This window comes from Piliocolobus tephrosceles, chromosome 1 (assembly GCF_002776525.5).
Source record: "Piliocolobus tephrosceles isolate RC106 chromosome 1, ASM277652v3, whole genome shotgun sequence".
Classification (NCBI taxonomy): Eukaryota; Metazoa; Chordata; class Mammalia; order Primates; family Cercopithecidae; genus Piliocolobus; species Piliocolobus tephrosceles.
The window spans coordinates 98,693,989-98,758,686 of NC_045434.1; the positions used below are offsets into that span (position 1 = coordinate 98,693,989).

The 64,698-nt window shown below is 50.4% G+C and overlaps 7 protein-coding genes and 1 long non-coding RNA gene across 17 annotated transcripts in view; 4 read left to right on the forward strand and 4 right to left on the reverse strand.

The window, feature by feature from the left end:
* USP21 (ubiquitin specific peptidase 21) overlaps positions 1 to 4,393 on the forward strand; it is a 6,351-nt gene extending 1,958 nt beyond the window's left edge. For 3 of the 4 annotated variants that reach the window (XM_023214284.1, XM_023214283.1, XM_023214286.1), the window contains 10 exons: positions 699 to 758; positions 931 to 1,051; positions 1,276 to 1,387; positions 1,580 to 1,735; positions 2,214 to 2,278; positions 2,536 to 2,639; positions 2,822 to 2,908; positions 3,198 to 3,609; positions 3,696 to 3,810; positions 4,024 to 4,393. In XM_023214284.1, coding sequence (XP_023070052.1) covers positions 699 to 758; positions 931 to 1,051; positions 1,276 to 1,387; positions 1,580 to 1,735; positions 2,214 to 2,278; positions 2,536 to 2,639; positions 2,822 to 2,908; positions 3,198 to 3,609; positions 3,696 to 3,810; positions 4,024 to 4,114 — 1,323 coding nt within the window. In that variant the 3' untranslated portion in view covers positions 4,115 to 4,393. The remainder of the gene's footprint in view (positions 1 to 698; positions 759 to 930; positions 1,052 to 1,275; positions 1,388 to 1,579; positions 1,736 to 2,213; positions 2,279 to 2,535; positions 2,640 to 2,821; positions 2,909 to 3,197; positions 3,610 to 3,695; positions 3,811 to 4,023) is intronic. The other variant, XM_023214285.1, reaches the window with a different exon arrangement.
* Positions 4,258 to 5,077, reverse strand: LOC111543904. Its single transcript, XR_002731985.2, has 2 exons — positions 4,928 to 5,077; positions 4,258 to 4,569 (listed from the first exon to the last, which is right to left on the reverse strand). It is a non-coding gene; the product is annotated as an uncharacterized LOC111543904 (long non-coding RNA).
* Positions 4,421 to 10,166, forward strand: PPOX (protoporphyrinogen oxidase). Of its 6 annotated transcripts, none has more exons than XM_023214290.2 (13): positions 4,421 to 4,557; positions 5,502 to 5,596; positions 5,762 to 5,896; positions 6,035 to 6,150; positions 6,637 to 6,769; positions 7,078 to 7,222; positions 7,640 to 7,830; positions 8,612 to 8,672; positions 8,858 to 8,976; positions 9,357 to 9,467; positions 9,567 to 9,716; positions 9,854 to 9,896; positions 9,981 to 10,166. In XM_023214290.2, exons 2-13 carry the CDS (start codon positions 5,510 to 5,512, stop codon positions 10,121 to 10,123), a joined length of 1,434 nt encoding a protein of 477 aa, XP_023070058.1. In that variant the 5' UTR covers positions 4,421 to 4,557; positions 5,502 to 5,509; the 3' UTR covers positions 10,124 to 10,166. The 6 variants fall into 6 exon arrangements, with proteins under 6 accessions (XP_023070058.1, XP_023070056.1, XP_023070059.1 ...); XM_023214288.2 differs by lacking the exon at positions 4,421 to 4,557 and adding an exon at positions 5,082 to 5,333; XM_023214291.2 differs by lacking the exon at positions 4,421 to 4,557 and adding an exon at positions 5,093 to 5,333 and having other exon boundaries at positions 6,003 to 6,150; positions 9,981 to 10,165.
* A 90-nt stretch (positions 10,167 to 10,256) lies between these two features.
* B4GALT3 (beta-1,4-galactosyltransferase 3) lies at positions 10,257 to 17,243 on the reverse strand. Its single transcript, XM_023214293.2, has 8 exons — positions 16,695 to 17,243; positions 15,708 to 15,853; positions 15,075 to 15,341; positions 14,244 to 14,479; positions 12,829 to 13,019; positions 12,575 to 12,697; positions 11,166 to 11,270; positions 10,257 to 11,032 (listed from the first exon to the last, which is right to left on the reverse strand). The coding sequence occupies exons 3-8, from the start codon at positions 15,325 to 15,327 to the stop codon at positions 10,759 to 10,761; spliced, it is 1,182 nt and encodes a 393-aa protein (XP_023070061.1). The 5' UTR covers positions 15,328 to 15,341; positions 15,708 to 15,853; positions 16,695 to 17,243; the 3' UTR covers positions 10,257 to 10,758.
* Positions 17,244 to 29,369: 12,126 nt separating this feature from the next.
* Positions 29,370 to 38,886, reverse strand: ADAMTS4 (ADAM metallopeptidase with thrombospondin type 1 motif 4). Its single transcript, XM_023214310.3, has 9 exons — positions 37,833 to 38,886; positions 36,389 to 36,712; positions 36,003 to 36,135; positions 35,393 to 35,563; positions 33,557 to 33,843; positions 33,262 to 33,448; positions 32,839 to 33,014; positions 31,695 to 31,870; positions 29,370 to 31,195 (listed from the first exon to the last, which is right to left on the reverse strand). The coding sequence occupies exons 1-9, from the start codon at positions 38,463 to 38,465 to the stop codon at positions 30,769 to 30,771; spliced, it is 2,514 nt and encodes an 837-aa protein (XP_023070078.1). The 5' UTR covers positions 38,466 to 38,886; the 3' UTR covers positions 29,370 to 30,768.
* Positions 38,887 to 41,546: 2,660 nt separating this feature from the next.
* Positions 41,547 to 54,747, forward strand: NDUFS2 (NADH:ubiquinone oxidoreductase core subunit S2). 2 transcript variants are annotated; one of them, XM_023214311.3, is made up of 15 exons: positions 41,547 to 41,776; positions 41,981 to 42,314; positions 43,231 to 43,337; positions 46,473 to 46,663; positions 49,237 to 49,357; positions 49,527 to 49,639; positions 49,899 to 49,973; positions 50,137 to 50,214; positions 50,357 to 50,442; positions 50,641 to 50,760; positions 52,681 to 52,810; positions 53,720 to 53,815; positions 53,993 to 54,076; positions 54,210 to 54,267; positions 54,506 to 54,747. In XM_023214311.3, exons 2-15 carry the CDS (start codon positions 42,220 to 42,222, stop codon positions 54,541 to 54,543), a joined length of 1,392 nt encoding a protein of 463 aa, XP_023070079.1. In that variant the 5' UTR covers positions 41,547 to 41,776; positions 41,981 to 42,219; the 3' UTR covers positions 54,544 to 54,747. The 2 variants fall into 2 exon arrangements, with proteins under 2 accessions (XP_023070079.1, XP_023070080.1); XM_023214312.2 differs by lacking the exon at positions 41,547 to 41,776 and having other exon boundaries at positions 42,174 to 42,314; positions 43,210 to 43,337.
* Positions 54,748 to 55,259: 512 nt separating this feature from the next.
* FCER1G (Fc fragment of IgE receptor Ig) lies at positions 55,260 to 59,205 on the forward strand. Its single transcript, XM_023214313.1, has 5 exons — positions 55,260 to 55,416; positions 57,954 to 58,045; positions 58,210 to 58,245; positions 58,670 to 58,690; positions 58,836 to 59,205. The coding sequence occupies exons 1-5, from the start codon at positions 55,368 to 55,370 to the stop codon at positions 58,896 to 58,898; spliced, it is 261 nt and encodes an 86-aa protein (XP_023070081.1). The 5' UTR covers positions 55,260 to 55,367; the 3' UTR covers positions 58,899 to 59,205.
* A 3,031-nt stretch (positions 59,206 to 62,236) lies between these two features.
* APOA2 (apolipoprotein A2) lies at positions 62,237 to 63,589 on the reverse strand. Its single transcript, XM_023214314.1, has 4 exons — positions 63,544 to 63,589; positions 63,299 to 63,374; positions 62,863 to 62,995; positions 62,237 to 62,467 (listed from the first exon to the last, which is right to left on the reverse strand). The coding sequence occupies exons 2-4, from the start codon at positions 63,348 to 63,350 to the stop codon at positions 62,350 to 62,352; spliced, it is 303 nt and encodes a 100-aa protein (XP_023070082.1). The 5' UTR covers positions 63,351 to 63,374; positions 63,544 to 63,589; the 3' UTR covers positions 62,237 to 62,349.
* Between the last annotated feature and the right edge of the window lie 1,109 nt (positions 63,590 to 64,698).

A 64,698-nucleotide genomic window follows, 5' to 3' on the forward strand; every position in this document is an offset into this window, starting at 1 on the left:
CTTTCTCAGCCCTTCATTACAGCAGTTTGGACACACCTCTCCCTTGCTTAAATACCCTTGAGCCTCCTAGACCCTTTTTTGGGTTGTTGGTGACTCCCCAGCATGGTGTGCCCGGGGTCCCCAGGGAATTAGCCCAACTATTCAGATTCTTCTTTGGATCCCCAGGCCCTTACTTTCCCTTGCTGCACTTTCTCTACTGGGACTTTGCCTAGGCCTAATTAATCTCTGGAGCTAAAGAGAGGCGAGCGCAGAACATCTTAGCAAATGTGGTTGCACATTTTCTGAGCTAAGTAAGCTAGGCTGATTGCAATTGGAGCCAGCAGCAGAAGGACAAGAAGGGGCCACGGGGGCAGGAGGGGGTTTTGGGGGCAGAAAGGTGGGAGTGGTGAGCAGCTGGGCAACCATGCCGGTGCTGGGGGAGTTGCCCCAGGAGCTGCAACGTCGGCTAGCTGAGCAGAGGAGTAAGTGGGCAACAGGTGGGACAGCAATGGCTGAGTCTGTGGTACATTCAGCTGTGATGGGCTTACTGCTCATGACCAGTGAGGTAGGGAGACTAGAATACCTAGTGAGGGGAATAGGGTAGAGTTTGGGGATTAAACATGCATGGGATGGGGGAGGCAGTGGGCAGCACACTGTTGAAAGGTTAAAGTGCCTGGTAGGATATATAAGAACTTGCTGATTGTACTCTGACCTTCCAGGCTCATCACACACTGCTTCTGGGCTCTGGTCATGTTGGCCTTCGAAACCTGGGAAACACGGTGAGAGCCATTCTCCTGTCTTTCCTCTCTAAAAGGAATGTGAAATGGTGCTGGGGGTGGGGAAAACCCACAAGCTTAGGGAAGGCACGTGGAAGGAGAGCTCTGAAGCTCTTCTAAGGCTTCCTGGGTAGTGGTCTGGAGAGATAACAGCAGTGTCCCTACTGCTCCCCAGTGCTTCCTGAATGCTGTGCTGCAGTGTCTGAGCAGCACTCGACCTCTTCGGGACTTCTGTCTTAGAAGGGACTTCCGACAAGAAGTGCCTGGAGGAGGCCGAGCCCAAGAGCTCACTGAAGGTGGGGCAACAACTCCTGCTCCCTCTGTTTGAGTCCCTTTTTCCCCAACCACTTGCAGGTCCATCTGCCAGTACTGGTGGCCCCCAACCCTTAAATCTGGCAGTTGTATCTACTTTTCCCAGTGCCTACTTTCCTAAAGGTTATTTTCTGCCCTCTGAGCCACATCTTGCTTGCCTCTTCCAGACATTAACCTTTGTTTCCCTTCCCCACTCCCATCCCAACAGCCTTTGCAGATGTGATTGGTGCCCTCTGGCACCCTGACTCCTGCGAAGCTGTGAATCCTACTCGATTCCGAGCTGTCTTCCAGAAATATGTTCCCTCCTTCTCTGGATACAGGTGGGAGAGCTGGAGCCTATGGGATTTCTCTCTGGCCATGTCTGGGGGTAGGGCCAAGCAAGGGCCCTGGCAGCATTGTTCTGCGCTTTGAGATGTTCTTCATCCAGGAAGTGGGGACCGATACCTGGGCAGGGAATAGTGTCTGTGGACTAGGAGGGGAGTCAGTTGCCCATACTCTTTGTCTGGCTATAGCCAGCAGGATGCCCAAGAGTTCCTGAAGCTCCTCATGGAGCGGCTACACCTTGAAATCAACCGCCGAGGCCGCCGGGCTCCACCAATCCTTGCCAATGGTCCACTTCCCTCTCCACCCCGCCGAGGAGGGGCTCTGCTAGAAGAACCTGAGTTAAGGTAAGGGTCGTTCCCTCTACCTCCTCTCCCCAGTAGTTTATCAGCAGCATTCACACTTCATAGAACTGAACTAGTCAAGATGGAAGATGTAGGGTCCAGGAAAACCCTTTAGTATAGAAAATAGTGTGAGATGCAACGTAGAAGTAGAAGGAAGGAAGAGGGGGAGTCTTAAGGGAGCAGATGGAGGCAGAAGATCATGCTAGGGATATCACCAAATTGAAGAAGGGGGTAATTAATTTACAGGTTGAGGAAGACAGCATATTCTTCCCTTGTGTACAATCCTTTCTTTTCCTCTCACCTCGGATTTCCCCAGAAAGTTCATTGAGACATTATTCCTTTGACTTTTCCTTGAAATACAGGGAAGAAGCAGGGGTGTGGGTGGGGTGTAGGGCTCTGTGGGTTGTTTCAGTGGGTGTTGGGGATGCCCAGTGTTCCTGCTGTCTCATGGGTGCTCCCCACTTCCTTTGATCTGTGGTAGTGATGATGACCGAGCCAACCTAATGTGGAAACGTTACCTGGAGCGAGAGGACAGCAAGATTGTGGGTATGGAATGGGGCAAAGCAATGAGGGAAAATTAGTGTGTGAGGGGGGTACAGGCTTGGGGGCAAAATTGATACTATCGAGGGGTATGGGAACAAGACTGGATGATGCAAATGTGAAGTTGTGTGAAGAGTTGATTAGGAGTGTTGGTAGTGGGAAAGGAAGGGTCAGGCAAAGGGGCAGGAAGAGATAGAAATCTGAGAAATCATCTCATAACATCCAACAATGACCTTTTCTCCTGTCCCTGTGCTTCTGTCTAGACCTGTTTGTGGGCCAGTTGAAAAGTTGTCTCAAGTGCCAGGCCTGTGGGTATCGCTCCACGACCTTCGAGGTTTTTTGTGACCTGTCCCTGCCCATCCCCAAGGTGGGATTCCAGAGGATTCCAGGGTGGACAGGACAGGGGCTCTGTGACCCAAGCCTACCCACCCCCAGAGTGTGGGCGGGAACCCTGTGGGTTTCTGGAGCAGAACTGAAGCCTGGATTGATTGAGAAGAGGTGGAAAAGGAAATTCAGAACATGTTGACCTTTCTTCCCCTTTTCCCCCAGAAAGGATTTGCTGGGGGCAAAGTGTCTCTGCGGGATTGTTTCAACCTTTTCACTAAGGAAGAAGAGCTAGAGTCGGAGAATGCCCCAGTATGTGGAGGTTCACAAGGGATATAGTAAGGGTGGGACACCTGGGGGGAGGGGGACTCCATGTGGATAAAATGGATTGCATGATGCCTTAATATGGGGAATAATATTTATGTATCTGGGTTTGTGTTGGAGTCTCAGATATGTTCTAGTACTCCTAGAGAAAAGGGGAGAAGCCGAGAGGATCCAGCCGTAATGAAGTGCATACGAAATTTATATGTGGATCGGAGTGTCAGAAAAGCCAGTTGAGGTTAGGAGCACATTAACCTAACACTGTTTGCCATTTATTCAGGTGTGTGACCGATGTCGGCAGAAAACTCGAAGTACCAAAAAGTTGACAGTACAAAGATTCCCTCGAATCCTCGTGCTCCATATCCTAATCTTCAGATTCTTACTTCTCTTAGGATACCTCCCATACATTCTCTTTCCTCACCCTCCATGTTTCCAGAGAATTGAATTTTCCTTAGGAAAAGCCTGCCACCCCCTTTTCCACAAGCTACTCCCAGTGTTTTGGGAGTGGGGAGAGTACAGCTTTCAAGACAGAAGTCCCCCTCAGAGGCCCACTGCCTCCCAAATGCTCCTTAACCAGGACTTAGATCTGAATCGCTTTTCTGCCTCCCGAGGCTCCATCAAGAAGAGTTCAGTAGGTGTAGACTTTCCACTGCAGCGACTGAGCCTAGGGGACTTTGCCAGTGACAAAGCCGGTGAGTCTGGTGGGGAAAGTCCTAAGGAGCCAAAGGAGTGGAGGCACAGCTCTGATTGTAGAACTTGATCATCTCCAACCCCGCAGGAAGTCCTGTATACCAGCTGTATGCCCTTTGCAACCACTCAGGCAGCGTCCACTATGGCCACTACACAGCCCTGTGCCGGTGCCAGACTGGTTGGCATGTCTACAATGACTCTCGGTGAGAACAGCCTCCTATTTACATCATGCCCCATTCCCACTCAGCCCTGACACCCTCCCCTTCTATGAAGCCCCAGGAGAGCAGAGTGCCAGGTGAAAGGAGAGGCGGAGGTCTTTTCTGATCTCTTCCTGGATGCTCTGAGGTTCGGTCTTGTAGGGACAAGGGAGTAAACAGTAATGACCACAACCCTTTCCCGATCTCCCTTTTTCCTAGTGTCTCCCCTGTCAGTGAAAACCAGGTGGCATCCAGCGAGGGCTACGTGCTGTTCTACCAACTGATGCAGGAGCCACCCCGGTGCCTGTGACACCCTCTCTAAGCCCTGGCACCTGTGAAGCCCTTTCAACACCCTTAAGCCCCAGGCTCCCCGTTTACCTCAGAGACGTCTATTTTTGTGTCTTTTTAATCGGGGAGGGGGGAGGGGGTGGTTGTAGCTCCATTATTTTTTTTATTAAAAAATATCCTTCCACCTGGAGGCTCCCTTGTCTCCCAGCCCCATGTACAGAGCTCACCAAGCCCCTGCCCGTGTACAGCCCCCAGACCCTCTGCAATATCACTTTTTGTGAATAAATTTATTAAGAAAAAATGATGTGCTTATTTGTATTTTTGCTTAGGGAGTGACAGAAAACTGGGCCTAATTGGAGTCTTCCTGGGACCCAAGTTCCCTCTCTAATAGGTGGGGGCGCTCTCAGATCCAAGGGCGAAGGTTTCGGAGATGGTGCTGGACCCGGACCTGTGCCCCCCGGCAGTGTAGGTTAAGCACTGGGAGGAAAAAGAGGGAAGGCATACTTGAGGCTGTGTGCAGGCTCTGGGGCGTCTGGTTTGGTTGGCGATGGGGGATGCCACTGTTGACAAACACTGGGTACGTTGCCGGGTGGCCCTAGCTCCCGTAGGCCGGGTCTGTTGCTAACATCAAGGAGCTGTTTATGGAGCCACCTCCCCGTGGACTGGCTTCCAGTGTCCCTATCTATTGTCCCTACGACCAAAGCTCCTGGGGCCTTGCCTCTAGGGTTGTCACCCTAGCTGGACCTGGGAAACTTGTGCTGGGGAACGCTAACTCCAGCATTAAGCGCTCGTTGCCTTGGTCCTGAGGAGGGCAGTGCCGGGTAGGGCCACTCACTCCCAGCTCGGAGCTGACGCGGTTAACCTCAAGCTCTTACAGCTGCCGTCGCTCCGCCTCTGCCAGTTCAATGTTTTCATTGGCGAACGTGATCCGGGGCCTTCCAGGGCCTGCCAATCCAGATGTAGGAGAAATATGGTCAGGCGCGTGCCGCGAGAACAGAGTGGACGGAGAGTAGGAGAGACCGAAAAGGCTGGGGGTGGGAGTAGCGGATTTGAAGCACTTGTTGGCCTACCGAGGTGTGGCAAACAGAGCACCTCAGAACTCAGGCGTACTGCCCGCCGCCCGAGCCCTGCAAGGGCCGATAGCGAGGGTGTGGTCCTTATCTGCACCCAGCGGAGCGCCGGCGGAGTACGGTCTTAGGACCTCGACCTCCTTCTGCCTCATTTTTTCTCCTCTCTTGTGGGTGAGTCCTGGCCCCTGGACGGGGACCTCACTGTTCCACCAGCCCATCTGTGCACACTTAGTTTCCCTTAAAGCAGTGAGTGACCGCGGATAGAACTCAAAACTGGCGGGGCTTCTGGAGCGCAGGGTGTCCCCGGTCTGCCTGTCCATATCGTCCCCTTTCCCCCAGGTTTCCCCATGGGCCGGACCGTGGTCGTGTTGGGCGGAGGCATCAGCGGCTTGGCCGCCAGTTACCACCTGAGCCGGGCCCCCTGTCCCCCTAAGGTGAGTGCTCCACCTGTGCCAGAGGGAGCTTCATTTAATGCTCTTTTCCCATTTCCATCAAAAGTTAGATGGATCCTGGCCCTCTGAATGTGCCTCTCCCCACCCCCCCGACCTCTCCCTGGCAGCTACAGGCGGTGCTGCAGTGTCTCTCCCTCTTGTCGCCAGGTGGTCCTGGTGGAGGGCAGTGAGCGTCTGGGAGGCTGGATTCGCTCCGTTCGAGGCCCGAATGGTGCTATCTTTGAGCTTGGACCTCGGGGAATTAGGCCAGCGGGAGCCCTAGGGGCCCGGACCTTGCTCCTGGTGAGAGGCTTGTGGGATGGCTAGGAGAGAGGTTGTGGAGGGGGCTTCCATTGGGGAATAGAATTTAGAGGGGGAAGTATGTTTGGTGGGTCAGACCTTCCCTTAGTTTCTCCTCTTCTGAGGGCCTGTGGAGAGCAGGTTTCGGAGCTTGGCTTGGATTCAGAAGTGCTGCCTGTCCGGGGAGACCACCCAGCTGCCCAGAACAGGTTCCTCTACGTGGGCGGTGCCCTGCATGCCCTGCCCACTGGCCTCAGGTAACACCAGCACCTCCGCTCCTTTTACTGTGCCCTCATCCTCATATGCCTTCCATTTCTTTCTCTTTTTTTTTTTGAGACGGAGTATCGCTGTCGCCCAGGATGAAGTGCAATGGTGCAATCTTGGCTCACTGCAACCTCCGCCTTTCGGGTTCAAGCGATTCTCCTGCTTCAGCCTCCCGAGTAGCTGGAACTACAGGTGCCCACCACCACGTCCGGCTATTTTTTGTATTTTTAGTAGAGATGGGGTTTCACCATATTGGCCAGGCTGGTCTCGAACTCCTGACCTTGTGATCCGCCTGCCTCGGCCTCCCAAAGTGCTGGGATTACAGACGTGAGCCACCGCGCCTGACCTGCCTTCCATTTCTTCATCTCCCTGTCAGCCTTCCCAGCAAAAGGAAGCCAAATGAGTGGAAATGACCCCAGCACCTGGAGCTGGGGAGGTATGTCAGGAGCTTCCCCCTCACTAAGTCTTTCTCCATGCAGGGGGCTACTCCGTCCTTCACCCCCCTTCTCCAAACCTCTGTTTTGGGCTGGGCTGAGGGAGCTGACCAAGCCCCGGGGCAAAGAGCCTGATGAGACCGTGCACAGTTTTGCCCAGCGCCGCCTTGGACCTGAGGTGACACTTACCCAGAGGCCCCAAACCTCTTCCCTCCTAAACCAGCTGCAGAGCTCCCTGTTCAAATCTACCACGTAGGGGCTCTTCTGTATCATTTGGAGATGCCCTCTTCTCTTCATACCCCACCCCCTCATAATTCCCGAAACTCATTATTGGGAGTGAAGGCCTTCACTTCCATCCTTCTGTCATAGTGGGAATGTCTCCTAAACCAAACCCTATCCCACCCCCATTCTCTACCAAATACAGACTGTGGAAATCAGTCAGTGTAGATTATTCTTTGGCTCCTTAGTCCCAGTCTCACCCTTAAGGTGGCGTCTCTAGCCATGGACAGTCTCTGCCGTGGAGTGTTTGCAGGCAACAGCCGTGAGCTCAGCATCAGGTCCTGTTTTCCCAGTCTCTTCCAAGCTGAGCAAACCCATCGTTCCGTATTACTGGGCCTGCTGCTGGGGGCAGGTGAGGGGGGGGATTGATTCAAAGGGTGAAGATATTAAGGACTGCCAAAGTGAGGGAGTGGGGACAAAGGGTGCTATTCAATGATTCTTTTTTTCTTTTTTGAGACAGAGTCTTGCTTTGCCACCTAGGCTGGAGTGCAGTGGTGCAATCTCAGATTGGCTCATTGCAACCTCTGTCTCCCAGGCTCAAGCAATTCTCCTGCCTTAGCCTCTTAAGTAGCTGGGATTACAAACATGTGCCACCACTCCCAGCTAATCTTTGTATTTTTTTTGGTAGAGATGAAGTTTCACTATGTTGGCCAGGCTGGTCTCAAACTCCTGACCTCAAGTGCTCTACCCGCCTCCACCTAAAGTGCTGGGATTACAGGTGTGAGCCACTGCATCCAGCCTCAATGATTCTTCTTTGCTTCCTCTGCAGGGCGGACCCCACAGCCAGACTCAGCACTCATTCGCCAGGCCTTGGCTGAGCGCTGGAGCCAGTGGTCACTTCGTGGAGGTCTAGAGATGCTGCCTCAGGCCCTTGAAACCCACCTAACTAGTAGGGGGGTCAGTGTTCTCAGAGGCCAGCCAGTCTGTGGGCTCAGCCTCCAGGCAGAAGGGCGCTGGAAGGTAGGGGAACCCCTGGAGTGTAAATGAACCTGTTAGTGTGTCCATCTTTGTCCAAGTGGTTTAACTAGGCCAGGGCCAATAGGACTGGCGTTCCTCATTGTTTTCGTGCCTTAGAAGCTACTTAGACATGGGCTACCCCATAATCCTAGGCCCTATTTGTGAACCTTCCTCAAAGAGCCTATGCAAGTCTGTGGATAGAAGTAGTACTTATAGGCCGGGCGCGGTGGCTCAAGCCTGTAATCCCAGCACTTTGGGAGGCCGAGACAGGCGGATCACGAGGTCAGGAGATCGAGACCATCCTGGCTAACACGGTGAAACCCCGTCTCTACTAAAAAATACAAAAAACTAGCCGGGCGAGGTGGCGGCGCCTGTAATCCCAGCTACTCTGGAGGCTGAGGCAGGAGAATGGCGTAAACCTGGGAGGCGGAGCTTGCCGTGAGCTGAGATCCGGCCACTGCACTACAGCCCGGGCGACAGAGCAAGACTCTGTCTCAAAAAAAAAGAAAAAAAAAAAGTAGTACTTATAGAGATAGGGGAAAGAACCCAGCTTCGCTGAACATTTCAGAACAGCCACACTGGCCTGTCTCGTCCACTTCCTGGAGTACACAGAGAAATGATTTTTTTGTGAAGTCTACACAGTCACCCATTCTCTTCATCCTGAGTCAGTACGGTCTCCCCGGCCACATGGGTGCCTGGGAAACTGAGAGTGAAGCACCAGAAGTCTCTTTTCACTAATCAGATTCTCATTTTCCGGGTGTTTCAAATGTTTTCATGCTCTCAGGTGTCTCTAAGGGACAGCAGTCTGGAGGCTGACCACGTTATTAGTGCCATTCCAGCTTCAGGTAATGGGATAGCCACCTTCCCCTTCCCCAACCCCTACCAGTGAGAGGCAAAAGCTGTACCTTCCTGGGTCAGCAGGACCACACCATGCCCCTGAACTGGTCATCTCTATGGGAGTCTAATCCCAAAGAGGACTGACAGCTGTAATGGGAATGCCTCCTGAGTCAGGCCTCTGCCTGATCTCTAGTGCTCAGCGAGCTGCTCCCTGCTGAGGCCGCACCTCTGGCTCGTGCCCTGAGTGCCATCACTGCGGTGTCTGTAGCTGTGGTGAATCTGCAGTACCGAGGAGCCCATCTGCCTGTCCAGGTATGATAAAGGGACGGAGAGGCCGGCCATGGTGGCTCACACTTGTAATCCCGGCATTTTGGGAGGCCAAGGTGGGTGGATAAGGAGGTCAGGAGGTTGAGACCAGCCTGGCCAACATGGTGAAACTCATCTCTATGAAAAATACAAAAATTAGCCAGGTGTGATGGCTCATGCCTGTAATCCCAGCTACTTGGGAGGCTGAGGCAGGAGAATCGCTTGAACCCAGGAGGTGGAGGTTACAGTGAGTTGAGATCTCACCATTACACTCCAGCCTGGGTGACAGAGCGGGACTTTGTCCCCCGTCAAAAAAAAAAATGGGAAGGAGAGACAGGCTTAACTAGAGCCCTTTCCTTCTGACGCATGAATGTCCTTCTCTCCAGGGATTTGGACACTTGGTGCCATCTTCAGAAGATCCAGGCGTCCTGGGAATCGTGTATGATTCAGTTGCTTTCCCTGAGCAGGATGGGAGCCCCCCTGGCCTCAGAGTGACTGTGAGAGGAGGAAACTTTGCCTAGTGGCATTTCCAGAGGGCTCCTCTGTGCTCCAGTGTAGTCAAGGCCAGACTGATCACTGCTATATTCCCTCCCTAGGTGATGCTGGGAGGTTCCTGGTTACAGACACTGGAGGCGAGTGGCTGTGTCTTATCTCAGGAGCTGTTTCAACAGCGGGCCCAGGAAGCAGCTGCCACACAATTAGGACTGAAGGAACTGCCGAGTCACTGCTTGGTCCATCTACACAAGGTAAGTTGGGATAAACTTCCCTCAGCTCTTCACTGAAGACCTTGAAAACAGGGACTGGAACATTTGTCACTGTATGTCAGCCAAGGCCTAAGACATCAATAATAAACTTTTCCCTGCATCCTCTCCTCTCTTCTCAGAACTCCATCCCCCAGTATACACTAGGTCACTGGCAAAAACTAGGTAAGTTGGGAAAACAGCTGGGCTGAGGAGGGCCAAGGGCATCAGACCCCCAGCTATAACATTCCTTTCATCCTTTCCTTCCAGAGGCAGCTAGGCAATTCCTGGCTGCTCACAGGTTGCCCCTGACTCTGGCTGGAGCCTCCTATGAGGGGGTTGCTGTTAATGACTGTATAGAGAGTGGGCGCCAGGCAGCAGTCAGTGTCCTGGGCACAGAACCTAACGGCTGATCCCCAACTCCCACTCATGAAAATAAAAATTGCTGGAGCTTGGCTTGGTCTGGCTGTTCTATCACCTATAGGCATAAGAATGCAGGGGAGCAAAGAGGCAAAGTGTGCCTGGGATGCAGAAAGTAAGAGCAGATGCAAGACAAAGTCCTTTATTAGAAAATATATCAAAATCCCAGCCCCCTGAGCCAGGACCAGAAGGGGGAGCTATTCCAGCATGGGCAGAAAATGCCTAGGGAGGGGCTTCCTTCACCAAACAACTTCCCGGGAACCATAAATAGAATAAATATTCACAGAGGTCCCAGGAGAAGCCAGATCACTCTTCTCTCTATGGAAGAGGAAGGGGCTTGGGGTCCAGCCCTGCTCCTACCCTAGCGGCAGGGACTCCCAGGAATCGTCACATAAAATCATGACATCAAGGATTCACAGTCATAAGCCCTACAGGAGACCCTAGAGAGAGGGACCCCTCAGGTCTACGGGAGCCCAGCTCCAGTCCAGCAGTGAAGAGAGGCCCCTACCCCCTAGCACGGCACCAGAGTTCAGTTCCCCCGCATCCCTCTGAGAACAGTGAGGAGCTAAGGGTGGGGAGAATACAACCCCATGAATTCGGTTTCATGATTAAAGTAGGCAGGAAGGAGTCAGTGTGAACCTCGGAGGGCTGTGTGGTTGGCAGTAGGTGGAGGCCCAGGCCTGGATGGGGGCCGGCGTTGCAGCATCTCTTGACGGAAGGCTTGGGAGGAACCAGGTGGGTAACGGGGCCCAGAAGGAGCCCGAGGACCCCGCGGGTCAGTCCCAATGTCTGCTGTGATGTTGGTATAAAGAGGCCCCAGCTCTCGAGCCAGCAATTGGTATGTCAGTGAGTTCATCCCATCTTGCGTCCAGGAATTCTGGGTACGGACCAGGAGGTCAAATCTGAGGGTTAGAGGTTGGAGACTAAGACCCAGAAAAGAACAGCCAGAAATCTAGGGACCTTTAGAAGTTTCCTGGCTAGGGGTACAGAACCCTAAGAATTCAGTAACAATTCCCAGGCAGTCCTTCTTCCTACCTGTGGGGATTTTCCTCGTTGCCCTTATCTCCTCGGTGCTTCACCATCTTATAGTGTCCCACAGATGTGGGGGGCCGAGAGATCTTCATCCCAGCCAGGCGCACCCTATGGGAAAAGTGAGGGGATCATGGGGGATCCAGAGTAGAGGAAAGCAAGGAAGGGATTAAATGTTTCTGTACACAAAAAAACAACTATTACTCAGTAGGCAAAAAAAAAAAAAAAAAAAAAAAAAAAAAAGCCCAGGACAGAAGTCAAACAGAAAGAAGAAAATGGCTGAAGAGAATATAAAAGCTGGATGTATCCAAATCCTCAGGGCCCAGTGCCAGTCTCCCTAGGGTCTTCAAACAGTTGGCAAAGGTAGGTTTGTACCTACTCCCTTGGCTTCCTAAAGGGCTCCTAGGAGCTGCCCTTGCAGTCTAGGAAGGACGCGGAGAGAGGCCATTCTGTCAAAAGGATAAGAAAAGCCTGGGAGTTGCAGACCCAAGCTCAGCAATTCTTAGTTAGAATAGTGACTGAGCTACCCCAGCTTCTCTCCCACATCCCCCATGTTAAGAAAAAGGTAGGCCAGGTGCAGTGGCTCACACCTGCAATCCTAGCACTTTTGGATGCTGAGGCAGAAGGATCACTTGAGGCCAGGAGTTCAAGACCAGCCTGGGAAAATAACGAGACCTTGTCTCTAGGGGGAAAAAAAAAAACAACGAAAGAAAAGAAAAGGGTAGAGCCAGGTAATCAGGACCTTGAAAGAAACAAGCTTCACCTCTGACACACAGAAGCATGGAGTGCAGATGGCCTGGGAAGGAACTAGAAGCATACTTATGTATATTTACAATTCACTGGGTATTTCACACACATACAGAGGATGAAAATTCAGAGATGTCATCACAGAGGACACGGGGAACGGAGGCAATTGGTCCTGCATACCAAGCCCAAATATTCATACCACAGACATGAAATTGGGTCAGCTGAGGCTGAAGGTCAGAACGTTTCACATGCTAAAAATGAGTTGGCCCTGTGCCAGTGGCACAGGCCTCTTACAAAGTGATTCTGGGAACACAGAGCAGAGCCCCTCTCTCCTAACCCCATAGGAAGTGGTCTGGCTGGAACTCTAGCAGAAGGCAAGACTAAACTGTCTCTGGGCCCCTTTCCAGTTCTGGAATCCAGCGATACTATTTCCTATTGATCTTACGTCCTCTCCCAAGAACAAACTAACCAGGAGACTGAAGGATGACACAATGGGCAGCAGCATGCAAGCCTGCTCTGGGTATCCTAAAAAGACTAAGGGAAAGGAATGGGCTCAGTGCAGGACCAGGGAGCTAAAGGTTAGTGTTGAAGGGATATGGCCAAAGGTGGTCTTAGAGGACAGGGATCCAGACTGGGGTCAGGAGGGAAGAAGTGGCAGGAAGTCTGACCTGGTAGCAATGTCATCATCCTCGCCACCCCAGCCCCAGTATTCATTGGGAAAGCCATTCATCTTCAGGTACTGGTCAGGAGTAAGCGCCGAGACTCCTCCGAAGTACTGGGGGTATGGGAGGCTAGGGAGAGAAAGATCCTTGCATGCCCCAAGTCTTCTGGGGAGATATCCCCAACCACAATCCCCTTGACTCTCCTCCTTCCACAGGATGGTAGGCTTCCCTGTTTCCCAGTACCCTTCCATGCCCTCTACCTGTATCCAAACTTGTTCATAGCAACAGCAACATGGCGGGGTCCCCGGGGGTCACACACATACAGATTGTGGTCATTTTCTGGCAAGAGGTCCACATCATGCAAGAACAGGCAGTCCCACTCTTCATCACGCAGGGCCTCTCGCACCCCAACATTGAGCAGTTTTGCCCTGTTAAATGTTCCATTTCCAGCCTAGAAGATAATGGAGGGGGACCAGACTATGTCTGTAGTGGCACAGAGAAGAGGAGGCTAAAGAATAAAAGTGAAGGCCGGGCACAGTGGCTCATGCCTGTAATCCCAGCACTTTGGGAGGCCAAGGTGGGCGGATCACAAGGTCAGGAGATCGAGACCACCCTGGCTAACACAGTGAAACCCCATCTCTACTAAAAATACAAAAAATTAGCTGGGTGTGATGGTGCACGCTGTAGTCCCAGCTACTTGGGAGGCTGAGGCAGGAGAATGGTGTAAAACCCAGGAGGCGGAGCCTGCAGTGAGCCGAGATCGCGCCACTGCACTCCAGCCTGGGCGACAGAGTAAGATCTCAAAAAAAAAAAAAGAATAAAAGTGAAAAGAGGGAAATCAAAGTGGGGTGGAAGGCAAGGATCTTTTTCATTTTTCCACTTAGTCATTTGACAAATCTTGCTTGTGTATTGATATGAGCCTGATACTTTGATGCTGCTGTCTAACATTTAATCCTGAAAATCGGCAACCAACAATGGTGTGGGTGGAACAGGTGGTATATTAGTTATCTTTTGCTCTTTCCTCATGTTAGATGTTTAAGCATCTTGCTCAGAGTCATACATGTTAACAAGTGACGGAACTGGCCGGGCGCGGTGGCTCAAGCCTGTAATCCCAGCACTTTTGGAGGCCGAGATGGGTGGATCACGAGGTCAGGAGATCGAGACCATCCTGGCTAACACGGTGAAACCCCATCTCTACTAAAAACTACAAAAAAAAAAAAAAAAACTAGCCGGGCGAGGTGGCAGCGCCTGTAGTCCCAGCTACCCGGGAGGCTGAGGCAGGAGAATGGCGTGAACCCGGGAGGCGGAGCTTGCAGTGATCCGGCCACAGCACTCCAGCCTGGGTGACAGAGCGAGACTCCGTCTCAAAAAAAAAAAAAAAAAAACAAGTGACAGAACTAGAATTTTAGCCCTATTGTTTCCAATTCCAACTCTGCACAAGCCATTCAATAAAGGAAAAATCACAGAAGAGTGTAGGACAGTGGGAATAACCTAAGCAGATTAAGGGGAAGTATGGGACTAACAAATTTGGAAGAACAGTGCCAGGTGCTTCTCCACACTCTAACAGTCTGGCCCTCTTAAAATTATTCTAGGGACCCATTAGATGAAAGTGGAGTGGCATGTGCTTGAGGTTTCCTTAGAAGAAAGAAAGTCAAAAAGGTGGAGATTGGGGTACCTGGTGGATGACATAGATGCCATAAGCAAGCTGCTGGCGCTGCAAGAAGGGGTGCAGGTGGTAGAGCAACAGGCGCAGGTGGTGCTCCCGGGCACGATGAGGCACAATGATGGCTGTTCGGGAGCGGGGCTCACAACCTGCAGGGCGGTACCGGCCCCCTGGTTCTACCCGGGGATTCCGCTCCACAATCTCTGCCAGTGATGGCACTGGGCTAAAGGACACCGACACAGGACCCACTGTTGGGAAGGAATGGCAAGTAGAGGGATCAGACAGGCAAAGAGAAAAGAATCAAACTAGGGTCTGGGAATACCTCTGGCACTGGCAGTCTGGTTCTGGGGCTTAGTTCTCAGGGCTCACTCACAAATCTCACATGCCTTGGATTCCCCATCACTGGGACAGCTCTACAAAGGCTGGAAGGTGCAGGATCCTTACCTAGCCTTCTCTTCTTATTTTAGGGTTGCATAACTCTCCTGTCTCACAGGGTTGGAAGCTATAGTTGAAGGCTGGAGAGAACAGGACTTGGCAACTAATTAAACCAGGGCTCATCTACAAGGAAAACAATTCCTAGCCTGGGGCAGGAAGAGCCCATAAAGGGGCAAGCAGTAGAAAGTGAAAACCCAATAGTCTAGTCTAAACTCCAAATTCAGAGTCCACTCTATCTCAACCTCAGCCCTCTATCTCAACCTCAGCCTACCTGCAGAGTCCATGATCCTCTTCTAAGTTCCACTTCTGCCACTCCATACCTTCCTCTCCCCCTGCCTCCCTATCCCCAAGCCTCCCTGTCCCCGCACCTTGTCCTTCCTTTCACCACCCCCTTCCTCCTGCACTTACCTAAGAGAGGAGATCGTTCTGGACAGTAGGGCAGACCTTGAGGAGCTGGAGGACCCCCTGGGGCCCCAGGCAGGTGACTGAGGTTACTGTAGACATCACGAGGGTGAGAATAGTCAAATGTCGGCCCCTGATCTCGGCCAAATAGGGCACTGAGACTTCGGAAGCCCCCCAGTGACAGGTACATCATGACAGCCAGCTGGGAGCCCACAAGCAGGGCCAGTGTGCAAGGCCGCTCCAGCAGCCTCCGCAACATCCTGGGGGTGAGCTCTAGGGAGGGAGAGGGGAATTCTAGGGCTAGGCAGGAAGAGAGCAAGCCAGCAGAGAGGTCAGTAGGTAGGGTTGAAGGTGGTGCCAGGAGTAAAGAGGAAAAAGAGGCAGAGAACAAAGTCACAGAAGGGAGCACACAGGTGCACAGTCACGCAAGGAAACAAAATAGAATGTAACCACCAGTAACCCTACCACCTGTCACTTCAGCCCAAGTTTCACTCTCCTCTACCTCCCCGGAAACCACTCCCACCATCTACTGTCAATCCTCACCCCCAAAAATGTTTACATCATTCAAATCTCATGTTCATTTCAGAAGAGTCTCTAGAGACCCCTCTTCCAATTTTAGAGGGGAAGAGATAGACTCACGTAGGTTCAAGCTGTCTTCTTAGGGATCATGGGGGCTCCAGGGGGTCCCGGGGGGACAGAGATGTGAGGCATTATCTAAAATTGGAAATGTCACAGAGGGCAGAGAAAGGCTCCATCCAGCACTCCAGCAGCGAATCTGGGACCAGCTGGAACAGAAGTGGTAAAGGATAACTAGCTACCTGCACCACCAGAGATCAGGATCAGGGTGCAGCTGGTTTCCCAGCAGGGGAAGTGAAGGAAAGTGGTTGGAAAGGAAGAGGAGGAGCAGGAGATGGTAGGTCCCTCGCCTCTCTCCCGTGCTACCCTGGAGTGATAAGTGTCAGGTTCATACTTAACCACCCCCCTACCCCTACCCCAACAGGACAGATTGGGGAGTGGGGGCAGGGCAGCTAATGGAAACATTGTTTTCCCCCAGGCAAAGAACCTGTTCAAGTGGCAACAGAGTCATGACAGGGCCGTGGAGTGGCCTAAGGAGTACCCAGGGCGGAAGTAGGAAACAGGCTCCTTCTGTTCTTCATGTGCCTAGGTGCGAACTCCTCAGGTGCAGGGACCGTGACCACCTGGGGGCTGTAAGCGAACAGCCCCGGAGCTTGGCGGAGAGTAGAGTGGGGGTGGCGTCCTCCACCTTTTCTACCTTTCCCCTGTTCTAGCGGGGTTGGGGAGGAGGGTTACAGCTGAAGACAAGGGGTGAGGGAGAGCAGGAGCAGAGACAGTCAGGGGTGGCTGGAAGGGCTCACCTGAAGGGGCGTGGTCCGCGCTGTGCAGGGGGTTAAAAGCCAGCTCTTTCGGAGCACGCCCATCCTATCCCAGTCTCTTGCTTTTGCCCTACCTTGCAACGTGAGCCCTCCCGGCCCCCGTCCATACTTCCACCAAGGACCCCATCCCTGCTTAGGCTCGTCTCCAGGCGTTACCCAAAGCTTCTCACTCTTTCGAATGCCCAAACCTTTATCCCAGGCCTCCGCGCCCACGCGTCCCCAGCGAACATACCTGGTCTTTTGCTGCCTGTCGTCACCGCCACCCCAACAGCCGGGCAGGCATCGCTGTCGCCATCTTGGAAGCGGGCGCTGCGGGGGCGGGGCCTCCCGTCACGGGGCGGGGCCTCGGGGCGGAGCCACCCGGGCTTACTAGGCGTCTGGTCCGAGACCCGTGTGGTAGGGGACTTGTGCGGGAGCTGCGCCAGAGCCTACCCACCTCGAACGCGTTGCAGGCGACACTTTGGGAAGCGGGTGCGAGGGCTCAACTCCACTACGCAGACTGCTAGTGGGATTTCATTTCCTGCCCCTCAGATTTGTAAAAGCAGAAGCTCAAGCGATTCATTTTCCTCTGGGCCGAGACTGACCACCAAGAGGCTAGTCTAGAGCCGGTTTCTGGTGCTCCGCTGACCTCGTTATCACCCTGGGGTTGGCTGAACCCTCTCCCAGTGTGTCAGTGGCACCCCCTGCAGCCTACTGCCACTTAGTATCAATAGTTCCTCACGCAGGCTACAGCGTTGCGGACCGCTCTAGAGCACTTTTGTATTCCCATGGTATCCCGCAGGCCTGGAAATAAAAAACGATTAGTTAATAAAACAATGAAATGTGGAGGGAAAGGCAGCGTCTTCTTTAAAGTAAAATTGTGTTTCCTCAGATATTAGAGTAAAATGGATGCTCCGTTAACATGCAATATGTTTACGACAGACACTACCCCTAGCATATTGTGTTCCTTAGAAGCAGATGTTCACGCTGAAGAAACAGAGACTTGGATAACTCACAAAATCTGCCCCAAAAAGCCCATGGTCTTGTGTATCTTGTATGGAGGGAGGGATGTAAACAATATAAGGTGATAAATATGCTGGCCTAGAAGTGGCAACTCATTCATACGTGGAGATTCTAGAAAGGCTTCCTGGAAGTGACAGCTAATGGGAAACCTGAAGGACTTGTCTATAGCATATCCTTCTGCTTTTAAGATTCTGTTTTCGTGGCAGTTATTTTACAATTCATGTAGGTAACTGATCTGTATGCAAATTCTGTCCTGTCTGGTAGAGGTTCAATTAACCTGCTATTCCCCACACTGTGCGGAAAAAAAAGCAGTTTTGGCCTCCATTTTCATGTTCATTTCTGTTTTCCTGATCCATAAATATGTCCGTTGTCTAGATTTTCTCTTGTATTGATTATAACATCTGCTAGTTTCTTCATGAGTTAAGTGACATCAACACATGTTCATTTTTTTCTTAATTTCTTTTTTCTTTTTTCTTTTTTTTTTGAGACGGAGTTTCGCTCTTGGTTCCCAGGCTGGAGTGCAATGGTGCAATCTCAGCTCACTGCAACCTCTGCCTCAGCCTTTCTGAGTAACTGGCATTACAGGCATGTGCCACCATGCCCGGCTCATTTTGTATGTTTAGTAGACAGGGTTTCTCCATGTTGGTCAGGCTGATCTCTAACTCCCGACCTCAGGTGATCCACCTGCCTCAGCCTCCCAAAGTGCTGGGATTACAGACGTAAGCCACCACGCCTGGCCTTTTTCTTTATTATTATTTTTTAATTTAAAAATTTGTGACACGGTTTCACTCTGTCACCCAGGCTGGAGTGCAGTGCAAGATCACAGCTCACTGCAGCCTCAACCTCCTAGGCTCAAGGGATCCTCCCACCTTAGCCCAGTGAGTAGCTGGGACAACAGCACATCCAGCTAATTGTATTTTTTGAAGACACAGAGTTCTGCCATGTTGTCCTGGTTGGTCTCCATCTCCTGGGCTCAAACTATCTGCCCGCCTTGGCTTCCCAAAGCGCTGGGATTACAGGCGTCAGCCACAGCATCAGGCCTCTTAATTTTGTTTCTCTTTTTCCTTCCTTCCTTCCTTCCCTCCTTCCTTCCTTCCTCCCTTCCCTTCCTTCCTTTTCTTCCTTTCTTCCTTTCCTTCACCCCCACCTTTTTTTTTTCCCCCAAATACCTAGTCTTCAAGGAGATTTTTTTTTTTTGAAGGCGGAGTCTTGCTCTGTTGCCTAGGCTAGAGTGCAGTGGCGCGATCTCAGCTCACTGCAACCTCCACCTCCTGGGTTCAAGCGATTCTCCTGCCTCAGCCTCCCGAGTAGTTGGGATTAAAGGTGCCCACCACCAAGCCCGGCTTATTTTTGTATTTTTAGTGGAGACAGGATTTCACCATCTTGGCCAGGCTGGTCTTGAACTCCTGACCTCGTGATCCACCCACCTTGCCTCCCAAAGTGCTGGGATTATAGGCATGAGCCACTGCACCCAGCCTATGTGTCCATTTTTATGTTGGTATTGACAAAGACCCTCTCCTTAACCAAACTTTCAACAGGCTCCTCTGCGACCTCTTTTTGGCTAGGTCTTGTCCTTTCACCCTGTCTTGGGCCTGGCTAGCCAGTTATAGGAAGAATCCTGCCAAGTCAGTTTAGGGATAATTCCCTGCCCACTTCTCCACCCTTTGTATCTGATCTATCTGATCACCCTCACCTCCCTTCAGGAAAGATCCTGTTAGGTCAGTTTATCAAGAATCCTCCCAGCCTTAATGTAATTTTCCTTCCATCCACTGACTCTGATTCTGCTCATTGACTATTGCAATAGTCTTCCTTACTGTTTTAACAAGTGTCAGAATAATTTTTTCTTTAACAGTTTAAGGGTCATAATTTACCTTTTTCTGAAAATTGCCTTTTTTTTTTTTTTTTTTTTTTTTGAGACAGAGTTTTGCTGTTGTTGCCCAGGCTGGAGTGCGATGGCACCATCTCGGCTCACCGCAACTTCCACCTCCCAGGTTCAACCGATTCTCGTGCCTCAGCCTCCCGAGTAGCTGGGATTACAGGCATGCGCCACCACACTCAGCTAGAAAATTAACTGTTAACAGATGAACAGTGTTCCAGGCAGAGGAAATCATAAGGGCAAAGGTCTGGAAATGAGGAAGATATTAGGGAGTTGGGGAAGTTAAAACTGGGCCCGCAAGGCTGGACAGTAGAGTGAAGGGAATGAGATATGAGACTGGAGAGGTAAGCAGATACCAAATAATGAAGGACTCCACAAACCACATTAAAAGAGTTTGGATCTTATCCAGAGGGCAAGAAGAAGGCATTAAAGTGCTGTAAATAGAGAGTGCTATGATCAGAACTTTAGGAAATGTGGAGCGCTAATTGAAGTAGTCAAGACCAGAGGCAGGGAGACTATTTAGAAAGTTACTGCAAAAATCCAGGAATAAGATGACGCTCATGCAGAATAGGTAATAACCGTGGGACTGGAGGGAAGAAAGTACCTTTGAGAACTTTCAGGAGGCAAGCAGGACTTGAAGATTGACTGGATGTGCCAAGTTAGGGAATTGGACTCCAAGAGGACACCCAGATTTCTAATTTGGACCACTGGGTGGTGCCATTTAATGAGAAACAAAACTTAGGAAGAAGCATATTTTGGGGAAGGGGTAGAGATGACAAACTTTAGACATAATGAGTTTGAGGTGCCTGTGAAGGCTCAAAATGAGATAATGCTGGGTTTAAATACAATACCAACTTTGAAACCCATTGGCTGTGTACTAAGCAATACACTGTCTGGATTTCATCTGTAAAATGAACTCTAGTCTTAAGGGGTTTTGTGATCATTAGTGAGAACTATGGAAAACTTTTGAGCACAAATAGAAGCCGAGACAAAGCCTTGATTTTTTTTTTTTATTATACATTTTTTTTTAAAGAGACAGTCTCACTATGTTGCCCAGGCTGGTCTTAAACTCCTGGGTTCAAGTGATCCTCCTGCTGTGGCCTCCCAAACTTGATTTTTTGTTTGTTTGTTTTACTTCTATTTATTATTACTATTTTTAGCTTCTGATATAGTATAACTCAAAAAGCCTTGATTTTTTAAGGATCTCACTGTGTAGTGGAAAAGACAGACTTAGATCATTGAAATGTGGTTCTTGGCCTGGCATCATGGCTCACGCCTATAATCCCAACACTTTGGGAGGCCGAGTTAGGTGTATCAGTTGAGTTCAGGAGTTTGAGACCAGCCTGGGCAATATGGCAAAATTCCCTTTCTATGAAAAATACAAAAATTAGCTAGGCATGGTGGCTCATGGCTGTAGTTCCAGCTACTCACGGGGCTGAGGTGGAAGAATCACTTGAACCCAGGAGTTCAAGGCTGCAGCGAGCTGTGATTGTACCACTGCACTACTCCAGCCTGAGTGATAGAGCAAGACCCTGTATCAAAGAAAAAAGAAAGAAAGCGAGCAAATGCGGTTCTCCCAGAGGACCCTTCCTTTGAGCTTCTGCTCCTCCATTGCATCCTTTCTTACAGGACTGACCCTCACTTTCTTTTTTTTTTTTTTTTGAGATGGAGTCTCGCTCTGTTGCCCAGGCTGGAGTGCAGTGGCGCGATCTCTGCTCACTGCAAGCTCCGCCGCCTCCCGGGTTCACACCATTCTCCTGCCTCAGCCTCCCTAGAAGCTGGGACTACAGGCACCTGCCACCACGCCAGGCTAATTTTTTTGTATTTTCAGTAGAGACGGGGTTTCACTGTGTTCACCAGGATGGTCTCGATCTTCTGACCTTGTGATCCACCCGCCTCGGCCTCCCAAAGTGCTGGGATTACAGGTGTGAGCCACCACGCCTGGCCGTCCCTGCTTCTTGGGAGGCTTTTTTGAGACAGAGTTTCTCTCTTGTTGCCCAGGCTAGAGTGCAATGGTGTGATCTCCTGCTCACCACACCTCTGCCTCCCGGATTCAAGCGATTCTCCCGCCTCAGCCTCCCAAGTAGCTGGGATTACAGGCATGCGCTACCATGCCCGGCTAATTTTGTATTTTTAGTAGAGACAGGGTTTCTCCAAGTTGGTCAGGGTGGTCTCAAACTCCCAACCTCAGGTGATCTGCCTGCCTCGGCCTCCCAAAGTGCTGGGATTACAGGCGTAAGCCACCACACCCAGCCTTCACTTTCTATCCCCTTCTCTATCTAACCATTTTCTTCTTTTTTTAGAGTCAGAGACTCACTCTGTCACCCAGGCTGGAGTTCACCTTGAACTCCTGGGTTAAGGTGATCCTCCTGCCTTAGCCTCTCAAGTAGCTAGGACTACAGATGTGTACCCAGCTAATTTAGTTTTTTGTGGAGATGGAGTCTCACTCTGTTGCCCAGGCTGGTCTTGAACTCCTGGCCTCAAGTGAGTATCCTGTGAGCCACCACGAAGGCCTATCTACTATATTCTGACCATTCCCTTACATTAATTTGTAAGCTCCCTGTTTTCAAGAACCTTCACTTCTGCTCTGTGTCACCCTGGCCACACCCTGGACTTAGTCATCACCTAGAACTGTTACGTTTCTGAAAACTTAAATTTTAATATGCTGGTTTCCACCACAATATCCTGTCTTTCTATATTCTGAATAAATCCGGGGGCCCAGTCATGACACATAACACAATAGAAGAAACCCAGTTTAGTAATCAGAAACTAATTTAAATCTCTACTTAATTTCTGAAGGAAATATCAGAGACAGGGGAAAGGGGCAGTGAATTAGGAGCACATTTTAATGGACAGCCCAATGTCTTTAAAATCCTCTTTCTCGGCTGTGCGCAGTGGCTCACGCCTGTAATCCGAGCACTTTGGGAGCCCACGGCAGGTGGATCACCTGAGTTCAGGAGTTCTAGACCAGCCTGACCAACATGGTGAAACCCTGTCTCTACTAAAAATACAAAAATTAGCCGGATGTGGCAGCACACGCTTGTAATTCCAGGTACTTGGGAGGCTGAGGCAGAAATCGCTTAAACCCGGTAGGTGGAGATGGCGCCACTGCACTCCAGCCTGGAAAACACAGTGAGACTCCATTGGAAAAAAAAAAAAAAAAAAATCCTCTCTCTCCCATTCAACATTTTTACTTGGATGATATTTCTCCCCAAAACTATCCCTTCCGAATCCCCTCAGACCACACTGTTTTTCCAGATCTCTCTCCCACTCAGCTCTTTCTCTTACCATATTATCCTCCAGTTTCTGGTTTTCTGGTCTGTTCTCTTTACCTGTTTACCTCACTTGGGTTTGAATAACATAGAAGAACCTGAACCTGACCTAGCAAACGGAAATCATGCCCCCCGACAGCCTTCCACCATCCATGGGTTCCCTGTGGTCTTACAGCTTTTTTTTTTTTTTGAAACAAGGTCTCATTCTCTCACCCAGGCTGGAGTGTAGTGGCACAATCACAGCTCACTGCAGCCTCCACTTCCTGAGTTCAAGTGATCCTCCCACCTCAGCCCCCCCCCCCCCCCGCCCCCCTCCCCGAGTAACCGGGACTACAGGCATGCACAACCACACCTGGCTCATTTTTTGTTTGTTTGTTTTTGTTTTTTGAGATGGAGTCTTGCTCTGTCACCCAGGCTAGAGTGCAGTGGCGCAATCTTGTTCACCACCACCTCTGCCTCCCGGGTTCAAGCAATTCTTCTGCCTCAACCTCCCAAGTTACTGGGATTACAGGCGCCCACCACTGCACTGGCTAAATTTTGTATTTTTAGTAGATACGGGGTTTCATCATCTATCTACTAGGCTGGTCTCGAACTCCTGGTCTGGTCTCGAACCAGAGACCAGGTTCTCAAACCAGGCTGGTGTCGAACTCCTGACCTCGTGATCCACCCGCCTTGGCCTCCCAAAGTGCTGGGATTACAGGCGTGAGCCACTGCACCCTGCCTTTTTTGTATTTTTTGTAGAGACCAGGTTTCATCATGTCCCCCAGGCTGGTATTGAACTCCTGGCCTCAAGTGATCCTCCCACCTTCGCCTCCCAAAGTGCTGGGACTACAGGTATGGGTCACTGTGCCCAGCCTTACTGCTTACTTCTAGTAGTGACAGACACCTCCTCCAGAAACACTTCTCTGATCTCATATTCTGTGCTAGGTGCCCCTCCTTGATCATGGCACCTACCACACAGGTCTGAAATTTTTGTCCTACCTGACTGTCTCAGCCACCGGATAGTGAACTCTCTGAGGATTAGGACCATGTCTTTCCTTTTATCATCCCTTCAACGTAAGCCAGAACTTTTTGCACAAATTTACAAAATGGCCCTTAGATCTGACCTAGACAGTTCCTTGGTGTAACTGTTTTCTCACTCTAATGCAGGGGTTAGAAGTCGGGGAGCAGACAAAGGAAGAGACATAACGAAAGGAGAATTGGCCTTTATTGACCACTTACTAAAAACCAGACACAGTGCCAAACATTTACATCATTATATTCTTAAGTCTGGACCTCTCTGTAAGGCAGGTAATAGTACACACGTTTTATAGGTAAGGAAACTAAGGTTTACAGAGATCAAGTAATTAAGGTTGCATCATTACATGTAAGTAAGTAGCAAGGCTTAGATTCAATTTGACTCCAAAAATCCATGTCCTTTCCACATGCTGTGGAATGTTTACAATGTTTACAAACCATTGGCTTATTTATTGAAAAAATAAATGGGATAAACAGTCAATTCTCAATGCCAGATTAGGTCAATTAATATCTTTTACTCTTCAGATCCATTTTCAAGTGACAATTCTTATGTTTTCTGCTCCCTACTGTTTATTTGCATCTACATTATTAATAGAATGTGTTGACCAGGCACCCTGGCTCACGCCTGTAATCCCAGCACTTTGGGAGGCCGAGGCAGGCAGATAACTTGAGCCTGGGAGTTCAAGACCAGCCTGGGCAACATGGAAAACCCCGTCTCTACTAAAATTACAAAAAATTAGCTGGGTATGGTGGTGCATGCCTGTAATCCCAGCTACTCGGCAGGCTGAGGCAGGAGAATCACTTGAACCTGGGAGGTAGAGGTTGCAGTGAGCCGAGATCACACCATTGCACACTAGCCTGGGTGACAGAAAGAGACTTTGTCTTAAAAAAAAAAAAAAAGAGAATGTGCTAGTGTGTCTCTATGAACTTGGATGTGTGTATGTCAATGTGTCACTGTTGGTGTGGGTGTGTGGGGCGTGTTTGTTGTCCCAAGACTGTGAGGGATACTTAAATCTACTTCCTCCCCTCCCTTTCCTTCCTAATGCTACTTAAGTACTCTGGGTCTGTCCCCATGTAAGATCCTGCCTGGGGAAGTTGTTCAGTGTTGTTGCTCCCCCGCCTTCCCTGACCCCCCTCTTTCTGAGCATTTTTAGCACTCGTGGTTTCCTCCAGCTGTCATCTGGTTTCTCCTGGTGCTAACGATTTTGGCTTTCCCCCAGCAACAGTCAATAGGGAAGGTATTCAATTGGGTCAGAAACATCCTCTCAGCCAATAAAATGTTAATACATTGAAATTCACTTTCTTCTCCCTTCCTCCCCCACAAGCCCTGACCAATGAGATGCTAGTTTTGTCACTTACTGCCAATCTGGTATTTTAGAAAACAATATACTGTAATACTGTATGAAGATTACAGAAATGAGACTAGAGATGGAGTAGAAGTGTAAACGCCCATTCCACGGCACCCTCCAGGAACCCTGGCTATCCCACCTCCATTACAAAAATAGGGGCTGGACAAATGCCCAGATTTCCTCTGTTCAAACCACAGAAGCAGAGAATCTCAGGGGCAGAAGGGGCTTTAGGAAATTGGCTCAACCTATTGCTTCAACCTCCTCCCCCACCTCAAACACATACTCATGCACAACACTTGCCATCTCATAAAATGGTTGTCCAAACTCTTCTTGAACTTCTCTAGGGACAGGGCACTCACTCCCTTGTCATTCAAGGCCTTTTCTTTTTCCATTTCCTCTTTTCACCTCCAGGACCAGATATTTGAATTGTTTCAGTGCCTCCTTACTTCCTATTATTACTGTTTCTGTTCCTCCTTATATATCTACACCCCAGCTCAGGCCCATGAAGGCAATAAATAGGCAGATAGGAAACAGAGCTCACTGTGGCTCCTACAGGGAGATATGTGCCCCCCTACAACCCTATCCCTAGCAAGAACTTGTTAGACTCCTGTTAGGTAAAGCTTACCTACAACCTGGGTCTTGGAGAGGTGGTAAGGCAGAGACCATTCCAGAAAGGGGTCAGGCCTTGCCTGGGATTGAGGGCTGAGATGCCCATCACTTCTCTTTGACGAGCTAGCTCTCTCTGCCCCTCTTTCACTTTAGCTCCCGCTCACTTACCCAATCACAGAGGTGGCCCCTAAGCTCAGTTTCGTTCTCAGAAAAACTTATTTATGCCAGTGAGAACCCTACTTGGTGAGCGAAGGGCTTTCTCTTAAAATAACAGGCAGAAAAGTGATTTAAAAGTGAATCTACACCTGTAGTCCCAGCTCCTCAGGAGGCTGAGATGGGAGGGTTACTTGAGCCCAGAAGTTCAAGGCTGTAGTGAGTTATGATGGTGACACGGCACTCCAACCTGGGCCACAGAGCGAGACTGTCTCAAAAGAAAAGTCCAGGTGTGGTGGCTCACGCTGGTCATCCCAACACTTTGGGAGATCGAGGTGGGAAGATCCCTTGAGGCCAGGAGTTCAAGACCAGCCTGGGCAACATGATAAGGCCTTGTCTCAACCAACAACAACAACAACAAAAAAGTAAATTAGCTGGGTATGATAGCTCATGCCTGTAGTCCTAGGTTCTCAGGAGGTTGAGGTGGGAGGGTTGCTTGAGCCTGAGAGTTCAAGGCTGCAGTGAGCCAAGATCACACCACTGTACTCCCGCCTGGTCAACAAAGGGAGACCTTGTTTCAAAAAACAAGTGTATCTCCATGAACATTAAAGGAAGGTGAGAAGGGCTATCATGATGACCTGTTCTCCAGGGCCCAGCCCAAGGTAGCCCTTCATAACCCTCATAGTCTATTCAGTTCAGGGCTCGTTAGGCTCTTATCTTCTAGTCCCTTTTACTGTCCCATTGCTTCTCTTTGGGGAGAAGGTGGAATGGGAGCAATATATAACCTCCCCTGCCCAGAATGCAGTGTGAATCCCTTTAGAACAGCCATATATAGGCCAGGCGCGGTGGCTCACGCCTGTAATCCCAGCACTTTGGGAGGCCAAGACGGGCGGATCATGAGGTCAGGAGATCAAGACCATCCTGGCTAACACGGTGAAACCCCGTCTCTACTAAAAATACAAAAAAAAATTAGCCAGGTGTGGTGGTAGGCGCCTGTAGTCCCAGCTACACGGGAGGCTGAGGCAGGAGAATGGCGTGAACCTGGGGGGCGGAGCTTGCAGTGAGCTGAGATCACGCCACTGCACTCCAGCCTGGGTGACAGAGCAAGACTACATCTCAAAAAAAAAAAAAAGAACAGTCATATATATTGTTTGTATTTGTACGTTACATCTACTTATCACAGAACTCTGCTCATTGTACCATCAACTCATAGTATCAAGGTCCATAAACATACTATCTGTGGTCTCATTTTGCTCACTAGATGAAACGAGTAAAGATCACTCTTGTCTTGTCTCCATCTTCTTCAGCCTGGTTGGTAGGAGGACCACAGGAGGGCCAAGGGGCCAAGCCTAGCACTGGGAACCGTGTTTACTGGAGAGAAGAGAGTGTGGGCAGTCTTTCCTCATTGCTGCAGAGGAAGCAGGCGCTGTGCTGGCTGGTGTAGAGTACAGGGTGCTGTGTAAGGCACAGCCTGGTACAGAACTTGATTAGCAAAGCCCAGCTCCAGTGAGCATAGCACATATAACCACTACAACCTCCATGGCCTGCCTCAACCCCATAGTCCTAGCTTCACATTCCAAGCAGTGTTTGGCATCCCAGCTAGGGGCTGCTATGGCAGAATGAAGTGCCTTTTGTTCCCCTATTCTTCCTTCTTCCACCTCCACCTCCACCTCAGGGTCTTCTTTACCTATAATTTCTCCCTCAACCCCACATCAAGTACCTTCCCCAATCCCTAGCAGTACTGCTTCTGCCTCTCAAAACTCCAAATTCTTGCAGGGTCTACCTACCACCCTTGCCCATCCCTGTTCCATCCATGACACACTTAGGACTGCCCAAGTTTTTTATTTTTTTTATTTTTTATTTTTTTATTTTTTTTGAGATGGAGTCTCACTCTACCACTCAGGCTGGAGTGCAGTGGTGCAATTTCAGCTCACTGCAACCTCCACCTCCCAAGTTCAAGCAATCCTCCTGCCTCAGCCTCACGAGTAGCTGGGGCTACAGGCACTTGCCACCACACCTGGCTAATTTTTTGTATTTTTTTTAGTAGAGATGGGGTTTCACCATGTTGGCCTGGCTGGTCTTTAACCCCTGACCTCAGGTGATCCACCCACCTCAGCCTCCCAAAGTGCTGAGATTACAGGTGTGAGCCACCATGCCTGGCCCCCTTTTGTTTGTTTTTTTGAGTTGGTGTTTTGGTCTCTCACCCAGGCTGGAGTATAGTGGCACGATCATAGCTTACCATAGGCTTGAACTCCTGGGCTCAAGCAATCCTCCTATTTTAGCCTTCCAAGTAGCTGGGACTGCAGGTGCCATAATTTTTCAATCTTTTTTTTTTTTTTTGGTAGAGATGGAATCTTTCTATGTTGCCCAGGTTGGTCCCAACCTCCTGGCCTCAAGAAATCCTCCTGCCAAAGTACTGGGATTACAGGCGTCAGCCATCTCATCCAGCCCCAAATTCTTTCTCAAGCAATGCACTTTGCCCAGAGGGAAAATTTAGTCCCTCCCTCTCCTTGGGCATCAGGTATTCTGCCATTTTGGGGCACCTGGCTCCCTCGCCTCAGATCCTTTTCCAGGTTATTCTTTTTGCCTTCTTGCCTATTTCCTGCCAAACCACGTCCTGTTTTTTCGTTTTTGTTTTTGTTTTGAGACGGAGTCTCGCTCTGTCACCCAGGCTGGAGTGCAGTGGTGCGATCTCGGCTCACTGCAAGCTCCGCCTCCCGGGTTCACACCATTCTCCTGCCTCAGTCTCCCGAGTAGCTGGGGCTATAGGCACCCGTCACCATGCCCGGCTAATTTTTTTTTTTTTTTTTTTGTATTTTTAGTAGACACGGGGTTTCACTATGTTAGCCAGGATGGTCTCGATCTCCTGACCTTGTGATCTGCCCACTTTGGCCTCCCCAAGTGCTGGGATTACAGGCGTGAGCCACCATGCCTGGCTGTTTTTGTTTTATGAAATTTTATTATAATCTCACATCTTCTAGGCATTCTGCTGAGTTTACACTGGCAGATTCTGGAGACCCCATTCCATCTTCAGGTAGTCACAGGGGTAACCTCTCACATGGCCATGGCTATAACCTTTAGTATTTTGAAAATATTCTAGCATTTGTTCCCAGAACAACTCTGTGGAAGTAGATACTATTAGTCCCATATGAGCAAGCTAAGGCTCAGCATCAGTGACTTACCCAACACCACTCAGCTAATAAGATGCCGAGCCCCAAATCGAATCCAGACCCGCTGGCTCCCACTCCAGTGCTCTTTCTACTGTTGTGAAACCCAGACCCCTCAACTATCACCCTCATTACTAAGCACTCATTTGTGTTGATGCAGTTGTTCTTGTTATCCTGCACCTTCATGTTCTTGTCAATTGTATTTGTAGCCATGTGTTTACTATGTCTCCTTCCTGTGATTGGGAACCTCTAGAGGTGAGGGATGAAATTTTCCTTTCTCTGTTGGTCCCTCAGAACCCTGGATAGGGGTCTGCCAACCAAAGGAACGGACCCTGAGGATAAAGGCAGGCACCATGGATGTGGATCTTTGCCACCTTCAAGTGCATATAGAGAGTGGATGTGGACAGTAATTTGATAATAGTAAGTAACAGCGCTGCCATTTGTTGAGCACTTACCAGATGCTGAGCATTATGCTAGTTCTTTATTTACATTATTTAATCCTCACAACAAACTTCTAAGGGAGGTCTTATTATTGGCAAATGAGAAATCTAATGCTCGGAGACATGGAGTTAGGATGCAACCACATCTGTCTAACTCCAAAAGGATCATATAAATAGCAGAATTACATTTAGATTTTAAAAATATGTGCCGGGCGTGGTGACTCACGCCTGTAATCCCAGCACTTTGGGAGGCCGAGGCAGGTGGATTAGCTGAGGTCAGGAGTTCAAGAGCAGCCTGGCCACATGGCGAAACCCTGTCTCTACTAAAAATACAAAAATTAGCTGGTCATGGCTGGGCACAGGGGCTCACACCTGTAATCCCAGCACTTTGGGAGACGAAGGCAGGTGGATCAACTGAGGTCAGGAGTTCGAGACCAGGCTGGCCAACATGGTGAAACCCCGTCTCTACTAAAAATACAAAAATTAGCCGGGCATGGTGGTGGGTGCCTGTAATCTCAGCTACTTGGGAGTCTGAGGCAGGAGAATTGCTGGAACCCGGGTGGCGGAGGTTGCAGTGGGCTGAAATCACGCCATTGCACTCCAGCCCTGGTGACAACAGCGAGACTCTGTCTTAAAAAAAAAAAAAAAAATTAGCCAGGGCGTAGTGGCGGAAGCCTGTAATCCCAGCTACTCAGGAGGCTGAGGCATGAGAATCACTTGAACCTGGGAGGCGGAGGATGCAGTGAGCCGAGACTGTGCCATTGCACTCCAGCCTGGGCAACAGAGGGAGATTCTGTCTCAAAAAAAAAAAAAAAAAAAGAAAGGAAAAAAAAAAAAGATAATCCCTCACTCCCTGAAGGCCCACCCTACCCTTTACTTTTCTTTTCCCAAAAAATAAAATTCAGGAAGAGGAAAGCAGAATAGGTTGTACCTCACACATAAGCGCACACACATTTTCTCACACACACACACACACACACACCACTTATACCTATCATCACCACCCTGGATTTCCTAGCCCCAGGGTGAGGGCTATGAGGGGTCAGGGGTCAGGTTCCCCCAGACCCTAGTCCCTGTTCCCTTCCCTGGTGCTAAATAAAAGTGAATAAATACTAAATAAATACAACTGGGGCCCAGGCCCACCCTGCCTTCCCCCTCCCTCCTGTGACCCGCAGGGCAGAGGGGGCAGTTTAGATGGAGGGCTGTCTGTCAGCCCCTTCCATCCACTAACCCGTCACTGCCTCCCAGGGCAGGAAACCAGGGCAGGGCCAGCCTGCACATTAGGGTGAGAGGAGGGGCAGGTCTCACACCCACAGCCCCTCCCCACTGAGTCTTAGCATGAGGCAGCAACAGAAGCTCTCTCTTTCTCCCAGCTAAGTCCGAGGCCCCGGTGCCCAGAAAGGGCAGCCGGGATAGTGAGGTTATTTCCTGCCCGCCCAGGGGCGCCGCCGAAGGATCTCCAGAATCTGTGCTCTTCGGTGCAGCCAGTCCTGGGGAGTGGGGCGTGGTGTTGAAGGGGTTGGCCGGGGCACAAAGAAGCTGTATCGGAGGCGTGCATCCTGGGGGTTGCCAGCCACTAGGACTTGCAGTGTCAAAGGCTGGGCCAGTGGCCCATGGCCTGACAGTGTCTCTGAGGCTGCAGTGGCCCCACTGTAGCGCAAGCTGACTGCCCCAGGCAGTACCACATCTGTGGGGGAGGGCATCAGTGTGTATTCACCATTGAGGGCATAGGAGCCATCTGGCAGCTTCAGGGCCAAGTAGATGCTCCGGTGGCCAGGGTTTCCCTGCTGCCGGACAAGAATGTGGGTGGCCCCTGTGGGGATAGTGACCACACTGTTGTATCCGTACCTGTGTGGAAGGAGTAGACAGAGAGCTCAGGATCACCTGAATCCCCTCAGCTTTCTGAGCTGTGTTTATGTGACTACATGTGTGTACATGTGTGTAGACGGTTGTCACCCCATCCTATATGAGCTATTCAGTCTGGATCAGAGCTACATGCACATGTGCCCTTTGCCTCTTATCTCTGGACCTTTACACCCACTGCCCCCTTATTGAGGTGCCCTTCCAAGTCCCACTTCCTTGGTACCTGTCTAATTCCTACCCTCCTTCTGAGACTCAGCTCAGAGGTCACCTCCAAGGAAGCCTTCCCTGATGTCCACAAGGGCACTCACAACACCCTGTTCCAACCTCGGATGAACACATGCGACACTGCACTGTAGCTGCCTACTCATCTATCTCCCGCTAGACTGTGAGCTCTTTGAGAGTGGAAACAGTGCTGAGTTCCCCTCTGCATCTCCAGGACCCAGAATGTCCAGGAAGGTAGAGAGAGGAATGACGGTGAAAGAACCTGAATTTTTTGAAGGAGCCTGACTGCTTGCTGCAGCCAGAACCGTCCCCTCCGCACACCATGCACTTGTCAAACTTCTTCTTGGAGCCAATGATGCGGTCACAGCCAGCATGGATGCAGCGGCCCTGGACACAGACCGAGGAGCTGTCCGGGGAACAGGGGGTCCCATCTACCACCTGAGGAGAAGAGAAAGAACAATGCTGAAGGTTCCTCCTAAGTCAAGAGGGGTTGGTAAGTCAAACAAGATCCATGTCCCATCAGGGAAGGGATGTCGGAAAAGTTGGATGAAGTAAGGGATGTAGATGGGTGAGTGCCAGCCACCATGTGGGTGATAATCATAACAATAATAATTATTATCACATATAACATCTAGCCAGCATTTTCAGAGCACTGAGTATGAATCACACAGCATGCTAAGTGTTTTACAAACACAAAAGTAAATCTCACCACCACTATTTGAGGTTTTTAGGGATGGAACGTTGAGGTTTAGAAAGGTTAAGGAACCTGTCCAAAAGCCATACAAATGGCAAGCAGAGGAGCCAAGATGGGAAGTGCAGGTCTGTCTGGTCCTAGCAGCAAGCCCTAAACCTTCATGGCACTGTCCCTAAATGGACGCTAGAGGGCAATCAGCCTGTAGAAATTCTCAGGTTGGGGTGAAGGGAGCAAAATGCTCCTAGGGCTTGTTTTTCTTTGTGCAGCCTTCAACCCACCACCCTATCACAGAGACTGAATGTGGGGACTTCAGTCATCTCCAGAAGGCCTGTCCATTGAGGGCTGGCTGTCCAGGAGCTGAATGAGGCCACCACTGTAATTTGACAGAGGAGCCCATGGAAGAGGGGTCAAGGACTTGCCCCAAAGGCCACACATTCCATTCTCACCAAATGCAGCACTAGAAGATGGGGAGTCAGAGGAAAAGAAACCACAGGAAATAGGATAGGCTAGAGGGACCTACTGGCCAAGTATCTGGAGTCTGGGGCTTGTTTTCCTGATACCCATGTACAGATAAGTCTGAGTGGAATCCTGGACTGGGCTGGCATGGCTGTGGGAACAGGGTTACTTTGGGGGATCTTTGTATCAGAAAGCAGAGGGAGCACTGTGCGGGGGTGTGACCATAGACAGGGCCTGGGGGTGTCCTGACCCTCACCCGTGGCTCCAGCACATAGTAGTAGCCCAGTGCCCGGGCCTGGCAGGTGAGTTTGCACTGGTCTTGGGGGGCCACGCCTGTGTAGCGAGGAACCCAGTCCATGGGCCCTGGGAAGCTCTTGAAGAGGTCGGTGCGGTGGTTGTAGGCAGCACACTGTTCCTCGCGGAAGGTCAGGGCTGGAGGGGTAAAACAGTCAGAGCCTCTCCTTCCTCACATCACCCCACACCCCTCCACCCAGCCCCTGAGAGCTCTAGACAGCACAGCTCTGCTCTTCCCCACAGATGGCCAAGGACAATTCCCAGAGGTTAAAGGCACTCCCCACAACAGCAGGGGAATCAACACCCCCTTGGTCTTGCACTCAAGGGACAGTCCTTCCTGCTCTACTGTCCCCTCCCAAGGGCTCCCATCCCTGCTACTCCTCACCTGAGCCAGTTGGGCAGTCCTCGGTGTTACAGGAGCGGAAGCGGGTACGGCGGCCCTCACAGTACTTGCCACCATTCCGGGGGACAGGCCTAGTGCAGTCTCGGGAGGAGAACTGGACACCACCCCCACAGGTCCGAGAGCAGTCACCCCATGGTCCCCAGGGACCCCAGCCACCAGCCTGTGGAGTCTGCAAAGGCACAGAATGGAAGTGGGGCATAAGTGAACTCTCTCCCGGGCTCAGGGCTGGTCCCCACACCCCTGGGCCCTTTACCCCACCCCTGCCCTAGGATCTCACATTGAAGTCCTGGAGCTGGTCCATGTGGAGGCAGCGACCACCCATGCAGGCTTGTGCGGGCCCGCAGGGTGTGCCATCGGCCCAGGGCGAGTGTTTGGTCTGGCACATGGCATGGCCATTGAGGTGGCCAGAGCACCAGAGGGCAGCACAGGGCGGTGGCAGCTGTGGACAATGGCGTGAGTCGGGCCCGAAGGTCAGCTGGCACTGGCGGTCAGCATCATAGTCCTTGCCAGGGAAAGTCACGGGCAGATGCAATGGAGCCTCTGGTTTATCTAAGAGACAGTGCCCTGAGAAGGGGGTTGGGGCACAAAGTCAGCAACAGCCTGAGGGGAGCATTCAGGATTGCCAGCAGAAAGCTTAGGCTCCCTGGGGCCTTATGGAGCCTATAAAAACAATCCTAGGACTATAGAGGATTACAATTTTTTTTAAATTTATAATTTATATTTTAATTACTTTTTTTTTTTTTTTCAGAGACAGAGTCTTGCTCTGTCACTCAGGCTGTAGTACAATGGCATGATCATGGCTCACTACAGCCTCAAACTTCTGGGCTCAAGCAAACTTCCTGCCTTGGGCTCCTAAGTAGCTGGGATTACAGGCATGTGCCATGTCCAGCTAATTTTTTGGAATTTTTTGTTGCCATAAGGTCTTGCTATGTTGTCTAGGCTAATCTCAAACTCCTGGTCTCAAGCAATCCTCCCACCTCAGCCTCCCAAAGCATTGGGATTACAGGTGTAAGCCACTGTGCCTAGCCCTGTAAGAGGCTTTAATGGCCAACTATAATTTATTGGATGCTTATTATGTGATGAGCATTGGCTAAATGCTTGACCAGCATGTATTTAACCATGGCAAATACCTATGAGATAGGTACCACTATTATACTTATCTGACACATCAACTACAAACACAGAGAGGTGAAGTAACTTACAGTCACACATCTGTCCACCTGCTTAAAGAACAGAATAAGAGGCCAGGCATGGTTGCTCAATGCCTGTAATCGCAGCACTTTGGAAGGCTGAGGTGGGAGGATTGCTTGAGCCTAAGAGTTCGAGACCAGCCCAGGCAACACAGTGAGACCTCATTTCTATTTTAAAAACAAACAAACAAAATGGAATAATGATAGGAACTCAGTTCTGCCTATTCTTTTTTTTGAGACGGAGTCTCGCTCTGTCACCCAGGCTGGAGTGCAGTGGCCGGATCTCAGCTCACTGCAAGCTCCGCCTCCCGGGTTCACGCCATTCTCCTGCCTCAGTCTCCCGAGTAGTTGGGACTACAGGCGCCGCCACCTCACCCGGCTAGTTTTTTGTATTTTTAGTAGAGATGGGGTTTCACCGTCTTAGCCAGGATGGTCTCGATCTCCTGACCTCGTGATCCGCCCGTCTCAGCCTCCCAAAGTGCTGGGATTACAGGCTTGAGCCACCGTGCCCGGCCCAGTTCTGCCTATTCTAGCCAACTATAGAATACTTGAGTTTGCTTCTCATCAACATCTCTGCCTAGTGGCAGTCATCCTGCTATTCTTGCATACCTCACTGCGTGACAAGGTAATCACGTCCTTCACAGCCAGCCCATTCCAGTGGTGGACAGTTCTGGCCCTCAGAAGGTCCGTTCTAATTCTGCTGAGCCAAAATTCACCTCCTCTAGCTATGCTATTTATTCTGGGAGGAAGTGAGAACTACACAAAGACAGAAAGACAGCAGCATTTCTCACCCCTTCCCACACTGCAGAGGAAGCACACTTGGGGGAGGCAATTTGGCCCATGCAGAATGCAGCAGAAGTGAGAGTGCCCTGGAGGACAGGAATTGAGTCCTACCCAGGGAAAGGTAAGTGCCATCTGCTTACCATAGCCATTGTCCAGGAAGTCAGTGATGAAGCGGGCACTGCAGGGGGACCAGGGCTCCTCAGGATCCACATGAGCCATCACAGGGGCCATGACATGGTGAGAGGTGCTCAAAGGCCCATTCAAACTGATGCATGGCTTGGAATTGTCATGGAGCATGTTGAAGACATGACCTGTGGGAGCAGAGGCCCTGATAGGATCTGAGGGTCCCTTCGTCATGCCCTGAGGGACTCCATCATAAATCTGGCTGCAGCTGTGGATGATCAGATCCATTCCCCACCTCACCCTGCCCCCAGTCCCTTCCTTTCTGGTACTCTCAGGGCTCCCAGTATGTAGCGCCGTCTCTTTCTCTGTCTCCTCTTCCCCAAAATATACTCCGAGCCCCTCCCTATCCATTTTTCCTTATAGCCAACATTCCCAACTGTGACCACACAACTAATTTAATAGAAAAATGTAAATGTGTGTCTACACCTGGAGCAGAGAGGAGTAATAGCCCTATACCTAGGCCTGGGGGAAGAATACCTTGGGGCCCCCATTAACACTGTGGTGAACTTAGTACCCCCTCCCCCACCTTCTCCTCCCTAATACCTTTCTCATCCACCCCCACTTTACCCAGTTCATGAGCTGCAGTGAAGGCCGACTGGAGCCCATCATCCTCCACGATGGCACAGCTCCGAGCCGGGTCGCACACGGTGCCCACATCAGCCATACCCAGTGTGTCGCAAGTGGAGACTCCACACAGGTCCTGTGGAGAGGGATCATAGAAGGTGCATACACAGCCAAGACACCTGGGTCCATTGGGTTGAGATCTAGATTCCTGGGGACCTGGGCACTGAGGACCCAGCACTGTCAGGGCCTAGGTAGCCACACATGGCAGTGTGGCTGGGGCAAGGCACCATGTCACACAACTCCAGGAACATCATTTGCATCATAGTCTATGTAGTGGTGCTTCTTAGAATTGTGCAGTGCATGGCCTGCGGTGCTGACTGGGGCCTCACCTGACGGGTAAACAGAATGGCTGTGTCAAAGTGGTCGGGGTCCGAGTCCTCAGGGGTGTTGAGGCCCCGCTGCCAGGCACAGAAGCTGCGCAGGGTCTGGGCAGCACTGGGCCCCACTTGGGGCCCCTCCTCGCCTGACCCCAGGATCACTAGCCGAGTCACCACCAAGCTGACAGGATTGCGGATGCTTGGGTGCTTGAAGGCCTTGGCCGCTGCTGCCATCACTGTTAGCAGGTAGCGCTTTAGCCCTGCACTGTGGAATGCGGCCATCTTGTCATCTGCCACCACCAGCGTCTCCACAAATCTACTCAGTGAAGCAAAGCGCTGGAGAGAAAAAGGGAGAGGAAGAACCTGAAATAGCCTCTCAGACCCATGGGTTGGTCGATTCTCCAATCCCTCACTTCCTGGGTCTTGAACTCAGCATAGTCAGCTGGGCGCCCCCACCCCCCGCACCCCCCCATTCCTGACTCCTGGCGGGTCTTGGTTGGGCCCTTCCCCCAACACCAAATCCCAGGGCTTTTGTGGTAACTCTGAGGAGTCAGCAGCTGGTTCTAAGAAGGGGAGGAGAAGGGGACGCCACATCCCAGGGCTGCGGGAGCCCCAGGGGTGAGAGCAGCCTGGACTGCCGTCAGGAGGCACTTTGGGGTTCTCCAGGCCTGAGTGTGTCTGGGACCTATGGGACCAGGGCTAGAGGGCTGGGCTGCAACGTGTCTGCCCTGTGTGGTTGGAGGAACGATTCAGTCAGCAGCTAGGGCCAGGGCCAGAGCTCAGCGTGGCGGGTGTGGAGGGAGCGTCTGGTCTGGATTAAAGCTGGAGAGGGAGGAGGGAGGAGGGAAGGGAAGAAGCGGGAGACTAGGAGTGGGAGGGAGGAAAGGATGGAGCCTCAGGCAGCCTCGCAGTCCGGCCACAGTGTGGGAAGGGGATTGACCAGAAGGAGGTATGGGATACCCTCCCTCTCTCGCCACTCCTGCCGTAGTTTGCAGTTTGCCACAGTGATTTTAAAGGCAGCATCAGAAGCCAGACACCAAGCCCTAGGGCCTCAAATCTCACTCCTTTAGCTGGGGGTGGGGAATGAAAATCAAATTTGGGGCAGAGAAAAGAGCCAAGGCCAAGGGGCTGTTAGGAGACCTTTACTGCTGGGGACTGTGCCAGTAGGGGATGCCATGGCCAGGAAGGGGTGGGGTGGGGAGGGGGAGCAGTTATTCCCAGCCCAGAGTCTCTGACCCACCTCTGAGAACCCTCGGTGGGTCTGGCTAGGAGAAGGGTGAAGGGGAGAGGCCTGAGCCTTACCAAGAAAGGAGGCTCATGGAAAGAGGAAAGGCAGGCAGAAGGGAGAGAAGCAGAATGGCCAGAAGTGGAAGTGGGTGGAGAGAGGGTGAATGGGGGTCAGTAGGACAGACATGGCGGGAGGACACCGCAAGACACAGACTCCAGGGCTGCCTACCTTGGCTCTTCGGGGTCTGGGGCTGGGGCTTCCAGGAGGAGCCTTGACGTTGCACATGGGACCTTGGCCGCTGGCAGGACTCTTCCGGCGTAGGATGTGAGCCCCAGGTCCCCCAGCGGAGTTAGGGGTGCCGCCCTCCAGGGGCTGGAGGTGGAGTTCAGCCCCCCGATACTGTAACACCCCTAACAGGGCTCCCCCATCCCAGTGCAGAGATGCCACCGACTCCGGATCTCCATTGATGGTGCCAGTAAGGTAGGTGCCAGGCTCTGCTCCACCCAGCAGCTCAGGCGCCTGGCCCAGGTACTGCACTGTCAGCCCCTCGACCTGCACGCCGGAGTCCTGCTCCAGCTCTAGTAGCAGCGTCTCCCCAAAGGCCTGCAAGCGGCACAACAGCCTGGCAGGGGCGCCCGAGCCAGGCAGGACGCTGCCGTTGAGCTTCTCTGGAAACACGATCTCCTCCTCCCGGGGGAGGGGGCTGGCCAGCCAGGCCGAGGGCAGGAGAGAGGCCAGCAGTAGCAGAAGCAGCCACACCAGCCAGGAGAGCGGCACAATGGGGAGCAGGAGGCAGGGTTGGGCTCCCGACAGCCAGCGCCCCGCCAAGCCCCTCCCGGGATGCGCGCCTGTCTGGGACATGGCACTGGTACTGCAGCTGGGAAGGACTGAGGCCGTCTGGGGCACCAAGTCCTCCACACCCTAGCTTTGGAAAGCTCCTCTCTGTTAGCCTGGGGGCTTGGACTCCTGCCAAGGTCAGAGGCAGTTTTCAGAAGGGCTGGGGACCTTTAAAGGAAATGGAGAAAACTTAGTCCTTGGGCTTGGGAGAGGCGCCCAGGGGTCTGGCTTCTCCAAACTCTCCTCCTGAGCCCTCCTTTCCTGGATCTTTGTCTTTCCCTGCCTGTGTCTTCTGCAGCTTCTCTGGCCTCTCCCTCTGTAGGAGGACTCTGTCTGGGCAGCTTCTGTGCCTGCCCTGTCTCTGCCTTCTTCCGCTGTGCCTTTGTCTCTCTTTCCTCCTCTGTCTCTCTCTTGCCTATGGGTCTGTGGGTCTCCCTGTGGGTTCTCCCCAGCCTCTCTCCGCGCCAGCTCTTTTAAGCATGGTGAGCCTCTGCGATTGATTGGCTGATCTCTAAGCCACTCAGCTGAGCTCTGTCGGTGGGACTCAGATGGGTGTATCATCGCTTCCCAAAAAAATGGGACTTGCCCAGGGGAGGGGAATCTCTAGCAGTCGAATGGATAATAGGCACTGGGCCAGCTGATGACATAGCCTTTTCCCAAACTCCACAATCAGCCCTCAGCTGTCTCTTTCCCTTTTTGGTGGGACAGAGCCCCAGGAGAGGCAGAGAGTGAGGGAAAGGGCCTGGCCAGCATGCACAGATAGGATAACAGTCCTGGGAGAATTCCTGCTCTTATAGTCTAACCTAGCATGGCCTCTCTTTTCTCAAGGCTCCCTCGTGCTGCCCTTTGGCCCTAGTGGCTGGTTTCCAGGGCTGCGGGGACTGAGTGAACTGCCTGAGAAAAGAGGGTAGGGAACAGGTAAGGAGACATCAAGAGGGAAGAACAAAGAAAGGAGGTAACTTGACATGGCTCAGGGTAGAACTGAGCAACTGGGAAGAGTAAAAGAGGCAGAGTAATGGGGGAAGCAAGGAGACAGTGATCATGGAGTTGACTGCCCAAAGGTAGGATAATCCTGCTTGGAATGAAGGTACTGGAGGCGGCAGATGACAAGGCAGGAGGGGTTAACGACTTTTCCTTTTATAGGCTGATCCAGGATGGCACCTCCTCTTTTCTAACATCCCTTCTCTCCCTCAGGATCCCCCTTCCTGAGTTACTACTACCCACCCCCTCCAAAGCCCAGAACAGCCATTCCGCCTCCGTTTCCCCCCAGGGTTCCCCCTCCCCACTTCCTGACTCCCCATTTCCCTGGCCCAGCTCCCAGTAGCTTCCCCCAGGCTTTTGGCCCTTCTCCTACCCACTCCCAACTGCCCTAAACCCTCCCCCAGCCTCAAGTCAGCCAGCCCCCAGCATAGGCAAGACTTGCTCTCAGGAACCCAGATTCACCCAGTATCAGTCTGGGGGAATCCCCACCTGGCTCCCACCACCCACCCCACCTTGCTCTGAGAACCCAATGGTTCCTGGAATATCTAGTCATCTTTTCTTTTTAATTCTCCCTGTGGCAGGGAGAGGGTGGAGGCAGCATTGTGCTTATTGGGACACTAGGGTACTGGGAGTAATCCATTGCCTGGGGTGGGAGAGTGGCGGGGAGGAAGAGGTGGTGTTAGGGAAGGAAGCAAATTATTCCTTTGACTTTGGATATGAGGGAACTCGCAAAGGAGGTCTTGGGTGTGAACTCTCAAGGCAAGGAAGGGTTCAGAAGTAGGGGCAATTTCTGCTCACCCCATCCTCTGGCTGCTTGTTTCCCCAGGAAATCCCCAGGAAGGAGAGTGCAGTCAGCAGTCCCTTTCCTTTCCCAGAAGTGGACCACCTCCTCCTGCCTCTATTCCCCTATTCACTCTGCTTTGTCACCTCCTGTCCCCCACATATCATATCCGTCAGAATACTTCCTTTCCCCCTCCCTTCCTGCTCAGGTCGGTAATACCTGCCCTGGTGCCTGTCACTTCCTGGATCACCCACCCCCTTGTGACTGCCAGACCCACCTCTTGACCCACCACTTGCCTGACCCTGGTTCTAAGCCAAGGGGGCTGGGACTAGAGGAATCAGACAAGGGATGGGAGACCAGAAGGGGCAGGGGCAAGAGGAGCTATCACCAGAGAACTCTACTGCCCCTTTCCACTCCCCTATTTGAGATGAGGACAAAGGGGGTGACTAAGCAGTGAAAGACAAAGGGCTTTAGAGTGGTTGCAGCAGTGTGTGTGGGGGTGTTGGCAGCCAGGAGAAGGCACAAAAGCTGCAGTGTCCTAGGCAGCCCCTCAGAAGCCCCCACGCCGGTCCTAGCTCTAGCTGCCCCCAGGGCCAAGCAACCCAGAGTCTATCCTGACTTCTCCCAAGCTGGATCAAGGCAAATAAATGCAATCCTTCCCATCCCCCACCACCATGGCCACATTTGCTGTGTTTCAACAATAGACAGAAAGAAGGCCCAGGGAAAGAGCAAGGAATGAGGAGAGCAGAGGGACCAAACCTCTGCCCTGGCTCTGTGGCAGTTCCCTTGTCTAGCTCAGGTCCTGGTCAGTTCCCACAGCCAAGGATCTGGCCCCACCCTTTGGTACAGTTCCCATTAGGTCAATTCCCAGGCCAGAAGTCTGGCTTTCCCCTCTTTCTCTGCAGTGAAGAATTCCTCCGTCTCTGCTTCCTGGTCTGTCTGCCTCACCCTGCTGCGCTGCTGGTGGGCTGTGTCCCAGGGATCCTGTCTAGGGGATATCTGGGGAAGGCGTCTTTCCAGGCTCAGAGTTGGAGAGTTGTACAGACTCTACGGGTGGGTGGCCCAGCTGGAGTTGAGCTTAGAGGCAGAGGGAGAAAACAGGAACTAGCCTCTAAGGCTGGAAAAGTCTTTGTCCATACACAATTGGGATCAGACTCCTGGTGCTACTACATTTCCATGCTATTGGCCATTACCCAGGAGGGCTATAGCAGGGTCAGAAAGACGTTAGGGAAAGGTGGCTGACGCAAGACGGAAGTGGGGTGTGAGGCATCTCTAAGGGTGCTTCCTGGGTCTATGATTCTGTAGGTTCGGGAAGCCTGGCGGATGTCAGGGTCACCCACAGAGGACCTCCATTCCCCCATGTGGGATGAGGTGGCTCCTACACACCCCGATACTCCCCTCCTCACCACCAATGCCGGTGGCCTTGGCAATCCTATTGTTTTTTGTTTTGGTTTGGCGGGAGCTCTCAGACCCGCCCAGCCCCACTTAGGCTCCTTTCTCCAATCTCAATTTAGGACATCTGGAAATTAGCTGGCTTTCCCGACTCCGATCTTTTGGATTCAGTGATGGGAAGGTAATCGGCAAAGCCTGGGGCTACCCTGTAAGGGCAGGGCTAAGATACAATCCGAGAGCAGGACTAAAGCGGGAGGGCGGCCAAGGCGGAAGGGAGTAGGGAAGGAAGCGCTGCGCGTTCCCGAGATACGCAAGCGGGCTCGGCGAGAGAGCACGAAGTATTTGCCCCTCGCAGGAACGGCAATTTTCCCTTCCTCGCTCCTAGAAAAGCCAGCCAGCAGCTGTGGGAGGAACCGCCCTCAGTAAAGATGATGGCTGTCACCGTTATCTAAACGCAAGTGAAGCCGAGTCACAGGACCCGGATGTTGTCAGGTCGACGGTAAACGACCCTGCCAGCTTCCAAAAGGGCGGCTTCACTGTGCGAATAGGTGAGAAGCCAACAAGGAGGCGCGCTGGAGTCACTTCCGCCCGGTTCTCCTTCCCGCAGTCTACAGCCGGAGTAAGATGGCGGCGCTGAGGGCTGTGTGCGGCCTCCGGGGCATCGCGGCCCAGGTGCTGCGGCCTGGGGCTGGAGTCCGACTGCCGATTCAGCCCAGCAGGTGAGATCGAGGGCAGCCCTCGACACACTTTCTCCAAGTCTAGGGTTTCTCAGGTTGGGGACGCTTTACTCCCCCAGAAAAGAATAACCCAAGACTGTGACCCCATTGTCCATCCCTGATTTCTTGGGCTACAAGATGCGGTGTCGCCCACTCTGGCGAGGGAGGGGAGAGGGTCTAGAGTTCGTTCAGTCCAGAGGTGAAATCAGAATGCACCTCTCCTGTCATACCTGAGTAAAACTCAGCCAAAGAGCCAGAATGCTCGCTGTCTCTGTCGTTGACCTTGAATAAACGCTTTTCTCACGTTCATGTTCACCTGGTTGATAATATCAATACGATGAAAATATAAAGAAGCTAGGATCCCAACCTTGCATGCCCAGGGGTGATGGGTGAAGTTATTCCAGGAATAATTTGTTAGTAGGAATTGAACCTTTAGAGTTCCAGCTTATTTTGCCGAAGCTACATTAACTTCAGATCAGTGACTTGGCATTAAAAAAATCCAGGACATTGGCCGGGCGCGGTGGCTCACGCCAGTAATCCCAGCACTTTGGGAGGCCTAGGCGGGCAGATCATCTGAGGTCGGGAGTTCGAGACCATCCTGACAAACATGGAGAAACCCTATCTCTACTAAAAATACAAAATTAGCCGGGCTTGGTGGCGCATGCCTGTGATCTCAGCTACTTGGGAGGCTGAAGCAGGAGAATCGCTTGAACTCGGGAGGCGGGAGGCGGAGGTTTCAGTGAGCCAAAATCATACCATTGCACTCCAGTCTGGGCAACAAGAGCGAAATTCCATCTCAAAAAAAAAAAAAAAAATTCCAGGACATCCTTCCTGGGTCCCCTTGAGAGTAAATGGGAACACAGGAACCACACACTGTTCAGGCCCTTTCTTTGTCTAGGATTTGTCTTTAACTCCCCAGAGGTGCTCGGCAGTGGCAGCCAGATGTGGAATGGGCACAGCAGTTTGGGGGAGCTGTTATGTACCCAAGCAAAGAAACAGCCCACTGGAAGCCTCCACCTTGGAATGGTGAGTGACCAGAGTTGCTGTCCCAACCCACACCCATCCCTGCCCCCAGCTGATTTCCTTTTCTTTTTGTGAGACAGGGTCTCCCTCTGTCTCCCTGGCTGGAGTGCAGTGGTGCGAAAGTGGCTCACTGTAGTCTTGAACTTCTGGGCTCAAGGCAACCTTCTGTCTCAGCCTCCCCAGAAAGCTAACAACAGGCCTGTGCCACCACAGCTAGCTAATTTTGAAAGTTTTCCTTTTGTAGAGACAGGGTCTTGCTATGTTGACCAGGCTGGTTTCAAACTCCTGGCCTCAGGTAATCCTCCCAACTCAGCCTCCCAAAGTGCTGAGATACAGGCTTAAGCCACCATGCCTGGCCTCCAACTGATTTCTAAGTGCTCTTGAGCTCTCTGTCTTAGGCAAGTTTTAGCCCCTATCCTGTTTGTTTCTTTCACGATGAAATTCAACAGACATAATAGTGATAATAACAGGTATTTGTGAAGTAGAGAAGGAAAGGAAGGATGTTGCAGAAGAAAATAAAGAATGGGTCCCAGTAAATACCCAAAAGTCCTTATCAATTTATTTAAATCTTTTTTTTTTTTTTTTTTTTGAGACGGAGTCTCTCTCTGCCGCCCAGGCTGGAGTGCAGTGGCCGGATCTCAGCTCACTGCAAGCTCCGCCTCCCGTGTTCACGCCATTCTCCTGCCTCAGCCTCCCCAGTAGCTGGGACTACAGGTGCCCACCACCTCACCCAGCTAGTTTTTTGTATTTTTTAGTAGAGACGGGGTTTCACCGTGTTAGCCAGGATGATCTCGATCTGCTGACCTCGTGATCCACCCGTCTCGGCCTCCCAAAGTGCTGGGATTACAGGCTTGAGCCACCGCGCCCAGCCCAATTTAAATCTTAATGCCAGCTTTTCCCATGTTCAATACATGTAAGGTTCACTACATTATCTCCCTCTCCAGACAAGGTGGTGGTTTTCCCGTTGGTACCCAAATGAAACCTATGTGCTTACAAACCATTTTTTTCCTATCAAAACTAGCTCTTCCTTTTGATTTTTGATTTTGATCATTGGCACCCTCATTCCCCTAATCCCTCAGGATTGAAACTTTTTAGTCATCTTTGGCTGTTTTATCTTGCCATCCATGTCTATGTCCAGTAAGTTACCAAACCATGTAGATTCTTTCATAATGTCTCACATCTGGTCATCTCTCCTTTTTAATTTTCATTGCCATCATTCTTATTCAGAGTTATCTTGTATTAGACCCTGATTATTTTAGGAGTCTATTTACTGAGTTTTTGCCACTGATGTTGTCCCCTTTCCATCTATCCTATACAATGTCATCACCTTCATCTTCCCCAAACATTATTTTACCATGTTATTCATACTCTTGCTCAAAAACCTTCAAAGACACTTGCAGTTACTTTCTACAAACTTACAGTAACAATAGCTGAGTGCTTCCCATTTGCCAAACATTTTCGTATGCATTATTTTGTTTAATGTTTACAACAGCTCTATGAAAGTATTACCCCAGTTGTGAGGAAAGTATGGTCTAGGGAGATTAAAACTTGATTAAAGGCCGGGCGTGGTAGCTCACACCTGTAATCTTAGCACTTTGGGAGGCCGAAGTGGGCGGATCACCTGAGGTCAGGAGTTCAAGACCAGCCTGGCCAGCATGGGGAAACCACACCTCTACTAAAAATACAGAAATTAGCCGGGCGTGGTGGCATGCACCTGTAATCCTAGCTACTCAGGAGGCTGAGGCAGGAGAGTCTCTTGAACCTGGGAGGCGGAGGTTGCAGTGAGCCGAGATCATGCCATTGCACTCCAGCCTGGGTGACAGAGCAAGACTGTCTCCAAAAAAAAAAGTTAAGGACACACAGGCAGATTTGTACTCTTTGTGTCTGTCACACTCCAAAGCCCATGATGAAGAATTTTGGTGGATAAGGTGGGCTCTGGTTTCAAATCTCAACTCTCAATTTACCAGTGAATAAAGCACCTATTTATAGCATTATTTTAAGGATTAAATGAGATAACATGTGCCTGGCACATGTAAGTCCCCTATAAGTGTTCATTGTTATTAATGATATGTACAGATAATTGAATCACTGCCCCCTACTTTGTCCCAATACTTATCGTCCCTCTCTTGGAAAGTCCCAATAAGAATTCCACGGATGTTTACTTCCTTGTTTCTAAGATTTGGCCCATGTTGATTTCATAGCCTGGAATGCCTTTTCTCCCTTCTAGCTATCTAAATCATTTCCTATATTTAAGCTCAGATCCTACCTACATGAAATCTTCCCAGTGTTCTTTCCTTTTTTAAAAAACTTAATGGCTAAGGCACTTTCTTGGTTACTTATGAATTTGACCTCTGTTCGTAGTTTTTCACATGTACTTCTTTCCCAAATTAAAATGTAAGCTTCAGATTAGGTGGGCATGGTGGCGTGCGCCTGTGGTCCCAGCTACGTAAGCCGAGATGGTGCCACTGCACTCCAGTCTGGGCGCAGCGTGAGACTCTGTCTCAAAAAAAAAAAAAAAAAAAAACAGTAAACTTCTTAAGGGTAAAAGTTCGTTAGTGGGAGTAAGCATTAGGTATACATTTCCTGACTGGTTGGCCATTCACTGGATACATTTGGAGGGTAGTATATCATAGTAGTTAAGATGTTTGGATCCTGGAGCTAAACAGGTTGGGTTAAAATCCTGGTTCTGCCACTTACTAGTTTTGTGATCCTGGAAAAGTCATTTAAGCTCCATGGCCTCAGTTTATCCAATAAAATGGAGATAATGATAGTACCTATTACTCATAACAGTTGTAGGAATTAAATCAATTAAAGTGTCTAAGGTAGTGCCTGGCACATAATAAAGCTATATAAGTGTTATCTATTATTAAAAAGATATTCTATGCACACTGACTATGAACCATGAAAGAAAGGTATTCTAGGACACACAGAGTGAGATTCATGGTGTCTGTCATCAGAAAGTTTAGATCTTCCTTTTTCCCATCTAAGGGTCCTCTTCTGGTTATAGTGGAGATTAGGAAATTAACAAAGTATGCAATGGTGAGTTAGAAGATCTATAGGAAGAGGCTAACTCCCTGCTGTCTTTGGGGGATCCCAAGGGAATAACCATTTGGCTCTGAACTATTTCCTACTTCTCAGATGTGGACCCACCAAAGGACACAATGGTGAAGAACTTGACCCTGAACTTTGGACCCCAACACCCAGCAGCGCATGGTGTCCTGCGACTAGTGATGGAATTGAGTGGGGAGATGGTGCGGAAGTGTGATCCTCACATTGGGCTCCTGCACCGAGGCACTGAGAAGCTCATTGAATACAAGACCTATCTTCAGGTGTGGGGGGCGAACAGGGGCCTTTTGGTGGGATCTGGGGCTGCTTTAGCCTGGGGCTTTGCCAGTTTGCTCCCCTTAAAACCTGAGGGGAAGAGGGTGTTGAGAGGAGTAACCCGTTCAGGTTACTCTTGGTTGGGTGGATGGAGGGAAGTGGCAGGGGATGCTTGAGTCATCAGGATTTGGTTTATTCAGCAGCAGTGCTTTGAAGCTGGAGCTACACTCAGCTTTTCTCTGGCTGACTTTTTGGCTGGCCCCTTTGCCATTACTTGAGTGCCTCAGTTTCCCTGCTCTTACGTTAGACTAGTGCGTCAAAGCCAGTGTCCCTAGGGGCAGGGAAAGAGAAGAGAGACGTTAACTTGCTAAGATTAACAGCTGATTCTTGTATCTTCCAGCTGTCTATGTTTGTTTTCAAAACATTCAATGAGTCAGAGCAACTGAGAGGGGGTTTATGACAGAGTTTGCCATTTTTAGGAGAACTGTATGACCCAAATGATGAGGGTCAGATTTGAAGGAGTTGGATCTCTAATAGGAAACTGAAGTTTTTTTCTTCATGAAGAAAGGTCGTGATAACAGGATGGTAGGATTAGGATTTAGATCCAGCCCATTGTCGGGGTGAACAGTGACTAGAATGTGATTCCCCAAGAGAGTCTCAGCGATGACAGTTTCTGGTCCCAGAGTCTATGGGTTAACCCCTGTAGCATTAACCCTTGTCACAGTGACATCAGAATAAGAACAGGCTGTCCCAACTAGTAGCATCTTAGCTCCACCCTCTTCCTGGAAGCTGAAGCTGGTTCAGCAGACAGCTAGGACTTAGCTTTTTGGCATTCTGGAGGAAGGACCATTTCTACCTGGTGCTCTGTCTTCCTCAAATACCTCACTCTGGTCGGGCGTGGTGGCTCACACCTGTAATCCCAGTGCTTTGGGAGGCCGAGGAGGGTGGATTACTTGAGGTCAGGAGTTCGAGACCAGCCTGGCCAACAAGGCGAAACCCCATCTCTACTAAAAATACAAAAATTAGCCAGGTGTGGTGGTGTGTGCCTGTAATCCCAGCTACTCGGGAGGCTTGGGAAGGAGAATCACTTGAACCCGGGAGGCAGAAGTTGCAGTGAGCCAGGATCGTGCTACTGCACTCCAGCGCCTGGGCAACAGAGCAAGACTCTGTCTCAAAAAAAAAAAAAAAAAAAAAAAGATTAAAAAAACCCCTCCCAGATATTCTTAAGACTGATTGCCTTTCTCCTTCAGTATCTCAGGTTTTTTGTTTGTTTGTTCGTTTTTTCCCCTGAAACGGAGTCTTGCTCTGTCGCCCAGGCTGGAGCACAGTGGCATGATACTGGCTCACTGCAAACTCTGCCTTCCGAGTTTAAGCAGTTCTCCTGCTTCAGCCCCCGGAGTAGCTGGGATTACAGGCACGCACCACCATGCCGGGCTAATTTTTGTTTGTTTGTTTGTTTTTGAGACGGAGTTTCACTCTTGTTGCCCAGGCTGGAGTGCAATAGCGCGATCACGGCTCACTGCAAACTCCACCTCCCGGGTTCAAGCGATTCTGGTTCCTCAGCCTCCCAAGTAGCTGGGATTACATGTGCCCACCACCACGCCCAGCTAATTTCTGTATTTTTAGTAGAGACGGGGTTTCACCATGTTGGCCAGGCTGGTCTCAAACTCCTGACCTCATGAGCCACCCGCCTTGGCCTCCCAAAGTGCTGGGATTACAGGTGTGAGCCACTGCGCCCGGCCAGTATCTCAGTTTTTTAATTTTTATTATTTTTTGAGATGGAGTTTTGCTCTTGTTGCCTAGGCTAGAGTGCAGTGATATAATCTTGGCTCACTGCAACCTCTGCTTCCTGGGTTCAAGTGATATTTCCTGCCTCAGCCTCCCGAGAAGCTGGGATTACAGGCATGCACCACCACGCCCAGCTAATTTTGTATTTTTAGTAGATTACAGGCGTGAGCCGTGTGCCCAGCTGGGGACTCTTGACAGTAGTATCCTGGAGCTAGCTCATACTGGCTTGCAAGAGTGCAGTTGTGAAATTTTCATGGGTTTTGTGAGCCAGTTGTTGAACACAGCCATTGTTAGAAATTAATTTATATAAACTTATGATTTAATACATTATATTAAAAGCAAAGGTAACATTAGATATTCAAAGCTCATTACTTGATATATCACTGTACAATAATGTTTTACCACATTGTACTATGCTCTGCCTTTGAGGTATTTGCTTTGAATGTGTCTGTATGGTGAAAATACTGTATAATAGTGTGGTACTCTTCCCAATGCTGCATTCAGTTACATGATATTGGTAACTTAAAATTGGCCATTGTGGGAGTAGTTTTACCACGGAAATTGGCAAACACAACAAATCAGAGTCCTCCCTCACTTTGGAGAGCCAGTTTTTCAACATTCACCAGCATACTACTGGTTTGGGGAATATTTTACCTGCCTTATTGGGGCTCCTAAAACTGGAAAGGCTTATGCAGCACCAACTTTTGGTGCCCACTGAGAGCAAGGCTTCAGGCAGCCAGACTGTGGGCTCCTGAGCCTGTTAGATGTGACCCACATTCTTCCCTCTTCCCAGGCCCTTCCATACTTTGACCGGCTAGACTATGTGTCCATGATGTGTAATGAACAGGCCTATTCTCTCGCTGTGGAGAAGTTGCTAAACATCCGGCCTCCTCCCCGGGCACAGTGGATCCGAGGTATGGCCCCCTGGCTTTTTGCATGGCCCACTGTGAGCATAGCACAGTGCCTTTTCCACCACTTCCCCGTTGAACCCAAGCTTAGTGTTCAGACCCCAGGCTCTGCCCAGACCTCTCTGTCTGCCTCAGTGCTTGGCTTCTATATACGGTCTTCTTCTTGTCTTCACAGTGCTGTTTGGAGAAATCACACGGCTGCTGAACCACATCATGGCTGTGACCACACATGCCCTGGATCTTGGGGCCATGACCCCTTTCTTCTGGCTGTTTGAAGAAAGGGAGAAGGTAAGGGAGGGAGGAAAGGATAGGAATAGGGAAGGAAGTGCAGGAAGTAGAGAAGGTATAAAGGAGACAGGAGATTAAAAGAAGAGAGAACATGGGAGAACATTTAGGGGAGAAGGTATGTTTAACTTGGGTTATGTTGGTAGAGACTGTATCATGAGGGGTTGGTTGGGCACAAGAAGGCAGAAGGTTGGAGGTGTAGGCCGTCATAGGACCTGGGGGCCTGGGACTTTGACACTGATTCCCAGCATGTTCTATCAAGATGTTTGAGTTCTACGAGCGAGTGTCTGGAGCCCGAATGCATGCTGCTTATATCCGGCCAGGAGGAGTGCACCAGGTGAGCAGGTCCCCGGCTTCCCCAAACGTCCAGCCCAGGCCTATTTTCCCTGTGGCCACTTGAGGGCAGTGCTGGATGATGAAACTCCAAGCCTGTAGCCCTGGGGGGTTAGCCCTCAGCGGAGGCTATGCCACATTCAATAGCACCTCCGTTTGGCTTCTAGGACCTACCCCTTGGGCTTATGGATGACATTTATGAGTTTTCTAAGAACTTCTCTCTTCGGCTTGATGAGTTGGAGGAGGTAAGCTAGGAGTCAATGGGAAAAATCTCTTTCCCCAACAAGAAGGGCTTGTGGGGTTTTATTCCCCAGTTGTAAAGAAATACAGAGATATTTGAAGAGTGTAAGGAAGAGTATTAACACACCAGTTTTTCTCGATCAATAGATGCTGACCAACAATAGGATCTGGCGAAATCGGACAATTGACATTGGGGTTGTAACAGCAGAAGAAGCACTTAACTATGGTTTTAGGTGAGGGGAATACAACTTCTCTCCTTAGGAGTGGGGATGGGAGTGGGGGAGTTCCAGCCTAATATCTTGTCTTTTAAGACTTGGCATCCTCCTAGTCATACCCTGAATGTGAAGGAGCAACAGGGGAGCCTAAGGAAGAATGAGCCTCCTTACTTAGTTTGTGGAGAGTGGCCCTTATTCCCATTATGCTCTCCACAGCGGAGTGATGCTTCGGGGCTCAGGCATCCAGTGGGACCTGCGGAAGACCCAGCCCTATGATGTTTACGACCAGGTTGACTTTGATGTTCCTGTTGGTTCTCGAGGGGACTGCTATGATAGGTAAGGCCCCAATCCTTTCTCAGCTGATCATCCAGCTAGTTTCCCCTGCCTCTTCTCTTTGCTACTTCCTTCTTTTTTTTTTTTTGAGACGGAGTCTCGCTCTGTCGCCCGGGCTGGAGTGCTGTGGCCGGATCTCAGCTCACTGCAAGCTCCGCCTCCCGGGTTCACGCCATTCTCCTGCCTCAGCCTCCCGAGTAGCTGGGACTACAGGCGCCGCCACCTCGCCCGGCTAGTTTTTTGTATTTTTAGTAGAGACGGGGTTTCACCGTGTTAGCCAGGATGGTCTCGATCTCCTGACCTTGTGATCCGCCCGTCTCGGCCTCCCAAAGTGCTGGGATTACAGGCTTGAGCCACCGCGCCCGGCCTGCTACTTCCTTCTTTACCCTACTTCTCAGTGTCTGTGGGAGCTCTTGTGTGTGTCGGATGAGGTTGCTCTCAAAACACTTTCACATATATGGAATCTTAAAGACGGAGTTTCACTCTTGTTGCCCAGGCTGGAGTGCAATGGCACAATCTCGGCTCTCCCCAACCTCTGCCTCCCAGTTCAAGTGATTTTCCTGCCTCAGCTTCCTGAGTAGCTGGGATTACAGGCATACGCCACCATGCCCAGCTAATTTTTGTATTTTTAGTAGAGATGGGGTTTCTCCATGTTGGTAAGGCTGGTCTCAAGCTCCTGACCTCGGGTGATCCACCCGCCTCAGCCTCCCAAAGTGTTGGGATTACAGGCGTGAGCCACCATACCCGGCCTATGGCATTTTAAAATCTTTACATTATCCTTTTCTTAGATGGAGCTAGCTTTGGCTGCATTTTATAACTGAGAAAGCTGAGGCATAAAAGTTAGGGATTAGCTGGGATTATTCTGCAGGAGTGGCTGAGACTAGAATCCTCCTGATCCAGTGTTCTTTCTAGTAGATTCTAAGCTTCAAATTCTCCTCCTGGGCCGGGCGCAGTGGCTCACACGTGTAATCCCAGCACTTTGGGAGGCCAAGGTGGGTGGATCACTTGAGGTCAGGAATTCAAGACCAGCCTGGCCAACATGGTAAAACCCCATCTCTACTACAAATACAAAAAATTAGCCGGGTGTGGTGGTGCATGCCTGTAAGTCCAGCTACTTGGGAGGCTGAGGCAGGAGAATTGCTTGACCCTGGGAGGTGGAGGATGCAGTGAGCTGAGATGGAGCCACTGCATTCCAGCCTGGGCAACAGAATGAGACTCTCAAAACAAAAAACCAAAACCAAAACCAAAAACAAATTCTCCTCCTGTTTTCTCACCCTGAGTCAGATTTGTTACTGTGTATTTTTTGTTGGTCTGTTTGTTTTATTTTTTGAACCTGGTAGCTGCTGTATATTTTTGTTTGTCCATTTGACTCTCACCCATTCTGTGGTCCAAAAAGTGCTTAAGGAGGTAATTAAAGAAATAAGTACTACAGGCCATGTTCTGAGAAAATAAGGAGAGGGTTTGGGGAAGCACCCAAGAGTAGAAGCAAAAGACTACAGGGGGCTGGGCATGGTGGCTCATGCCTATAATCCCAGCACTTTGGGAGACCAAAGCGGGCAGTCACTTGAGCTCAGGAGTTGGAGATCAGCCTGGGCAGCAAGGTGAAACCTCGTCTCTACAAAAAATACTCGAATGTGGTGGTGCATGCCTGTAATCCAGGCTACTTTGGAGACTGAGACGGGAGGATCACTTGAGCCCAGGAGTTCTAGGCTGCAGTAAGCTGTGAAACCCTGTCTCAAAAAAAAAAAAAAAAAAAGACTGCAGGGTTTATATGGGTGGCCAAGCCAAGCAGAGACGCTGTACTTGGAGAAAAGAGTGGGGAGAGTTGACCTAACCCTTTTGAGGGTGGCCAAAGGGCATCCTTCCCAGCCCCACACCTGCTCCTCTGACTGTTCTTCTCTTGCTCTGTCTCATCTACTTCAGGTACCTGTGCCGAGTGGAGGAGATGCGCCAGTCCCTGAGAATTATTGCACAGTGTCTAAACAAGATGCCTCCTGGGGAGATCAAGGTTGATGATGCCAAAGTGTCTCCACCTAAGCGAGCAGAGATGAAGGTTGGCTGCAGGGAGGGGAAAGCGTGGGGTGTTGGAAAGGGGCCAGTGGCTGGGGAGGAATATCCTTGAATTAAATCCTGTCTTTCAGTTTTCTTTCTTTTTTTTTTGAGACAGAGTCTTACTCTTATTGCCCAGACTGGAGTGCAATCTTGGCTCACTGCAACCTCCACCTTCCAGGTTCAAGCAATTCTTCTGCCTCAGCCTCCCAAGTAGCTGGGATTACCGGCATGTGCCACTATGCCCAGCTAATTTTTTGTATGCAGTAGAGACAGGGTTTCACCATGTTGGTCAGGGTGGTCTCGAACTCTTGACCTCAGGTGATCCACCTGCCTTGGCCTCCCAAAGTGCTGGAATTACAGGCGTGAGCCACCACGCCCAACCCAGTTTTCTTTTTATAGAGAATTCACTGTATAGTAAGAGATTATTTTAAAATTTTTTAAATTATTATTATTTTTGAGACGGAGTCTCGCTCTTCGCCAGGCTGGAGTGCAGTGGCGTGATCTCAGCTTACTGCAACCTCTGTCTCCTGGGTTCAAGCAATTCTCCTGCCTTAGCCTCCTGAGTAGCTGGGATTACAGGCACCCACCACCACGCCCAGCTAATTTTCGTATTTTTAGTAGAGACGGAGTTTCACTGTGTTGGCCAGGCTGGTCTTGAACTCCTGACCTCGTGATCTGCCCACCTTGGCTTCCCAAAGTGCTGGGATTACAAGCGTGAGTCACCGCGCATGGCCATATAAGAGATTCTTAATCTTCCATATTTCTCCTGTTTTATTCTGTATCCTCTCTGCTTACTGACTGACATGTGGCTTTAGTCTCCCAGAGGGTAGAGATTATTTTCTGTGCTGGAGAAGGCCTAGGAGACAGAGTTTGGATTTGGTTTATTGATGCTCCTTTTTCCTCTCTTCAGACTTCCATGGAGTCACTGATTCATCACTTTAAGTTGTATACTGAGGGCTACCAAGTTCCTCCAGGAGCCACATACACTGCCATTGAGGCTCCCAAGGTGAGGAGAGGAGGGGAAGGAAAAGACCATATGTAGAGTAGGTACCTAAAGGTTAGGTGTTTATCAAGACGCTCATTCATCAATGAGAGAGAAAACAGGAGGATGCATAGAGGTTTTGTTGGCAGAGAAAAACACTCTTCCTGTTAATAGAGACATCCAACCTTCTTCCTTGAACAGGGAGAGTTTGGGGTATACCTGGTATCTGATGGCAGCAGCCGCCCTTATCGATGCAAGATCAAGGCTCCTGGTTTTGCCCATCTGGTAAGAATCAATCCCAGTAACTTTAACTCCATGTAATTAAACCTGACCTTGGTTGAGGTTTTTTTTGAACTCTTCTTTCTCCCCCCACCTTGCAAGTCTTAACCTAACATTGTTGCCATCTCAATCTCCCTAGGCTGGTTTGGACAAGATGTCTAAGGGACACATGTTGGCAGATGTCGTTGCCATCATAGGTACGAGGCCTATTGTGTAGTAGAGGTGTCCTAGACAAAGGAGTTGGGGACGCCTACTGGGGATAGAAAGAGAACACTTCCTGTTCACCATAGGCCATGGCATGGCCTCGAGTCCTCAATCTCTTGAGCACAGTAACAGGTTCTGGATCTTGGGTAACACCACTTTGTTTGTTTGTTTGTTTTGCCTCACAACAGGAAGATAAGTAACACCACTTTTTCCCTCCATCCTTTCACCTAGGTACCCAAGATATTGTATTTGGAGAAGTAGATCGGTGAGCAGGGGAGCAGCGTTTGATCCCCCATGCCTATCAGCTTCTTCTGTGGAGCCTGTCCCTCACTGGAAATTGGCCTGTGTGTCTGTGTGTGTGTGTGCGTATGTGTGTACATGTTCATGTACACTTGGCTGTCAGGCTTTCTGTGCATGTACTGAAAAAGGAGAAATTATAATAAATTAGCCGTCTTGCGGCCCCTAGGCCTAAACTTCTGGTATGTGTTTCTCAGTATCTTAGTGTCCTTCACTTGGACTGTGAACCTAAGACTGTTCATTAACCCTCCATTCCTGTTAGATTCAGTCAGGTCTTTGCAATTTTTCCTGCTCATCTCCACCCCCTTCTCTGACTCTTGTCCTTTCCACTTCTCTATTCCCCGTTTCCTCTTTCCCCTAGTTCCCTCCTTGCCCAAACCTTCTCAGTGCCCACATAAATTGGTAAACCACTCCAATCAAGACCTGGGGTAAAGTTCTAGTTGGGAGGGAAAGGGCTATAGTGGGGTCTGAGGGAATGTCGACGGGCAGTTTAGCACAGATAAATCTCTGAACCAGGTGGAGTGGGAAATGGCAGATGTAGACAGTCTTTCCTGAGTGTGAGTCTCCTCATTCTATGGGTTAGGAGTTGGTCATTGAAGGGCTGACGCTTAAGAGCTCAGATCTCCCAACTCCCTTAGTTGGCCCTTCCGGGAGCCGCCCGGTCTCTTGCGCAGGAAGGGGAAGGGGCCAAAGCGTGGGGGAAGGCGTGGCAGGAAGAGGGGGACTCTGTGGTCAGGGAACTGCTTGCTGAGCACAGCTGCACAGTGCTGTCAGGAAGGCCGATCTCCAGCCCAAGATGATTCCAGCAGTGGTCTTGCTCTTACTCCTTTTGGTTGAACAAGCAGGTAAGAGGGTTTGGTGAGGATAGCGTGAGCTGGCTCCAGGGTGGAAATCCAGAGCATGGGTCTGAGGGCCAAGTCAAACACAGATGAAAGAAGACTGACAGTGGGCAGGTGGGCATAGGGAAACCCTGCGGCTAGTCCTATCCAGCCCCGACCCAGGGCACCAGACTTATAGTTCCTTCTTTCTTGTTGCCTTCTTACCTCATTCCAGACTTTTCTTCATATTATTATTACTATTATTTTGGAGACAGAGTCTTGCTGTGTCACCCAGGCTGGAGTGCAGTGGCGCAATCTCTACTCACTGCAACCTCCACCTCCTGGGTTCAAGCGATTCTCCTGCCTCAGGCTCTCGAGTAGCTGGGATTACAGGCACCCGCCACCACGCCCGGCTAAGTTTAGTATTTTTTAGTAGAAACCGGGTTTCATCATGTTGACCAGGGTGGTCTTGAACTCCTGACTCAAGTGATCCACCCACCTCGACCTCCCAAAGTGCTAGGGATTACAGGTGTGAGCCACTGCACTCAGCTATTATTATTATTTTAAAAAGACGGTCTTGCTGTGTTGGCCACATAGGTCTTGAACTCCTGGCCTCAAGCAGTTCTCCCACCTCAGCCTCCCAAAGCACTACTGTGCCTGGTTGACTTTTCTCTTTTCAGGGTTGATAGAAAGTGGCAGGGGAAGGGTCTGGTTGTATGGCATGAAGGGCGGGTCTAGTGAAAAGCTTTGTTTCCCATGATCAGCGTTTCCCATGGGGTGCATTTGGTCTTATCTGCTGGGAGCTGATCTCTAGCTGGTTTAATATACAAAGCACTCTTGGCGCCTGTAATCCCAGCTACTCAGAAGGCTGAGGCAGGAGAATCACTTGAAGCCAGGAGGTAGAGGTTGCAGTGAGCCAAGATTGCAGCATTGCACTCTAGCCTGGGCGACAGAGCGAGACCCCGTCTCAAGAAAAAGAAAAAAAAAAGATTTTATATATATATATATAGAGAGAGAGAGAACCCTTTAGGAAGGTAGGGATCTGTTCTTGTGCTTGGGAGTAGGGCAAGGATATAGCCAAGACAAACAGACGGGATTGCTTTTTCTATGGGTCATTGCTAATGCTCCATTCAGTCAGCAGTTGATATGAGGATGGGCAGCATGAGATGCCCAGTTCCAGAGACCTGAGCGTGAGCTGAGAAATAGAGGCAGAAATGGGAAGGTCTCTGCAGCTCTACGGCTCCAGTCACTATCTAAGAATTCCCACTCTTTGTTCACTCTGGGTTGTGTGTGCCAGATTGGTGTGTGTGTGTGTTGGTGGCAGCTGGGTGTCGGGGAGGAGGAGGTCAGTAAACTTCAGGGAAACTGTGGAAATTGAAAGACAATGACTGGGGAGGAATTCCAGCAGCCTAGCTGAGAAGGTGGGAGCAAGTATTAAGTTAACCACTGGTCTGCTGCCGTGGGATGAAGAGGGAGGAGGCCCGCTGAGGCCCAAAGGAAAGCATGGGCTTTAGAGGCAGAAAACCTGCATTTGAGTTCCAGCTCTGTCGCTTAACTCTGTGGCTCTGAGTGAGTTACTTAGCTTTTCCGAGCCTTGGTTTCGTCACCCATAAAATGGCAATGATGATGTTTCCCTCACAGGGTAGTTTTAAGATTTGTGCAATATCATGTGTGTGAAAGAGTGTTGCAGAATAAAAAGTACTTGACCCATGTCAGTAATTGACCGGCATTAGTCACATGTTCCCTACTAGTCTTCTGATAGGGGGTGAGAGCAGTCTCTGGCACCCAAACTTGATTTGATTTTTTTAAATTGCACAAAACTTCCCCCTCAGAGGCCCAGAGAGTGAGTAATAGGGCAGAGTAACAGGAGCTGGTATCCATATAGCTGTGGTCATTCCCCTAGCCTTGTGTTCAGAGCCAAAGGTATCTGTACGGTCTGGGAAAAACAGACACTTTTTTTTTTTTTTTTTTTTACATATTTAAGTGTCTTGTGGCGGGACAGAAAGCAGCAAGGCTGAGGCTAGGAGATGACCAATGACAGAGTAATTGCCTTCTCTCCCTTCCCCAGCTCACATCCTTCCTGTCCAGCCCTCAGCCACAGGTCACAGGACTTAGTAGAGACACTTCTGTGGTTTCTTCACTGAAATTTGCCACTGCCTCTCCCTCCCACTACCCCTCTCGGCTGAGGTTTTTGTTTCAGTCGGGTGGACTCAGATGGGTCCCTTGAGGTGGATAAATCGCTCAATGGTGCCTGAAAAACCCACAATGCTACAAAGAAAAGGTTGGGGGCTGAGGGGGAAGGCCTCAATTATTAGTCCACATAAGTCCCATCTCAATAGAACCCTCACACTTCCTATCCTAGCCTGACCTTACGGTGGGGGAGAAGAGGGGAAGGTAAGGGCAGTGGGAGGCCAGAGAGAAACAGAATTTCTTCCCTTAGACGTTCCCTTAGACGGCTCCCCTCCAGGCTTTGTCCTACCTCCCAGAGCCCCTTCCCTTCTCTCCTCTGAGTACGAGTTCCTCCCTGATGCCCCTGACCCCACGGGCACCCTCTATCCCCTCAGCGGCCCTGGGAGAGCCTCAGCTCTGCTATATCCTGGATGCCATCCTCTTTCTGTATGGAATTGTCCTCACCCTCCTCTACTGTCGACTGAAGGTAGCGCTGGGCAGGGTGGGGTAAGGGGCTGGAAGGGGAAGTGGGAGGGGGGCAGCAGCAAGGATTCGAAGAGAAGGAATAAAAGGGGCTCCCCGACAAAGTGTGCAGGGAAGGGGCATGGGCCACTAACTTCCCCTTTTCTGATAACCTTTCCCTCATTCCAGATCCAAGTGCGAAAGGCAGCTATAGCCAGCTATGAGGTATGAACCCTCCCACACCTGGTGTCAACAACTTTTCAGAGCTTCAGCCCTTCTGGGGCTCCAGCCTGGGATTCCGGGCCTCTGGGAGGGCATGCCTCTCAGGTGCTGACCTGCATACACCTCAGAGGCCTTCCTCCCACCTTACCTAGCCAAGCCAGAAGTAAAATATTCGACAGGTGACAGGGAAGAATCAAGCATAGAGTGACAAAGAATATGTGAGAGACTTGGATGTGGTATGTCGGGTGTATATGTGTGCTTGTAGCCATGTGGGCAAATAGGCATCCATGGTCCAGAGCATCCATGTGAGTGCCCTCTCACATGGTGGCTGGCCGCCCACGCCCCATGCCTCCCTGGGTGGGGCAGATGCTGAGGGACCCTGGAGAAGGCGTGGGTCTCTAATGCTTTGCTTCTTTTGTCTCTGCAGAAATCAGATGGTGTTTACACGGTAAGTGTGCCTGCCTCCCCTACCTGGGAAGTCAGCAGAAGAGGGTGGGATTTTGAGCGATCTTTGGAAGGGGCGGGGCCTGTGGAGGTGGGAGGGGCCTCTGATGGGCTCCAGCTCCTGATCACCCTTTGACTCCCACCTCCAGGGCCTGAGCACCAGGAACCAGGAAACTTATGAGACTCTGAAGCATGAGAAACCACCACAGTAGCTTTAGAATAGATGCGGTCAAATTCTTCTTCGGCTTCTGGTTCTTCCAGCCCTCATGGTTGGCATCACATATGCCTGCATGCCAATAACATCAGCTGGTCCTACCCCTATAATGATCCTGTGCCCTAAATTAATATACACCAGTGATTCTTCCTCCCCGTTAAAGACTAATGCTCAGATGCTATTCACGGATGTTTATATTCTAGTCTCACTCTCTTGTCCCACCCTTCTTCTCTTCCCCATCCCCAACTCCAGCTAAAATATGGGAAGGGAGAACCCCCAATAAAACTGCCATGGACTGGACTCCATTCATTCATTTATCATATATTTATTCAGTCTCTACTAAGCACCAGATACAGTTTTTCACTTCCAGAACTCATAGTCTAAAGGACTTCAGGGCTATTTTGCTGACTGAGGGGTAAATGTTGACTATGGCTGGGGGAGGGATAAAACCTTTGACCTCCAGGTGCTCTGAGGATGGAGCTGGAGCAGGTACTAGTGTGTTAGGAGTCTAGGCATATTTGGAAACATAAGAAATGACTTCTGTATCAGCATGGCCTTCTGTGTTTGATGATTGAACCAAGGTTGGGTTGTAGGGGAGCCTGGGTGTCCCCAGATGGTCACCAATCCAGACAGCACCAATCCAGTACATGCATATGGGAATCAGCATAGCTGAAAAGCCAAATATGCAGAATGGATGGTATGACTAGGCATGTGTGAAGCTCCTAATGGAAGGTTTTATAGGAATAGTGAATTTTCATGGCGTCTGGGGCAAGTGGGAGCTTAGAGGGCCAGATGGGTTAGTGGTAGTTAAAGCAAAGGGAAATAAGTTGGGTCCAAATGGCGGGTCATCTCCCTCAAGTGCATGGGTGGTGGTCAAGGCCCTGTCAATGCCTGTCCTGTTTTCAGAGTTATGAGGAATATTTGCCTGGAAGAATTTAAACCACAGGAGATGCTGCCAGTCCTACTTGTGACCCACAGTCTTTTCAGAATGGGTCTAGAGACTCCAAGCTTACCCCTGGCATAACCCCCAACCTCCACAGTGCTGCACAACACTTCACACTGCACAGCGACTTACACTTTTCAAAGTATTTTCCAGTTCATTGTACCATTTGTTCTGCTAATTAACCCTGTGAGGAAATTCAGGCTCTTTGAGGTTAATTAACCTGTCCAAGTTTAGCTTGCAAGGAACCGACTGAGATCACTTTCGTCTCTGCACATTTTGCCACATGAGAAAAAGCGGATATTGGGAAAGAGAAGGGGTAGTGAGTAATCATGAATGGTGAGGGTCATGAAGGCCAGATGAAGGAGGTTGATCAATATCTGGAAGGAATTGGAGCCATCTCCAGTGTCTGCAGGGGAAAGGTGATTTCAGATGAGATATGAGAAATGAGCCAGGGTAGGAAAGTAACTTTTTCTTTTTTTTCTTTATTTTTTTTTTTGAGATGGAGTCTCCCTCTGTTGCCAGGCTGCAGTGCAGTGGCACGATCTCGGCTCACTGCAACCTTTGCCTCCCAGGTTCAAGCGATTCTTGTGCCTCAGCCTCCCGAGTAGCTAGGACTACAAGCACCACCATGCCCAGCTAATTTTTTTTTGTATTTTTAGTAGAGATGGGGTTTCACTATGTTGGCCAGGATGGTCTTGATCTCTTGACCTTATGATCTGCCCGCCTTGGCCTCCCAAAACGCTGGGATTACAGGTGTGAGCCACCAAGCCTGACCTGGAAGTAACTCTTTTAAAGATAAAGTGGGAATAAAATTTTATCGGAAAATGTTTCATTTTCCCTTGCTCTGCCTCTTGGGATTGTAAGTCTCTTCCCATCAACTCAGACTGATTTCCATTCCATTTTCATTTAATCCAGGTATCACAGGTCCCAAAGTTTTTCTAGTCCCACATGTCCACCAAATTGGATACTTGCCAGGCCTTTAAATGGCTGCCACAGCTACTAGTTCCAGGCTCCAGGATGGCTACCAGGCCAGTTCTATGAATAGTGCCTGGATAGCAGTGGAGGAGAGGCTTGGAATGGGTCTTCCGCAGGCAGTGTCTAGATAAGAGGATTTTTGTTTGTTTTTTGTTTGTTTGTTTGTTTGTTTGTTTGTTTGTTGGGACAGAGATTCACTCTTGGTGCCTAGGCTGGAGTGCAATGGCATGTTCTCAACTAACTGCAACCTCCACCTCCCAGGTTTAAGCAATTCTCCTGCCTCAGCCTCTTGAGTAACCGGGATTATAGGCATGTGCCAACACTCCCGGCTAATTTTTGTATTTTTGGTAGAGACGGGGTTTCACCATGTTACCCAGGCTGATCTCGAACTCCTGACCTCAGGTGATCTGCCCACTTTGGCCTCCCAAAGTGCTGGGATTACAGGTGTGAGCCACTGCACCCAGCTGGGCTTTTGTGTTTAGTTAAAAAAAATATATTAGGGGGGTCTCACTGTGTTTCTCAGTCTGGTCTCTAACTCCTGGCCTCAAGTGATTCTCCCACCTCAGCCTTCCAAAGTGCTGGGATTACAGGTGTGAGCCTCGGTACCTGGCCCGGACAAGAGGTTTTAAATGGAGAAATTAGAGCACTTCCAGGGAGAGGAGCAAACTTGAGCCTTTTATTGTGGGAAAGGGGGAAACATAGTGTTGCCCTGGCTCAGAAGGGAAAGGAGGGTCTTGGTTGATACCTTGGGAAGCTTTCTTTTCTTCATAGACTAAGAGGAGATTCTGAGGGGTACCCTCGTTTTCTTTTTTTCTTTTCTTCTTCTTCTTTTTTTTGAGACAGGGTCTCACTCTGTCACCCAGGCTGGAGTGCAGTGGCATGATCTCAGCTCACTGCAACCTCCGCCTCCTGGGTTCAAGCGATTCTCCTGCCTCAGCCTCCCAAGTAGCTGGGATTACAGGCACGTGCTACCACACCTGGCTAATTTTACCATGTTGGCCAGGCTGGTCTGGAACTCCTGATCTCAAGTGATCCACCTGCCTCGGCCTACCAAAGTGCAGAGATTACAGGCATGAGCCACTGCACTCCACCAGGGTACCCTCATTTTCTATGACATCCAGAAATTGAGGGATTCAGTTTGTGAATTCTTCCTTCCTCTCCTAGCTCCGTGTGCAACGCAAAGCCTCTTTAGTGTTCTCTTGCAGAGTCATGCCCAGCCCGTAGGAGACTCTTTGGGTTTGGAGAAGAATCATGGCACCCTCCCCCTGTCATTTTCATCAGTTGTGTCTTCAATCCTTTCTTCACCCCTCCACACCCAAACTTCTCTCCTTCTAGAAGCAGACTTTTCCTTTTCCTTCCTTTTCTCCTCCCCTACTCCCCTACTTTTCCCAGTCCCCCAAACATACCAGGCTCAGAGCTGGATTCATTCAGCATTTATTGTAGCAAAGAGTGGGTAGGGAGAGGAACTCCGGGCCTGGCCAGTGGGTGTTCTAGAGGCCAGCTGGGGTTGGAAGACAATGGTCTGGACACCTCACTGGGTGGCAGGCTGTGTTCTAAGTTCCACGAAATAGCTCAAGAAGTTAACCAGATCCGTTCCAGCCTTCTTGACCAGGGGTGTCAGCTGCTCCTTTGACTTTTCAAAGTAAGCCCTGGATAGGTGAGGGGATTAGAGTTTAATTTGAGGGACCCTAGGCACTGGCAGGGGCCTTGGTCATGGTGGGAGGTCAGAGCAGACTGACTCAGGTCCCCCAACTCTAGTGCCTCGTCCATTGCATGGCAAAGCCCCTAGGTGGGAATAGAGCCAAGACCTTTGCTGGGTAGAGGAACAGACCCTAGAGACTGAAATTCAAGGCCCAGTTCTTGCTGTTCCTCTCTATCTAAGAAACGTGTGGGATCTTTGGGCAACGAAGGACTTTTTCTCTCCAATTTAAGCCTAATCTGCCCTAATCCCCACCCCTGGGTTCAGTCTTCTGTGGGGCATCTCATCTTTCCTTCTTCCTTTCCACAGTTCCACAGCCCCTGAACTCCTTGCCCTTAGACTTACTTGGCCTGGGCCTGAAGCTCTGGGCTCTTGACCTTCTCCATCAGGTCCTTGCCATAGTCAGTCACCGTCTGGAAGTACTGAGAAACCAGGCTCTCCACACTTGGCTCCTCTGCCTGTCTCCGAACCAAAGCTCCTGCACACACACACACACACACACACACACACACACACACACACACACTCTTTTCAGCTGGGTCCACAGCAATGAATCTTGGCCTCTTGCCATACCTCTGCCAGTATCCACCCCAGCTCTCCGCCCCCTCCCCAAAAAGGTATCCAGTCAGATCTTTGGATGGGCTTTCTGGGCTTTAGACAGGGAATGATATTCCTTTCAAGCCCTCTGGTTGCCAGACCTAGATATAAGAGCATAGGCAGATAGGTAGCTATAACCGCCAGCACATTCTCCCTTTTGGCCCCCTCTCCATATCACACCCACCTTCAAGGCTGCAGATGGTGAGGAGCAGCACAGTTGCTGCGAGCAGCTTCATGTTGGTGACAGTGGGGAAGGTGGCCTAGGAAGAGGGTGGTGGGGGTTGGGGGGACACTGAAGACAAATGGGCTTCAGCTCCTCTCCAGGGATCTCCCTACCTGCTGCCCATTTCAACCTGGCTCTCTCCCTCTCCACAACTGAAGCCCAAGCCTCTTTGGATGCTGCTCACACCTCTTGCCTCCTTATCTTACCTAGTCAGCGTCTCTGTCCTTGGCGTCTGTGCCTGCCCTGGCTGGAGAGGTAGGGGCTATATACCTGTCTGTTTACCCACCCCCTGTCAGGTGACAGGAACTATGATGGGCCCAGTGGGACAGGGATTATGTTAGGATAAACAGGTTGGACAAATGGGGGAGGAGAGGACAAGCACATGGAAGACTCATGGTGATGGGGTGAGAGGCAGGGGGTACAGCCCTTAGTGGGTGTAAGTGGAGGCTAAGAGGGTACACTTCAGGTATATCTGAGGTTCATTCTTTTGAGATCTGAGGTCCTTGGACTTGAATGCAGCAGGAAGCAGGATTCCAAGTTACTTCTCTGGAAAGCTCTGATATATCAACCCATGGAATACCATCAACCCATCATACCATGGAAAGCTCATGGTATCTTTATTCCATTGTGGGTAGATCTCATTTCTCAAGCTTATCTCACTTTACTGCAATTTGGCAGAGAGATATTGGGGAGTAGAAGAAAGGAGAAAGGAATTGAAATCAGGGACAGGGTTGAGGGCTATGGGAGTTAGGAAAATGAGGGTCGGGTAAGAGGCAAGTGTAAATGATTTTGTCCGTTTTTGAGTTAATGTGTAATGAGATGGGGAGAAAACAGGAGAGCCCAGAATGACCTGGATGCTGATCAGTGAACATACCCTACCCCCAGTAAAACAAATTCAGAAAACAGCTTCCGCCCATCCCCTCCCAGTGGAGGGCTCTGGCAGGAAAATAGGTGAACAAGAGGCTTCTGCCAGGGTAAAGGTTGAAGGTGCCTGGTCATTTGATCACCTTATCAGTTCTAGGCAGTGATCAGCCAATATTGAGTCAGCAGGGGCAATAGCCCTGGCCCTTGTCTCACTCCTGTTGGGGGTAGGGGAGGGGGATAGGTACATTCTCAGGTTCAAAGCATTTGGGTGAAATCAGTTAAATAGATATCAGAAGCATTTGTATCTTTCACCCTTTTGCCCCCCCAAGCATACTCCCTGAGTATGTGGAACATTCCTGAGAGGTGAGAGTGGAGGGGCAGAGCTAATGAGGGAGGTATTGACCAGAGACCAAGAAATCTTTGTTTTTTAACTTTTGTTTTAAATTCAGAAGTGTATGTGCAGGTTTTTTTGTTTGTTTGTTTTCCTGAGATGGAGT

Coding starts and splice junctions, on each gene's coding strand:
- PPOX (XM_023214290.2), top strand. CDS start 5,510: ATGGGCCGGACCGTGGTCGTGTTGGGCGGAGGCATCAGCGGCTTGGCC. Junction 9,468..9,566: donor CCCCTGGCCTCAGAGTGACT/GTGAGAGGAGGA, acceptor TTCCCTCCCTAG/GTGATGCTGGGAGGTTCCTG. Junction 9,717..9,853: donor GCTTGGTCCATCTACACAAG/GTAAGTTGGGAT, acceptor CTCTCTTCTCAG/AACTCCATCCCCCAGTATAC.
- B4GALT3 (XM_023214293.2), bottom strand. CDS start 15,327: ATGTTGCGGAGGCTGCTGGAGCGGCCTTGCACACTGGCCCTGCTTGTG. Junction 13,020..14,243: donor GCATCTATGTCATCCACCAG/GTACCCCAATCT, acceptor ATTATCTTCTAG/GCTGGAAATGGAACATTTAA. Junction 11,033..11,165: donor AACGAGGAAAATCCCCACAG/GTAGGAAGAAGG, acceptor TCTAACCCTCAG/ATTTGACCTCCTGGTCCGTA.
- ADAMTS4 (XM_023214310.3), bottom strand. CDS start 38,465: ATGTCCCAGACAGGCGCGCATCCCGGGAGGGGCTTGGCGGGGCGCTGG. Junction 33,449..33,556: donor ACCAGCTCCAGGACTTCAAT/GTGAGATCCTAG, acceptor GTGCCTTTGCAG/ACTCCACAGGCTGGTGGCTG. Junction 31,196..31,694: donor GGCTCCTTCAAAAAATTCAG/GTTCTTTCACCG, acceptor CCTTCCACACAG/GTACGGATACAACAGTGTGG.
- NDUFS2 (XM_023214311.3), top strand. CDS start 42,220: ATGGCGGCGCTGAGGGCTGTGTGCGGCCTCCGGGGCATCGCGGCCCAG. Junction 49,974..50,136: donor GGCCAGGAGGAGTGCACCAG/GTGAGCAGGTCC, acceptor TTTGGCTTCTAG/GACCTACCCCTTGGGCTTAT. Junction 50,215..50,356: donor GGCTTGATGAGTTGGAGGAG/GTAAGCTAGGAG, acceptor CTCGATCAATAG/ATGCTGACCAACAATAGGAT.
- FCER1G (XM_023214313.1), top strand. CDS start 55,368: ATGATTCCAGCAGTGGTCTTGCTCTTACTCCTTTTGGTTGAACAAGCA. Junction 55,417..57,953: donor CCTTTTGGTTGAACAAGCAG/GTAAGAGGGTTT, acceptor CTATCCCCTCAG/CGGCCCTGGGAGAGCCTCAG. Junction 58,246..58,669: donor CAGCTATAGCCAGCTATGAG/GTATGAACCCTC, acceptor TTGTCTCTGCAG/AAATCAGATGGTGTTTACAC.
- APOA2 (XM_023214314.1), bottom strand. CDS start 63,350: ATGAAGCTGCTCGCAGCAACTGTGCTGCTCCTCACCATCTGCAGCCTT. Junction 62,996..63,298: donor CACCATCTGCAGCCTTGAAG/GTGGGTGTGATA, acceptor GTGTGTGTGCAG/GAGCTTTGGTTCGGAGACAG. Junction 62,468..62,862: donor GAGCTTCAGGCCCAGGCCAA/GTAAGTCTAAGG, acceptor TCACCTATCCAG/GGCTTACTTTGAAAAGTCAA.